The 72089-nt window shown below is 38.9% G+C and overlaps 1 protein-coding gene across 2 annotated transcripts; it reads right to left on the bottom strand.

Annotated features, from left to right (window-relative positions):
• Nucleotides 1–20681: 20681 nt before the first annotated feature.
• LOC145995122 (dual oxidase maturation factor 1-like) lies at nt 20682–65529 on the bottom strand. Of its 2 annotated transcripts, none has more exons than XM_083131659.1 (4): nt 65489–65529; nt 52566–52766; nt 42429–43150; nt 20682–20966 (listed from the first exon to the last, which is right to left on the bottom strand). In XM_083131659.1, exons 2-4 carry the CDS (start codon nt 52755–52757, stop codon nt 20924–20926), a joined length of 957 nt encoding a protein of 318 aa, XP_082987785.1. In that variant the 5' UTR covers nt 52758–52766; nt 65489–65529; the 3' UTR covers nt 20682–20923. The 2 variants fall into 2 exon arrangements, with proteins under 2 accessions (XP_082987785.1, XP_082987784.1); XM_083131658.1 differs by lacking the exon at nt 65489–65529 and adding an exon at nt 65383–65482.
• Between the last annotated feature and the right edge of the window lie 6560 nt (nt 65530–72089).

The following is a 72089-nucleotide window of genomic DNA, read 5'->3' as shown; positions in this document are numbered from 1 at the left end:
TTTCTTGGCCCAACATATTTAGAATTCCCTTAAGGAACTACAGGGCATTCGAAAATGTGGAAACGGCTTTAAACTTACAACACAAACAATGGTGGAAGAAATACTGAAATCAACGCTGAAATTATAAGGCTGTGTTTTGAGTTATCCGCCTTCAACCCTTTTATTTGTAGTTTCTATCTTTATTTTATTTTCTCTCATTCTCTCTATCTCTCTCTCTCTCTCTCTCTCTCTCTATCTAAACATTTTCATTTGACGATGACTCGTAAACATTTCATGACATCACACGGTTTTCAATGTGCGTGAGGGGCTTCCCGATAGCGTACTGGTAACGTTGTCGCCTTGTAATCAAAGTGTTCCGTGTTTGATACCCGGTGGAGGCACTTAGTGGTTTGCAACACACTTTTAACTGTAGGCTCAGTCACAATTAGCCATACTGTGCATAAAGTGGACTTAATTACAAAATCAAAAAGCTCAATATGTTTGTGTTTTGTCACATCAAGACGTAACTTTTGAACAGCTTAGAAGTTGTTGGTTCCTTTTCTGGTGAATTGTTACATTTAGTTTTAATTTCAAGTTTGAGTGTTTGTTTTAAGTTCATATAATCACATACAGGTTAATCGGGACTGAGCCTACAGTAAGGTGAGATCCGCCTGTGCCGGGTATCGAACCCAGGACAATTTGATTAGAAGGTGATGACGTTACTACTACGCCACCGGAGCCCCCCCCCCCCTTTTAGATATTAGTACAAATTCGAAGCTCTCAGTCATTATCCAACTGAGGTTACGCGAAGCTGAAATTATCTAGGATTTTCAACAGATATGTTAATATAGCAGACTAAATACGAGTGTATGCTTGATTCAATGAAACTTGTAAACTTTAACGTTTCGTAGTATGCAAGCAGTAACAGCCCTGTTTAAGGCTTCACGAGGTTAGCAAGCGACAGCCCTACTTGTGGCAGCAAGAAATGAAGAGCGCAAAGCTGTCTCGTACGCTATTATAACTTCTCGACTTTACGAGAGAAAGCCCTGGCCTTACTATGCAAGCAGAGGATCTTATTGAATCCTTAAATCGTTCTCCTAGCGCGGAGGTGAGATACGCGGGACAGGGTGATTCATACAGAACCTTTTCGAGCGGAGAGATTAGTTTGAAGGCTTTGGTTTCTGGCGGATATCGGGGTTCTGAGGTAATGAAAGGGGCGGGGGAGGGGGAAGGATCCCCCGATGGAAGCGCAGAAGCAGGGATTGTTGTTGGTCAATTTCTCGGCTACGTGACATCCTAACGATCTTCAAACTTCTTGCCTCATATTTGGGACCAACTCAAGACGGAGTGATTTTCGGATGTTGTAGACCAAATAGTTGCTCTACTGTATCGGCTCGCTGGCCAAGAAGCCGACTTCCATCATATAGTGATTATTCACAGCGTGATACTTGCCGGGCTCCAATCCCGGGTAACTCATGGATGTTTGTGTCCTGTTCAAAATTTAAGAGTGAAAATGAATGTAACTTTCCCGATGGTGTTGTTGTAACGTCGTGGCCTTGTAATAAAGAAGTCCCTGGTTCGATACCCGGTGGAGGCACATTGCACAGTGGTTATATCTATGCAGTTTGACAAGAAGTCAAATTCAGGAGTGAAAATGATTAATAAAAAGCACAAGAAATTAAAATAGCGTATGAAAAGGGTTTTAATGCATTTATAGTGTTATCTTCTATACTAAATATAATAATCTATACTTTTCACTAAATATAATTGTAAAGTTTTAAAACATCTTTAAAAGAGAGTGAAGTAGTAAACTTTAGATCGCCCTACCAAAGTTTTAAACCCGGCTTGGGCAGCGATGTTCTTTGTGATCTTCATCAATCTCATCGCATCATCACAATTAGCCAAAAGTGGCAGAAAGCGACAGTGAATACGAAAACTGCATTTATTTCGATATACACAACTACGAAATTCTTTCCAAAGTTTGTAACGAACCACACACATGAATTACGTTAGATAAACAATAATACTTTAGATTGGCGTTTTAAGTCCACCTTATGCACATTAAGGCTAATTGGGACTGGAACTAGTAGTGGTATTTGTGATATAACCAGGACCACTTACAAGTGTAGAAAGGAAGAGCCTCTCTCATGCAGATTTGCTACACTTAAAACTTGCTCAACATGCCCATACGAGTTTTTTGCTCTAGTGTGGTACCCCGTCTAATCCAAGATTTTTGTAAAAATGCTCTTCAGAAAGGAAGAGCCTCCCTCAGAAAGGAAGAGCTCCCCTGCACTGGTAGTGCAGGCCACACTTAAAACTAGGCCACCTACACCTATACACACCCACACCCACCCACACCCACCCACACATATTTACTTCCGGTCCACTTCCGGTCCACTTCCGGTCCACTTCCGGTTTACTTGTGGCCAAGTTGTGGCCTATTTCTGCTATTTTTATCCAGCATAGAATTTTGAATTGAATCCCAAGAAATTGTATATAAATACCAAAGAAAAAAATTTTAAGTGTATACACACATACACACATACACACATACACACATACACACATACACACATACACATACACACACACACACACACACATACACATACACACATATACACACATACACAGTACAGTGTTGAACCCAACTGCTATTTTTATCCAGCATAGAATTTTGAATTGAATCCCAAGAAATTGTATATAAATACCAAAGCCAAAAATATTAAGTGTATACACACATACACACATACTGACACACACAAAGCACAGTGTTGAACCCAACTGCTATTTTTATCCAGCATAGAATTTTGAATTGAATCCCAAGAAATTGTATATAAATACCAAAGCCAAAAATATTAAGTGTATACACACATACACACATACTGACACACACAAAGCACAGTGTTGAACCCAACTGCTATTTTTATCCAGCATAGAATTTTGAATTGAATCCCAAGAAATTGTATATAAATACCAAAGCCAAAAATATTAAGTGTATACACACATACACACATACTGACACACACAAAGCACAGTGTTGAACCCAACTGCTATTTTTATCCAGCATAGAATTTTGAATTGAATCCCAAGAAATTGTATATAATAAACAACAACAAAAATGCCGAATCAAAAATATTGTAATCAATGCAATAAAAATATATTTAGCTCTAATTGGGCCAGACACCAAAAGATTTGTAACCCGGACAAATACAGAACTCCCACAATAATTTGCCCCAAATGCCATAAAAAATATAACATGCAATACTTTACATATATACATAAAGATACTTGCTCTGGACAGTCATCAACACAACCATCAACATCTGCTCTGAAAAGAAAGCACGAAGCACCTCTTAATACCAGAGCAGCAAAGCAGCCACGCCATGCACCCATCCGTAGCAGTTTTAATACCCAACTTAGGGATTACCAGTTTGTATCAGAGCCAAGATGTGACATTAAGAATTTTTTGAACAGTATAAATTCTGATCTGCAGGCAATTCTTAATGCACAAAATGGATCTTATAAACTGTCCCTTAAATTGTTTGCACAATATAAGAAACCAAATGGCACAAAATTTACACAGCCCCACATAACAGAAACTGTACCGGTATATTCAAATGCAAATTCAGACACAATAATAAGCAGCTTGATAAATCAACTGAATATTAAACACTCTGAATTTGCGGCAAAAGAGTCAGGATGGAGCCTATGCGGTTCTCCACACAAGTTATATGTTAATATTTCTGAATTCAACCCATTACAAGGTTCTACATATCTGCCATTACCTGCCAATATTAAAAACAAACAAGCCGTGGTTAATATAAAAAATACCGACCAGAAATGCTTTTTGTGGTGTATTTTAGCTGCTTTGTATCCAGTTTCAAGGCATCCTGAGAGAATAAATTATTACAAACAACACGAGCACGATTTTGACGATGCAATGGAGGGTTTGGAATATCCAATGTCTGTTCAGAATATTGATAAATTTGAAAAAAGGGCCAAGCATATCAATGGCAAACAATTATCTATTAATGTATTTACTTGTTCCACTGGCAATTGCTTGATAGATCCTCTCAGAATCAGTACACTTGATGATGAATCTGCAATTCCGATTGATCTGCTATTAATTGAAAAGGATGGTACATATCATTACACTTTGATACATAATCTTGAAGCTATAGTCAGAACACAACTAGACAAATCTAATAGAATATTTAAGTTGTGCAGAAGATGTTTAACTGTATTTGATGGCAGGAAAATGGTAAATGGTGTTCCTGAATGTAACACAGAAATTGCTAAAAACAAGTTAATTGAGCATCTGAAATACTGTGGGAATCATAAACCTGTTCATATGGTGATGCCTAATCCAAGTGAAAATTGCAAATTCAAAAAGTTTGAAGCCTTGTTGGAACACCCAGCATATATTGTCTATGATTTTGAATCGAACCTCAAATCTCTTGCATTCTGTAGCCCAGATCCAGAAGAATCTTCAAGTACACCGTACCAGCTACATGAACCTTCCAGTTTTTGTTATGTAGTTGTACGGGATGGTGTAGCTAGTGAGCCATACTTATACATGGGACCAAATGCCATCAAAGAATTTGCACATAGAATGGAAAATGAGTGTCGTGACATAGCATCTAACATCTTATTAAAATCAAAGCCTATGTTGCCTTTAACAGAGGAACAGATTGAAGATTTCAACAATGCAGAAAAATGCCCGGTATGTGATTGTGAATTTTCAGATACAAATATCAAGGTGAAACACCATTCTCATACAGATGGTCGATATAAACAGGCCCTGTGTAATAGCTGTAATATTAAGATCAAGAGACCAAGATTTGTCCCCATATTTTGCCATGGAGCATCCAATTATGATTTCCATCATCTGATCAGATACGAGGGGTTTGACAAGCAGAATTTAAATATTTTAGCTGAAAATGATGAGAAATATATATCTATTAGCAAGATAATTAAAGTTGATGGTGTTCCTATTCACATAAGATTTCTTGATTCTTACAGATTTTTATCTGCTAGCATGGCCACACTGGCCTCTCAATTATCTGATGATGACTTGAAAATCACACGTGCATTGTTTCCAAATCAGGACCTGAAATTAATTAGGCGGAAGGGTGTATATCCATACGACTATGTTACAGGTTTTTCTAAATTTGATGAGTGTTCCCTGCCACCACAAGAAGCATTTTACAGCAAAATCAGAGGATCTGGAATCAGTGATGAAGATTATCACCATGCCAAATTGATGTGGAAGAGTTTTAAATGCAAGACATTTGGTGATTATCACATGGCTTATTTGAAACTTGATGTCACTCTCTCAACTGATATAATACAGACATTCAGAAAATCTTCTATGCAAAATTATGGACTGGACCCAGTGTATTTTTACAGTGCCCCGGGCCTAGCATGGGCCGCAACGTTTTTCAACACCAAAAAGCAATTGGATCTGATCCACGATCAAGATATGTATCTGTTTATGGAGAAATGTATAAGAGGAGGGATGGTGCAATGTTCCCAGAGATATGCCAGAGCAAATAACAAGTATATGCCTGATTATGATCCAGCACGGCCATCAAATTATATACTGTATGTAGATGCAAACAACCTCTATGGTCACGCCATGATGCAAAAACTGCCATATGCAGAGCTTGAGTGGGTTGAAAATTTCAATATTGAAGATCTTCAGGATTTTGATGACAGTGAACATGGCCTCTTCTTAGAGCTTCTTGATCTGACAATTCCAGATCATTTGCACAATAAATTTTCTGATCTGCCCCCAATTCCCGAGGTTCAGTGTTCACCTGGTTCTAAACAGAAGAAGCTCATGATGACTCTGGAGCCGAAACAGGGATATGTCATATATTACAAAAACCTCCAGTTCCTGATGAAGCATGGTGTTCAAGTGACCAAAGTTGGCAAAGTCTTGAGGTTCAGGCACTCAGAATGGTTGAAACCTTATATTGATACAAACACAGAGCTTCGAACATCTGCAAAGAGCCAATTTGATAAGAGCTTGTTTAAATTGATGGTGAATTCAGTGTATGGCAAAACAATTGAAAATGTCAGGAAACATACCGATGTTAAAATAATTACTGACCCCAGCCGGAGCAAAAAATTGGTTGCAAAGCCCAACTTCAATTACAGAAGAATTTATGATGAGCACATGGCACTCTTCAACATGATGAAAACAAAGATCAAGTTTGATAAACCTATTTATGTAGGGGCTGTGATATTGGAATTGTCCAAATTACATATGCTAACATTGTATTATGATGTGCTGAAACCTTTTTATGGTGATCGTGTAAAATTATTGTACATGGACACGGATAGTTTTATTCTTGAAATTCAAACAGAAGATGTTTATCAAGATATGTCACAGCCTGAATTGTTTCAATACTTTGATACCAGTGAACATACAAGAATTCAACCCCACAACAAAAAGGTGCCTGGCAAGTTAAAAGATGAGACACTTGGTGATGTTATTGTGGAATTTGCTGGGTTAAGTGCCAAGATGTACAGTTTTAAAACATGTAGTGCGGTTGTCAAAAAAGCCAAGGGAATTGGCAGAGTAACTGTTGAAAAAGAGCTTGTATTTGAAGATTATAAAAATTGCATCAAATCCCAGAATTCAATCAGAACATCAGAAAATAGAATTCAGAGTGAGAATCACTTGCTGACTAGCAATATTGTAAGAAAAGTGGCCCTGGACCCACATGATGACAAGAGATGCATTTTATCATGTGGCACACATACTCTACCTTGGGGGCATTGTGATTTGAAAAGTGGCAAACAATGCCCAATTACAGAGCATGATTTGAAATAAATAAACATGCCTATGAACTTATTTGGGTTCAAAAAACAGGCTATTATGGACCTGCCGACACCACAAGCCTCTCCTGATTTACAATCTGTAATATCTAAACTGAGTGGCTTGTTAATTATTCATCTGAACAGCATACTTACAGATAATGATGAAGAAACAGGCAAAACATTGTACATATTTAACAATAATTTAAATCATTACCAATTACCTGTAGGTGGGCAATTGCAATTTATTACAACCCCTGAGGGTGATGTCAAGATTTCAGTAGGGAGAAATATTTACAGAATTAAGCACTCAAACATGATTTCTGGCACTGTATATACTGTTTCTGCTGGTGACTGCTTATATATTGAGGTCCCTGGATCTTATGACAAGCTTATACCCTTTTTTATAGAATTAAGAATCAGATATTCAATAATAAATAACCATTAAAACAAAATGCCTAACGATATATTTGGCCATACAAGGCATGAAGATCACAGTGACGAGATTCTGATGCTTGATGTCAGAGTCAAGAAATTAAGAAGTGATTTACAAGCTTTACAAACCACACTCAATGCCAGTCTTCAATTAGAAATTACAAATTTACAATCACAATGCATGGACCCTCTTCTTAAAATTGACTCAGAACTCAAATTATTGCTTCAGAAATATACTGATCTGGCAACATTAGATAATTTTCAAAGTTTGGAAGAAGCTGTAGCAGCTCTTCAAGCCAAATTTAAGACCCAGGCTAACAACTCTGAGCAATTGAAACAGCAACTGGAAGAGCAGATAAATAATGTCCAGACACAGCTCCAAACAATTGTCAAAAGCATAAAATCACAAGAAGATTTTGATCTAGTGATTTCCACTCTAAAGGAACAGATTCAGTCACTCCAGATACCTAATCTGGACCCTCTGAACAATGCCATAGACGAGGTTAAAGAAAAAATTGAGACACTTGAAAATTTTATGAACAACTTGCCATCTTCTGATGCTTTGAATGCAATAACTCGTAGTGTTGCCAATATTAAGCTGCAACTTGAGACATATGAAGATTTTGGAAAAATTCAAAGTACCATAACCCATCTTGAAGGTACCATAGCAGCAGTGCAAAGTGATTTGGCAAATGTACAAGAAACTCGCCTGCCCGGTATTGTAGACACACTTGTCAGTGTCCAGCAACAGATCACAAAGCTTGAAAACCTCAACACTGAATCTGAGCTATCTCATTTTCATCACTTGATAGATGATATTCAAACAAAACTTGAAATTTTACAACAATCCACACCCACTCAGGCAGATATAGCCCTGCTCCAAAATGCTATGCAAAATGTGGCTGATGCTTCTGAATTAAACAATGTAAAATTGGCACTTGAATCTTTGCAAAATACAGTATCAAATCTCCCCACATCACAGGAACTTAAAAATATTAAGAGGGCAGTGAATAGGATATTGAAATCAGAAGATATCAAGAATATCCAGACAGAGATCAAACATCTCACTCAGACAGTGGCCACTCTTCCAACCAATCAACATATTAATGAACTGCATGCCCTGTTTGAGGATATCAGAAGACAGGTCCATGATCTTACTGCTCAAAATTCAAAATTGGCAGTTGTTGAAAATTTGCAACAAATTGTAGCTAATATCAAGCAACAGCTAGGGACCATGGAATCCAATCAAGCAAATGCTCTGTCTGTTTTTGCCACCCAGCTACAAGAGATTGTGCAACAATACAAGAAACTTGTTGTGGACGTAAAGATCAAGCCAGGCCATGATGATGTTGTTAGGACCATCAATGAGCATCTTGAATCTGTAACAAGCAGATTGCTTACAGCAGAAAAAGAAATAACGGGCATAATCGAGAATCCAAAACATACAGTAATTCTTGAATTGTACAGTATCCCCAACAAAGAATATGATTCACCATTTACACCAGGCGGCAAAATATATATGCTGTCCCCTGCACAATTTTATTACCAATTTTTTGTTGGGGGCACATTGAGACCAATCAAGATCAAATATTGGCATCAGCCACAGGCACACCACTACCCCACCTTATCAATAACAAATGCTGAGAACAAAGTGAAAATCACCAGTGTAGAGTTAGAGGATTTTACAGATCCCAATACATTAGAAACAGCCTATGTTGAAGATGATGGATCTCTGGAATTTAAAATACAAATAGGAGACAAACTGTATTTAGAAAATCCTGCAGTATCAGCTGCTGAACACCCCATAGTTGCAATATTCTTGTTTACATATTATGTCTAGACAAATTATTGTCGATGAATTACACAGACAAGCCCGACATAATTATAAGAGACTCCCAGTAGTCACAAAGGGCATAGATGATTTATGGCAGAGCGACTTGATTGAAATGGCAACTGGACAGTTGAAAAACTTAGACAAAATCAACAAGGGCTACAAGTATCTACTCACTGTGATAGACACATTTTCAAAATTTGCCTGGGCTCTGCCACTCAAATCCAAGACTGGAAAATGTGTTACAGAAGCCTTCAGAACAATCATCAATCATTCAGGAAGATCACCGCGCTATTTGCAAACAGATAATGGCAAAGAATTTTATAATTCTGTGTTCCAACAATTTATTAAAAGCCAGGCAATAAAACATTACTCGAGTTACAGTGATCTCAAAGCCTCAATTGTAGAGAGATTCAACAGAACCTTAAAAAATCTTATGTATAAACAATTTACACTTCAAGGTAATTATAAATGGCTTACAATACTACCAGAACTTCTACATAAATATAACAACTCGGTCCATTCCACAATCAACATGAAACCCTCTGAAGTAACTTCATCTGATGAGCAAAAATTGATCAGGACTGTTTATTATCCTAGATACCAGCCAACAACAAGAAAGGCCAAATACAGGGTGGGTGATCAAGTAAGAATCAGCAAATATAAGCACTTATTCAAAAGAGGCTTTACAAGAAACTGGAGTACTGAATTATTTACAGTGGTTCAAGTTAAACCTGGGACCCTTAACACATATATAATAAAAGATCACCGAGGAGAAATTCTCAAAGGCAGGTTCTATGAACAAGAGCTCAGCAAAACTAAACAGCCTGACACATATCTCATAGAAAAAATCATCCGCAGAAAAGGCAACAAGTTATTTGTCAAATGGCTGGGTCATCCGGAAAACAGCTGGATCGATGCAGACAAAATAATAATATGAGCACCTGGGATGTTATAAAAAGGCTGCCAGAACCTGAACAACAGAATAAGATAAATGGAGTGCTGCTGCCTGATAATATTAGGTGTCTTATTGTCGGGCCATCTGCTTGTGGTAAAACAACACTAATGGTTGATAATTTTTTATTGGCACCCAACTGGTTAGACTGGAAAAACAGGCACTTGTATGTCTTCTCTAAGAGCTTGGAACAATTAAAATATCAGCAGCTGATGAAGCTATATGATGGATTGGATATAGCCACTTTTGTACCAGATGTTAAGCCACTTCACGACTGTCTCGATAATTCTGTTGTTGTGTTTGATGACATTATACTGGATAATCAAAACAAGGTTAGAAATTTCTTTACACAGGGGCGGCACAAAAACATTGATTGCTTCTACCTGGCACAGACTTTTTCTAAAATTCCGAAGCAACTGATCCGAGACAACAGCAATTTTATATGTGTGTTTCATCAAGATCATACCAACCTCAAACACATACATGATGAATATGTAGGAGGGGACTTGAGCTACAATGATTTTTCTAAATTTTGCAGCAGGTGCTGGAACCAGGACAGTTATGGCTTTGTCACAATTGATATGACAAGAACACCTAATACTGGAAAATACAGAAATAAAATCAACGATTTTCTAGACGTTGAAACATATATAAATAACCATGAAACGACCAGTCATTGATGATCTTAAGTTAAGAGATTATCTTGTAAAAAGATTTAAGGGATGGAAATCAGAGAACCGGGGAATTTATGAAAAACACAAACAAACAGAACAGCCTGTAATTGATGCTATTAATAATTTAGGTAAGAATATCAAAACTGTTACAGAGCAGAATCAAGATTTGATCACAGAGCTTGTACCTGTAGCTGCAAGGAACATATTAGATTATCCATTCACCCCACTTTCCAGTATTCATACACCTAGTCCTGTTGCTCCTAGAAGAATTGAGGCTACTCAGGATCCTATTGAATTGGGTCTTCTTGCTCAAAAATATTTGACCACACCTAAAGACAACAAAGATGAGGTCTTTGGCTTATATGCCGACACAGAGCTTGATGGCAGCATCATACATAGAATTGGCAATTTCAGAGTAACATTTATGGGGGATGATATAATTGTATATTCAGAATCTCGTCTCGGAGAAAAAGGTGGTTTTGTTAAGTACACCGGCACACCTGGATTGTGGGAACTGATCACTAGGAAAAGGCCTGGCAGCTATACAGATCAAGATTATGAGGATTACAAGGAAATATTAATAAAATCAGATGCTCTATACCAGAACAATGATCCCACACAAAAAAGAGTCAAGTCTAGCAGTGGAGCAAAATACAACAATTTAATCAAGCCCATATGGTCACAGATCAAGACAGGGAGTGGAATCAAACAATACAACACCCTGCCCAAAGAATTTGTCTGGGTTGATGATGTCAGGAAACTTGTAGATAGGTTGCTGGTGATAGCTGGGGAGGAAAATGCTGGCAACCACAATTTTTACAATGAAAAGGTTGGAATTATGGACATGATAAGCACCAAATTATCTAATTTTATAGTGAATGACCCTAAGGGGATTGGATATCTCATAAAAATTATTAATACTCTACCACCTAAATTTTGGAATGTTTCTGAGGGTCGGGGGCTTGTTAATGACATTATAAACAAGTTGCCATTTGAACTACACATTCCAGGCTATCAGTATTGTGGTCCAGGCACAAAATTGGATCATAGATTAAACAGAGGTGATCCTGGTGTAAATCCCCTAGATGCTGCTTGCAGAGACCATGACATAGCATACAATACACATACCGACCTTGACAAGAGACATGTTGCAGACAAGAAATTAGAAGAGGCTGCATTTGGTAGATTTGTAAGCAAAGATGCTTCTTTGAGTGAAAAAATAGCAGCATTAGGAACCACCATAGCTATGAGCACCAAACAAAAACTGGGGTGGGGGTTGTGAACATGTATATAATAAACCTACAATGAAGGCCAAGGGTGTTATGTATCAAATACCTTATGCAGGTCTCAAATCTCTTAAAACTATTGACAGTCTTTTGACCAAAAAGCAGCGCAAGAAAAAAAATTCTTGTATTGCAAAAGGGCATGGTATGAAATTGTTGCTTAGTACCCCCCAATTAAAAAAATTACAGCAATCAAGAAAAAAATTGCATACAGGGGGATTCATATTTACCATCCCTGCCATCTTAGCTGCTCTCGGGGCTGTTGGGAGCTTGGCCGGGGGATCAGCTGCCATAGCAAAAACAGTAATAGATGCCAAGAAGAATAGGGCAGAATTAGATGAGCAGAAGCGCCATAACCTGGCCATGGAGAAAAAAGGCAAAGGTGTTAAGAGAGCCATGAATAAGTTTAAAAAAAACAAGAGCCGCTTACAAACCAAGATATTGAAGCTTTAATCAAGCCACTGGGCATCAAACATTTTAGGGGTGTGTACATGTCTGATTCTTTGCCAGAGCAACCACTCAACAAAGAGTGTGGCATTGTTAATTTGGATGAGTACAAAAATCAGGGCACTCACTGGATTTGCTATCTTAAATATTTAAAAAATGAGGCATTTGTGTTTGATTCATTTGGAGGTGTTCCACCTGAAAATTTAGTAAAATATCTAAAATCAGCTAATCTTTATTACAATAATGCCCGTGTTCAAAATTTCAAAGATGTTAATTGCGGACATTTGTGTTTATCCGTTCTCAGATATATGTCTCAAATAAATAAACCATCAATTGAAGATTTTCAAAAGGCCTTGTGGTATCTGAAACATCATGGGGGTATTCCATCTCACCAGCCAAAATTCAATATTGAAACTCAAATTGCATGATGACATAGTGTATCCCAAAACAATAGCTCTCAGAGCATTTTACGGCATGTACCTGATCCCTAATATTACACACCACAACAACACAATTGCGGTAGGGGATCAAAAAATTGTCATCACTCCAGGGCAATATAATCTGTCCACTCTAAATGCTCAATTACCCAGAGGTATAGTGTTAAGTCAAAATTCTGTCACTCACAGAGTAGAGATTGTATCTGCTACAGAAACAGTGCATCTGGGTACTATAGGAGAACTGTTAGGCTTTGAGAACAACACAAAACTTGAACCAGCCATCAAACACACTGCTATTAATATACCCAAATTCTTAGCCATAGAGACTCTGAATATTCACTGTAATGTGGCTGAGGGTATGATCACCAAATCAAATGGCATAGGCACTCACAAACAAACTGGCATCATTGCAACATTCAAACCTAATTCCGAATTCATGGAGCCAATCATCTACAATCCATCCCCAACATTATATTTTCCTGTGTGCCATAATAGAATAGATTACATTGAATTGATGGTCACTAATGAAAAAGAAGAATTAGTTGATTTTGCTGGAGCCACAACAACTGCTATCATAGAGATTAACATTTAAATAAAAATACATACAATGGAAAATATTGAGAGTTATGAGCTACAATCATTCCCCCCAAACAGGAGGACATTTGCAAATTTAAATCAACCCAATACAGAAATAGAGGTTGATCTTGATGTAGGGGATGGCTTTATACACCCCCACAGAGCAGATCTATACATCAAATTTGATGTTGTAAAGCTCGATGGAACAGATTATCCGGCAAATTCGAATATAAGATTGGTAGATAATTTTGTGCCGCATCTGTTCTCTGAAATTGAGATCAGAAAGCATGGTGTTGTTATAAACAGAGTGGATTATCCCGGCATTACCTCCACAGCTTTGGCCACTCTAAAATTATCCAAAACCGAGGCTTCATACTACCAAATAGGTGGATTTGAGGCTGGTGATAAAATATTATCTAAAAATCACACAGTGCTGTTCCCCATGCGCCTGTTGCCAGGATTCTTCTCAGATTACAAAGACATTATGTGGAAGGGCGGGTTAAGAATTACATTTAGAAGAGCTGCAAATGATAACAATGCTCTGATGAGGTACAGTACATTAAACCCTACAGGAGAAGCTCTGCCTAATACCCTACCTGATGAGGGCAAGTGCATTATTCAGACTATGGAGCTAAGAATCCCAGTTGTTGAATATGAGGCCAGTTACGCTCTTAAATACAAAGCTGATATAATAAAAAATCCACAGATTCCTCTGCAATTTTACACATATCAATGCGTACAGAAGCCTGCATCTGGTACTTATTATGAATTTGATGCTACAAATTCATTCTCCAGTATTCAATATGACATGCCTGATTTTGTGGTGGTATTGTTTCAGACTGGGAGACACAATAATCAGGAAAAAAATTCAAGTAGATTTGATAGCTGCAACATCAAGAACATATATCTTAAAAATGGCAGAAATGAGGTATTTCCTAGAGAAAATTACAATTTAGACATGTCCAAGGATGATTTCCTCAAATTATATGAGGCATTTTCAGCATTTAAAAGAGTCACTACTGGCAATACTGACATGTATTACACACCAGATGAATTCAAAGCACGGAGACCCATGTTTGTCATCAATACTTCAAAAAGGAAACAAGTTGTGGTGAATGACAGGACAAACATTAAAATTATCTGTGAATTCCATGAGGCTTTACCTGAAGACACCATTTGTAGTGTTATTCTCATAGGAGAAAAATCATATGTTTATGATGTAAGAAATGAGAGAGTCACGGAGCAGTTCTAGAAGAATTACATTATTTTAATATTAAATATACAAGTTGAGCCTGGTGCCCAATTGAACTTATACCGGAAGTGGACCGGAAGTGGACCGGAAGTGGACCGGAAGTGGACCGGAAGTGGACCGGAAGTGGACCGGAAGTGGACCGGAAGTGGACCGGAAGTAGACCGGAAGTGGACCGGAAGTAAATATGTGTGGGTGGGTGTGGGTGGGTGTGGGTGTGTATAGGTGTAGGTGGCCTAGTTTTAAGTGTGGCCTGCACTACCAGTGCAGGGGAGCTCTTCCTTTCTGAGGGAGGCTCTTCCTTTCTGAAGAGCATTTTTACAAAAATCTTGGATTAGACGGGGTACCACACTAGAGCAAAAAACTCGTATGGGCATGTTGAGCAAGTTTTAAGTGTAGCAAATCTGCATGAGAGAGGCTCTTCCTTTCTACACTTGTAAGTGGTCCTGGTTATATCACAAATACCACTACTGGAACTACAGTTTAAAGTTGGATCCGAAACACTATATGCCTCCACAGGGTATCGAACCCGGGACCTCTTGATTACAAGGTGACGACGCTACCACTGCGCCATCGGGGAGGCCCTAATAATAATTCTTTAGAATGTTATTGTGTAACAATGTCAGCCATTAACATAGTTTTTCATAATAAGCCAATCAATGTAGTTTCGTTGGTTCGGAAGCTACCTGTACTAGCGTCGTGAAAAGAACATTTTTGTAATTTAGATGAAAAATGATCAATCCCAATATGAAATGTGATATCACGTTTGTTTCCTTAGTTACTGTAAACCCTGTAGTGTGTGATTTAACCGTGTACATAAGAAGTAAAGTGAATGAATAGAAAAAGTTATTTGTAGTCGCTGTCTATTTTGCTAAGTGTGAGAAGACGCAGTGGTCGAATCGGGTCATAAGCCGGTATGGCATATCGGTAGTATATTTAGAAGCCGAAAATCATACCTGTAGTAAATTTTTAAAAATTGGCACTTATAGGAGCTGATCACACAATTGGTTACATATATGGCCAACAGTGTACTCGCTCATTTCTTTCTCTCTCTCTTTCTTGCACGTATGAGTTGTATGTATCGTACAGCACTCTGCACTCTTCCTCCATCACTCCGTCCACGGCTGAGCGCTCCTTGTCGATCATACGTCATGAGAAACGCACTTAGCACTGAGAATGTGCGAGAAAGTTCTAAATTGAACCAAATAGAGAAATCGCTTAACATGTACTCAATCAAAAAAGACATACAATCAACCAGCAACGTGTTTAGAATTGAATATATAATATTGGAAAGAAAGGACGACCTTTTACAGATTTATTATATTACATAACTTGCAATAAATGAAACAATGTATGCATGTTAATATTGTTGCTGATTTTTGTGGTATTAGGAGCTTCTGTGTTAGCGAGTGGTTTAATTATAATACGTAACTAATTATTACAATTCATGCGTGACTCAGATAAAAAAGGAGCGTAATTTTTGGGGATAATATAATAGAGAGAGAATCAGATTTGATGTATTATTTAAGAAATCTTACAAAATGGATTCTATCAAAAGACAGGTAGGTCTGTGCATACGAGCATACCGGCAGAAATGTATTTCCAATTCGGCTGCTGCTCATGGGTAAGTCAAATTAAAAAATAATATCGTCACACTTGTTACTGCACTCACATTTAAAAGGTCCTGGGTTCGAATCCCGGCCTGGGTATGGATGTTTGTGAGTGTCCATTCATCAATTTCATAATATCATCACTCATCCCCATCTTCGCAAATTAGCTAAAAGTGGCACAAGAAGCGAAGTAAAATAAAGGAAATCAATCAATCAAATATAAAGGCAGCCACTTGTTCGCAAATCGCCCACCGTCATATTCAGGCGCTATAGGGCGCAATACGATTAGCGTCGGAAAGAATCTGTCAGCATAACATGCGATACTCTAACAAACCAGAATGCAAAAAAATGAATGTAAATAGTGGACAACTTTGGTTCATATATATCTTTAACCTGACTGTACCGTTTGAGCTTTGACATCGAAGCGGAAACTAAGATGGAGGATAAAATAAATATAAGCGTCAGGGGTCCTGGGCTCGAATCCCGACCATGGATGTCCTTTGCGAGTGTCGCTTCATCAATTTAATCACATCATCACTCATCTTCATAGTAGTCATTATCCAAAAGTTGCAGAAAAACGAAGTAAAATAAACCAAATGAGTCACTCAAAGCAAAAGGACAAAAAATGCCAATGTATTGAAACAAGGAACCTTCTGCTTACTCCGTAGCTGAAACAACTAGACAGACAGGAAACAAATTGCCCAGTCTCTTGGTATGGAGAGGGTCAGTATGCGATTGTGCGCGTCTGCATTCCGAATCTTTCTCTGCTCGTGGGTTATCCGCAATTCCATTCGTGTTTTCGCGGCTTAAGCCGAATGCACGCTGCAGAATGGTGAAGTGTGCGCTCCTCGTGCCGGGAATGCACAAACTGACAACTCCCCCTGGCAGGCACTTTAGCGATTGTCAAGAGGAAAAGCTCCATTTGTTTGCCTCAACAATGATCCACTTCAGAGTTAAAATAGTGGACGTTTATGCACCTCCAGCGTTGTCTTTGCTCTCTCTCTCTGTGTCTAACTGTCTTTGAAGTTTTCTCGTACTCTTGGAACAGTACAGGTAACACTCTATAGTTACACACTGTCTCAGTTATCTCTGGAGCAGGCGAATGAAAACAAGTCTCTGCGCAAGTAGTGACGCGAGACGACTCCACCAATGAACACGAGGGGGAACTGGATTACGTATATGTGCGGGGGTGGGAGGAAGAGCGACTGCAGTTACAAACCAGCCTTCGAAACAGCGTGTCCTGCTTCGCTATGATCACTCGATTTTTCCCCTTCTCTGACGCTATGCGCGGCTTTTCTCCCGAGAAAACCGAGACAGGGTATAAGTGACTTAATTCATTTGAATTTAAAACGTTGGTTGCGTCAACACTGACTATTTTGCAACAGTCACATTATACGGGGTCCAGCCCCTTGCCATAACTAAAATAGCAGAATTTCAGTGTCATGTTACTAAAATATTAAGAGATTCTGACATTCGTTAAAAGCTGAGGCTGTAAAGGGTCACTCCGCACACAGGACAAAAAAGAAGACAACACACACACAAAATTATACTGGCCATAGTGACAGTACCCGGAGCCTAGTTCGTCTGCAAAATGCAGTCTAGGGTGTACTACGTGGCAGTGAGGCTGACTTTTGTGTGTCTACGTGGACGTTAACCCCTTACACACCAGGGTATTAGTGACAGCTTATTTGCAAATTTGTGAATTTCAGAAATGTTGCTTTACTTCTTTCAGCAAGTCAAGACTAGGATGGACTTTTGGCCGATGTCATTGCAGTTATATTCAATTTTTTCTCATCTTTCGAAAAACAAGTAATAATATTAAAAAATCTTAAGAATTACATCTGCTTAGAATTACTTCTAGAGCATTAACATGAATCTTGGCATGGTTTGATTTCACTGTTGCCTAGATATTATCAATTGTTTAATACACTTACGTCGGGGCCTCCCCGATGGCGCAGTGGTAGCGTCGTCGCCATATAATCAAGGGGTCCCGGGTTCGATACCCGGTGGTGGTTCGGATCCAATTTTAAACTGTAGGTCCAGTCCCGATTAGCCTTACTGTGCATAAAGTGGACTTAAAACACCAAATCAATCAATACACTTACGTAGTCACAAAAGTCTTGATAATATCTAGACAACAATTCCAAGATTCATTTGAATGCTCTAGAAGTAATTCTAAGCAGATGTAATTTTTTTTCAGATTTTGGAATATTGTTACTTATTTTTCGAATTAGGAAAATTTGAATATAGCTGCCCTGACTTCGGCCAAATGTCCAGCCTAGCTTTAAGATCCCTTTTACGTCGGCGATTTTGCGGTCGACGGCAAGACGGCAAAAGTGGACACTATTTGCAGTTTCATTTTCTGAAAGCAGAATTTGCCGTTGGTAGGAAAACAATGGTAGTGGGGGTTAGTCAACGGCAACAATGCTGCCATCCAATCTCTATTCGCATGGGGTGGAAGATGAATCCATAAGTGATTTATCTATATATCGGAGAGTTGCAGGAATTTGTATATAGGACATTTCGTAACCTGTATGGAAAGTTAATTGCGAAACATGGTAATCGGGGGTCTTTTAGAAGTGGGTTTTGATTTATAACTTTGGTTTCCTGAGTTATTTATTATTTCATTTCAAAAGAAATGAATTTCTCAAACTTTCAAAGAGGCTGTAGTTCGTCAGGCCCCCCTCCCCCTTGCGTAAGTTAGTGATTACAGGTGACTGTACCTACTGAAAACTCAAAATATGTAAAACGCAGTTACAACGTTATTCTTTGGAGACATTGTATAAATAGCCTAAATCAGTACTTAAGTGAAAAATGTTACCTGGTATTGGTCGAGCCTAACTTGTGGATGTTCCTATGGTTTAAAATCGTGACATTGAGACAGCTGGGCGGATGCTTTGCAAAATGTTTGATAACTGGGGTGATATCATCCCCCCGCACTTTCAGCACTAGCCTACTTTCAGTTTGCAATAGAATACGATTTTGGTCCAATTAAAATTCATGGCTAGGCCAAATAAGACAAATAATTTAAATAATGGCAAACAATAACAGCATTACATTCCTTGCTCATCCGTAAAAGGCCATATCGGAACCTAACATCTACCTATTGTAAATGAAGAGTGTTTCCACACAGCAGTACACAAATTGACAGTAAACAACCTATTACTGGTTAACATATGGACAAATTATAACGTTTAAGTCTTAGATGTAGTCAACACTATAATTTCTAATATTCTTGTGTCTTGTTTATGGCATGTGGTAAAGCATAATTCATCTCTTACTTCATACCGATTACCTCGATCATTTCATGTTTAAGAAATTTACGTCTTGTCTGTGCTGCCAGAAAAGAAACTGTAGGAGTGAGCATATGGCTGTTTTATATGCTCTATGAACAACACGTGAGCATTGGAGATTGAATATAATATGTGATTTGTAACTCTTTTCCTCAATGTAAACGTTTTCATCGGCAAATTATCTTTTTGGATAACAATTTTGACCTTTCTGAGCATGTTTCAACCCTTGTCTCTACATGGATTCAGGCAAAGTCTTGGGATTATAAGTTTCACTACACATTCATCTTTATATCACTGTGTTATCATTATTGTCTCTAGCTTCAAAGAACTGTCCGGAACCAAATAAAAAGTTGACTTATCTCCTATTAAGTAATTAATTTCGTGTAACTTACAATTCCTTATTAGTATTTAGGGTTGAGCCGATACCGTGCAGTGTGTGTCAGTAATGAAACAATTAACTAAAGAGCAAGTTTTCGGAAATAAAATATTAAATACACCACTGTCTGAATTCATAGGTGTGGAGTTTTTACAATTCTTGAAACATTTGGTGTGTGTGGTGTTTTGAAATGTTAACATTGAGTACACCATAACTTGAGATGTAACATGCCACAAATTTATTGCTTCACAGCCCAAACAGTAACTTAGTAGGTAGGTATACAGTCTTATAATCGAAGAGATCCGATTTCTGTAATTCGTAAGCACATATTTTGAAGAGTCCCAAAATATCTTGTGATTTAAGTATTTTAAAACTAACCTGGCTTAACTTATTTTTCTGTTATCATCATGCAACATGACTCTCGTTAAGCATTTTTGCAGGTCAACATTGCATACAATGTTGTGTAATATGCCTTCAAACACCAATTAATTATTTGTGTGATTTTTAATTTCTACTCATCCTGCAACAATAAATATATGTAGATTACTTGCATCATGTTGCATCTGATCATATAGACTGCCTCAAAAAGCATTAAGTTTCCAGTATTGACGACAGTAAATTTACTATTCCATTTGGATTTCTGTAAGAGTTTCTTATCGGCTCCGTGTACTTGAGGGCAATCTGGTATTAAATGCATAATAGATGTGCATGAACTATATAACTCGCCTTTATTTTCATAAAATTGTACAAACACATGAATATAAAAGTAGTAGCACTGGGTATTTTTGCAACTATGAATAGTATAGAAAGTTTTCATCTAGACTAATATAACGTTCCAGTTTGAAGTGATATTTTCACGAGGCGTTGAATAGCCAGCGATTAACATTTACACACGATACTTTTGTGAATTTTGCTACGCTAGAAATGTAATTTGCAAAATCCTAGTCTTCTTATATTGTACCAGATTCCATGTTAATATCAGCATAATGTGTCCTGCAAAAATAAAAAATGGAAATTTGAGTGTGTGATAAGATGCAATTCAAATTTCAAATCAGGTCATTTTGTATATGGGAAACGTTAACAAATTACAATTTAAAATAGGTTCGGCATACAAAAAACCTTGCGGCACAGAAGCAATAAAATTAAGAACTCCTTGATTATAATGCATCCTTATCTACTACGTATATGGTCAGACATATTTACAATTAAACAGACCATGATATATTTACATATGTGTGTGTGTTTCAGCAACCCTTCCCCGATATCTTAAAACAATTCAATTTATCTCTGTACGAAACAAAGTAGAGCACCCACAATTTAGAAAATCATTTCTATTTGAAATACGCACAGAAATGTGTCTTAGTCTTACACAAACCTCCCAAAAATTGCACCATAGGTAAGTGCCACCTTATACTTCAATTGATCAGGTTATTTTAGCAACTCAAATATTAGGAACCTAATTTTGATGTTTGTGCATATGTATAATTGCTTTTGTTAAATTGCAACAAACGATTATAATTTTCCACTTCATGAACCAATGAAACTTCAACCCTGATGAGGCTTGGTGAGAAATTTGATAATCATTTTGATTTTTTCTCTGAACATTAGAGCCCAAAACGTAAGTCTTGCCCCATATGTGTTTTCTAATCTCATTTTTCTCGCTGCAGACTAATTAAAGGATTGAGGTGCATGTTATATATTAACGTCTCTATCGAGGAACGTCCGATACATTTTGTGTCATGTGACTATATGGATAGGCCTTTCAAAAAAAGTTTGCCGGTAAATTTTGCCACACAGATGCAACTTTCTATTTCCGCTTGATGCTCATGACATTGGTGTCGCGCCCGCGATATATATATATATATATATATATATATATACCGGGTGTTTCTAAAGGTCGTTTACAACGCTTGGGAGGTGATTCCCCTCAAGAAAACAAGCGAAAAGTGAGAGTTCCATTTTTACGACTGAGGCTTCGTTTCCGAGATAGGAGCCTCGCAAAAGGTGACAAAGTGAACGTCACACCTAACTGGGACGAATACTATCACAGATAGAGAGGCGGTTCAAAGGGAATCATAAAGGAATCGTATGTGCTCAGTCCGGAAGTCACTATGAAAAGTTCACTGCACGCATGCGCAATGGAGTCCTCAAAGGAATTGGGGATTTCCAGCAACAACAACAATGCATGGAAAGGGTATGTAACGCAGCAAGAGGGACCGTGACAATGAGAAATGCGTTAAAGACAACACATCCCGACCTCAAACATCAAAACATGGCACGGAACAAAAAATCCGAAAAGTTGAGCACGGTTGTATACCCCAGTTACACGCGAGGAATAAACGGATCATATCATGTGGCATACGAGACACACATTACTCCATCAGGAGGAGGGTAAGAAAAACACATTATCAGATGATTGCGACAACGTGTATTTTTACACGCAACAACTACGTAATATCCCCCCCCACACACACACACAACAAACAAATGCTACAATGTCTTACGCACAGACAGTGCGTGTCACTGTACACCAACTGAAGATGTCACTTTCACCACACAAAGGGGGTGGGGAGCAATACCAAGAGTGTTCTCACTGGGATTTGCCGAGGGCGATAATCACAGACGGTTTTCAAAATGTCTGCCGTTTACTTCTACGCAGAGATGACAGCGACGAATCAAAGATTGTCGAGGACGAGCAAACAAGCCAGGTGTATCTGCTACCGTCGCGGCGGCGACGTTGATGCGAGCAACGAGGTCCTCAGCTGATGTGACAGGTGCGTCGTATACGAGGGTTTTCATTTCTCCCCAGAAGAAAAAAATGAGATAGTTGAGATCTGGCGACCTCGGTGGCCAAGGCACTGGCTCATCCCTACCAATGAACCTATTATGATACACGTCATGCAGGAAATTTCGTACATTACGATCGAAATGAGCTGGTGCCCCATCGTGTTGGTACCACATTTCTCCAACAGTTCAAGCAGAACCTCACTAAGAAATGCATAATACGTGCGACCATTCAGGCGAACAGGGAGAATGTATGGTGCAATTAAATGATCATGTACTATCCCGCACCACACATTCACTGAAAACCTGTGCTGGTGATGGGCCACAAAAAGTTCATGTGGGCTTCATCTGTCCACAATACCTTTGCCCCGAAGTGGGGGTTTGTGTCCGGCTGATGCAACAACCATTGGCAAATCTCCATACCAGGGCGAAAGTCACGAGGTAAGAGTTCTTGTACTTTCTGCAGTTTAAAAGGGTGCATTCCTTCCTCTGAAAACACTCGCCAAACATTCACATGAGACGTGTTTCGTGCCCGAGCGAGCACGGGCGTAATGGTGCCAGGATGTTCTGCGACCGCTGTTAACACATCTTCTGCAAACTGATGTGTGCGTACACTTCGGGGTCTTCCAACTTCTTGCCGCGGTGGTAACACTGACGCTGTTTCACGCAGTCGACTGTCCATTAACTGAAAGAAGGCGTGAGACGGCAAACGTCTATGTGGAAAGCGTTCTCCATACAGACGCCTTGCCTCACGGCTTACATGAAATGCATGTCTGCTATCTGCTGGGTCTTATACGCAGCCATCTGTGTAATAGGGAGCTGAAACTGCAAAGTATCGTTTTTGCTTAACACTGACACACTGCACAAATTGGCCGTATTACCGTACGAACATCACAGACCAATTGTTGCGATACTTGACTTGCCCACTCCACCACGTCAACTTCTTTCAATACAACATATTAGCACTCTTCAATGCGTATGACAACCTAGAGCGAACTGCTGATCATATCCCAGCACCTGCAACACGACTGCGACGACTGCCGGAGAGAACCAACCCTTCGAGCTCCTCTCGCGGGTACACCAGTCATGAAGGTCAAACGTAGACTACGAGAGCCAGACTTACCTGCGCAGTGCTTCCAAAACTGGTCTCTTTTACGTCACAGTGATCGCATGCGAACACTCTTTGTATTGCTCCCCACCCCTTTGTGTGGTGAAAGTGACATCTTCAGTTGGTGTACAGTGACATGCACTGTCTGTGCGTAAGACATTGTAGCATTTGTTGTTTGTTGTGTGTGGGGGGGAGGGGATATTACGTAGTTGTCGCGTGTAAAAATACACGTTGTCAGTAGTGGGGTTGACTGTACTATAAACCCACGAAAGTATGAACCCCCCCTCAAGCAGATTTGCTATACTTAAAACTAGCTCAACATGCCCAAATGAGCTTTTTGCTCAAGTGTGGAACCCTCCTCTAATCCCAGATTTTTGTAAAAATGCCCTCGGGAATTTTTCAGAAAGTATGAAGCCCCTCAGATTGATTTGTCTATACTTACAAAAGGCACTTCTGAGAGATTGTTGTCCATAAATTTGTTAAAAATATGCCCCTCTTGTGGCCACACTTAAAACTAAGCCACACACACATACACACACATACATATTTACTTCTGGTTTAAGTTCAATTGGGCACCAGCTTCAATTTGTTTATCTAATATTAAAACAATGTAATTCTTCTAGAATTGCTCCGTGACTCTCTCATTTCTTACATCATAAACATATGATTTTTCACCTATGAGAATAACACTACAAATGGTGTCTTCAGGTAAAGCCTCATGGAATTCACAGATAATTTTAATGTTTGTCCTGTCATTAACTACAACTTGTTTCCTTTTTGAAGTGTTGATTACAAACATGGGTCTCCGTGCTTTGAATTCATCTGGTGAGTAATACATATCAGTACTGCCAGTAGTGACACGTTTGAAAGCCGAAAATGCCTCATATAATTTAAGAAAATCATCCTTGGACATGTCTAAATTGTAATTTTCTCTAGGAAATACCTCATTTCTGCCATTTTTAAGATATATGTTCTTGATGTTGCAGCTATCAAATTTACTTGAATTTTTTTCCTGATTGTTGTGTCTCCCAGTCTGAAACAGTACCACCACAAAATCAGGCATGTCGTATTGTATGCTGGAGAATGAATTTGTGGCATCAAACTCATAATATGTACCAGATGCGGGCTTCTGTACGCATTGATATGTGTAAAATTGCAGAGGAATCTGTGGATTTTTTAGGATATCAGCTTTGTATTTAAGAGCATAACTGGCCTCATATTCAACAACCGGGATTCTTAGCTCCATAGTCTGAATAATGCATTTGCCTTCATCAGGTAAGGTATTAGGCAGAGCTTCTCCTGTAGGGTTTAATGTGCTGTACCTCATCAAAGCATTGTTATCATTTGCAGCTCTTCTAAATGTGATTCTTAAACCACCCTTCCACATAATATCTTTGTAATCCGAGAAGAATCCTGGCAACAGGCGCATGGGGAACAGCACTGTGTGGTTCTTAGATAATATTTTTTCACCAGCCTCAAATCCACCTATTTTGTAGTAAGAAGCCTCGGTTTTGGATAATTTTAATGTGGCCAAAGCTGTGGAGGTAATGCCGGGATAATCCACTCTGTTTATAACAACACCATGCTTTCTGATCTCAATTTCAGAGAACAGATGCGGCACAAAATTGTCTACCAATCTTATATTTGAATTTGCCGGATAATCTGTTCCATCGAGCTTTACAACATCAAATTTGATGTATAGATCTGCTCTGTGGGGGTGTATAAATCCATCCCCTACATCAAGATCAACCTCAATCTCTGTGTTGGGTTGATTTAAATTTGCAAATGTCCTCCTGTTTGGGGGGAATGATTGTAGCTCATAACTCTCAATATTTTCCATTGTATGTATTTTTATTTAAATGTTAATCTCTATGATAGCAGTTGTTGTGGCTCCAGCAAAATCAACTAATTCTTCTTTTTCATTAGTGACCATCAATTCAATGTAATCTATTCTATTATGACACACAGGAAAATATAATGTTGGGGATGGATTGTAGATGATGGGCTCCATGAATTCGGAATTAGGTTTGAATGTTGCAATGATCCCAGTTTGTTTGTGAGTGCCTATGCCATTTGATTTGGTGATCATACCCTCAGCCACATTACAGTGAATATTCAGAGTCTCTATGGCTAAGAATTTGGGTATATTCATAGCAGTGTGTTTGATGGCTGGTTCAAGTTTTGTGTTGTTCTCAAAGCCTAACAGCTCTCCTATAGTACCCAGATGCACTGTATCCGTAGCAGATACAATCTCTACTCTGTGAGTGACAGAATTTTGAGTTAACACTACACCTCTGGGTAATTGAGCATTTAGAGTGGATAGATTATACTGCCCTGGAGTGATGACAATTTTTTGATCTCCTACTGCAATTGTGTTGTTGTGGTGCGTAATATTAGGTATCAAGTACATGCCGTAAAATGCTCTGAGAGCTATTGTTTTGGGATACACTATGTCATCATGTAATTTGAGTTTCAATATTGAATTTTGGCTGGTGAGATGGAATACCCCCATGATGTTTTAAATACCACAAGGCTTTTTGAAAATTTTCAATTGATGGTTTATTTATTTGAGACATGTATCTGAGAACAGATAAACACAAATGTCCACAATTAACATCTTTGAAGTTTTGAACACGGGCATTATTGTAATAAAGATTAGCTGAATTTAGATATTTTACTAAATTTTCAGGTGGAACACCTCCAAATGAATCAAACACAAATGCCTCATCGTTTAAATCTTTAAGATAACAGATCCAGTGAGTGCCCTGATTTTTGTACTCATCCAAATTAACAATGCCACACTCTTTGTTGAGTGGTTGTTCCGGTAAAGAATCAGACATGTACACACCTCTAAAATGTTTGATGCCCAGTGGCTTGATTAAAGCTTCAATATCTTGGTTTGTAAGAGGCTCTTGTTTTTTTTAAACTTATTCATGGCTCTCTTAACACCTTTGCCTTTTTTCTCCATGGCCAGGTTATGGCGCCTCTGCTCATCTAATTCTGCCCTATTCTTTTTGGCATCTATTACTGTTTTTGCTATGGCAGCTGATCCCCCAGCCAAGCTCCCCACAGCCCCGAGAGCAGCTAAGATGGCAGGGATGGTAAATATGAAACCCCCTACATGTGATTTTTTTCTTGATTGCTGTAATTTTTTTAATTGGGGGGTACTAAGCAACAATTTCATACCATGTCCCTTTGCAAGACAAGAGCTTTTTTTCTTGCGCTGCTTTTTGGTCAAGAGACTGTCAATAGTTTTAAGAGATTTGAGACCTGCATAAGGTATTTGATACATAACACCCTTGGCCTTCATTGTAGGTTTATTATATACATATTCACAACCCCCACCCCAGTTTTTGTTTGGTGCTCATAGCTATGGTGGTTCCCAATGCTGCTATTTTTTCACTCAAAGAAGCATCTTTGCTTACAAATCTACCAAATGCAGCCTCTTCTAATTTCTTGTCTGCAACATGTCTCTTGTCAAGATCAGAATGTGTGTTGTATGCTATGTCATGGTCTCTACAAGCAGCATCTAGGGGATTAACACCAGGGTCCCCTCTGTTTAATCTATGATCCAATTTTGTGCCTGGACCACAATACTGATAGCCTGGAATATGTAGTTCAAATGGCAGCTTGTTTATAATGTCATTAACAAGCCCCCGACCCTCAGAGACATTCCAAAATTTGGGTGGTAGAGTATTAATAATTTTTATAAGATATCCAATCCCCTTAGGGTCATTCACTATAAAATTAGACAATTTGGTGCTTATCATGTCCATAATTCCAACCTTTTCATTGTAAAAATTGTGGTTGCCAGCATTTTCCTCCCCAGCTATCACCAATAACCTATCCACAAGTTTCCTGACATCATCAACCCACACAAATTCTTTAGGCAGGGTGTTGTATTGTTTGATTCCACTGCCAGTCTTAATTTGTGACCATATGGGCTTGATTAAATTATTGTATTTTGCCCCACTGCTAGACTTGACTCTTTTTTGTGTGGGATCATTGTTCTGGTATAGAGCATCTGATTTTATTAATATTTCTTTGTAATCCTCATAATCTTGATCTGTATAGCTGCCAGGCCTTTTCCTAGTCATCAGTTCCCACAACCCAGGTGTGCCGGTGTACTTAACAAAAGCACCTTTTTCTCCGAGACGAGATTCTGAATAAACAATTATATCATCTCCCATAAATGTTACTCTGAAATTGCCAATTCTATGAATGATGCTGCCATCAAGCTCTGTGTCAGCATATAAGCCAAACACCTCATCTTTATTGTCTTTAGGTGTGGTTAAATATTTTTGAGCAAGAAGACCCAATTCAATAGGATCCTGAGTAGCTTCAATTCTTCTAGGAGCAATAGGACTAGGTGTATGAATACTGGAAAGTGGGGTGAATGGATAGTCTAATATGTTCCTAGCAGCTACAGGTACAAGCTCTGTGATCAAATTTTGATTCTGCTCTGTAACAGTTTTGATATTCTTACCTAAATTATTAATAGCATCAATGACAGGCTGTTCTGTTTGTTTGTGTTTTTCATAAATTCCACGGTTCTCTGATTTCCATCCCTTAAATCTTTTTACAAGATAATCTCTTAACTTAAGATCATCAATGATTGGCCTTTTCATGGTTATTTATATATGTCTCAACGTCTAGAAAATCGTTGATTTTATTTCTGTATTTGCCACTATTGGGTGTTCTTGTCATATCAATTGTGACAAACCCATAACTGTCCTGGTTCCAGCACTTGCTGCAAAACTTGGAAAAATCATTGTAGCTCAAGTCCCCACCTACATATTCATCATGTATGTGTTTGAGGTTGGTATGATCTTGATGAAACACACATATAAAATTGCTGTTGTCTCGGATCAGCTGCTTCGGTATTTTAGAAAAAGTCTGTGCCAGGTAGAAGCAATCAATGTTTTTGTGTCGGCCCTGTGTAAAGAAATTTCTAACCTTGTTTTGATTATCCAGTATAATGTCATCAAACACAACAACAGAATTATCGAGACATTCATGAAGTGGCTTAACATCTGGTTCAAAAGTGGCTATATCCAGTCCATCATATAGCTTCACCAGCTGCTGATATTTTAATTGTTCCAAGCTCTTAGAGAAGACATACAAGTGCCTGTTTTTCCAGTCTAACCAGTTGGGTGCCAATAAAAAATTATCAACCATTAGTGTAGTTTTACCACAAGCAGATGGCCCAACAATGAGACACCTAATATTATCAGGCAGCAAGTTGCCATTTCTCTTATTCTGCTGTTCAGGTTCTGGCAGCCTTTTTATAACATCCCAGGTGCTCATATTATCACTTTGTCTGCATCGATCCAGCTGTTTTCCGGATGACCTAGCCATTTGACAAGTAACTTGTTGCCTTTTCTGCGGATGATTTTTTCTATGAGATATGTGTCAGGCTGTTTAGTTTTGCTGAGCTCTTGTTCATAGAACCTGCCTTTGAGAATTTCTCCTCGGTGATCTTTTATTATATATGTGTTAAGGGTCCCAGGTTTAACTTGAACCACTGTAAATAATTCGGTGCTCCAGTTTCTAGTAAAGCCTCTTTTGAATAAGTGCTTATATTTGCTGATTCTTACTTGATCACCCACCCTGTATTTGGCCCTTCTTGTTGTTGGCTGGTATCTAGGATAATAAACAGTCCTGATCAATTTTTGCTCATCAGATGAAGTTACTTCAGAGGGCTTCATGTTGATTGTGGAATGGACCGAGTTGTTATATTTATGTAGAAGTTCTGGAAGAATATTAAGCCATTTATAATTACCTTGAAGGGTAAATTGTTTATACATAAGATTTTTTAAGGTTCTGTTGAATCTCTCTACAATTGAGGCTTTGAGATCACTGTAACTCGAGTAATGTTTTATTGCCTGGCTTTTAATAAATTGTTGGAACACTGAATTATAAAATTATTTGCCATTACCTGTTTGCAAATAGCGCGGGGATCTTCCTGAATAATTGATGATTGTTCTGATGGCTTCTGTAACACATTTTCCAGTCTTGGATTTGAGTGGCACAGCCCAGGCAAATTTTGAAAATGTGTCTATCACAGTGAGTAGATACTTGTAGCCCTTGTTGATTTTGTCTAAGTTTTTCAACTGCCCACTTGCCATCTCAATCAAGTCGCTCTGCCATAAATCATCTATGCCTTTTGTCACTACTGGCAGTCTCTTAAAATTATGTCTGGCCTGTCTGTGTAATTCATCAACAATAATTTGTCTAGACATAATATGTAAACAAGAATATTGCAACTATGGGGTGTTCAGCAGCTGAAACTGCAGGATTTTCTAAATATAATTTGTCCCCTATTTGTATTTTAAATTCCAAAGTGCCATCATCTTCAGTATAGGCTGTTTCTAATGTATTGGGATCTGTAAAATCCTCTAACTCTACACTGGTGATTTTCGGTTTGTTGTCAGCATTTGTTATTGATAAGGTGGGGTAGTGGTGTGCCTGTGGTTGATGCCAATATTTGATCTTGATTGGTCTCAATGTGCCCCCAAAAAAATACTGGTAATAAAATTGTGCAGGGGACAGCATATATATTTTGCCGCCTGGTGTAAATGGTGAATCATATTCTTTGTTGGGGATGCTGTACAATTCAAGAATTACTGTATGTTTAGGATTCTCGATTATGCCTGTTATTTCTTTTTCTGCTGTAAGCAATCTGCTTGTTACAGATTCAAGGTGCTCATTGATAGTCCTAACAACATCATCATGACCTGGCTTGATTTTTATGTCCACAATAAGTTTCTTGTATTGTTGCACAATTTCTTGTAGCTGGGTGGCAAAAACAGACAGTGCATTTGCTTGATTGGATTCCATGGTTCCTAGCTGTTGATTGATATTAGCTACAATTTGTTGCAAATTTTCAACAACTGCCAATTTTGAATTTTGGGCTGTAAGATCATGGACCTGTCTTCTGATATCCTCAAACAGGGCATGCAGTTCATTAATATGTTGATTGGTTGGTAGAGTGGCCACTGTCTGAGTGAGTTGTTTGATCTCTGCTTGGATATTCTTGATATCTTCTGATTTCAATATCCTATTCACTGCCCTCTTAATATTTTTAAGTTCCTGTGATGTGGGAAGATTTGATACTGTATTTTGCAAAGATTCAAGTGCCAATTTCACATTGTTTAATTCAGAAGCATCAGCCACATTTTGCATAGCATTTTGGAGCAGGGCTATATCTGCCTGAGTGGGTGTGGATTGTTGTAAAATTTCAAGTTTTGTTTGAATATCATCGATCAAGTGATGAAAATGAGATAGCTCAGATTCAGTGTTGAGGTTTTCAAGCTTTGTGATTTGTTGCTGGACACTGACAAGTGTGTCTACAATACCGGGCAATCTGGATTCTAGTACATTTGCCAAATCATTTTGCACTGCTGCTATTGTACCCTCAAGATGGGTTATGGAACTTTGAATTTTTCCAAAATCTTCATATGTTTCAAGTTGCAGCTTAATATTTGCTACACTCCGAGTTATTGCATTCAAAGCATCAGAAGATGGCAAATTGTTCATAAACTTTTCAAGTGTCTCAATGTTTTCTTTAACCTCGGCTATGGCATTGTTCAGAGGGTCCAGATTAGGTATCTGGAGTGACTGAATCTGTTCTTTTAGAGTGGAAATCACTAGATCAAAATCTTCTTGTGATTTTATGCTTTTGACAATTGTTTGGAGCTGTGTCTGGACATTATTTATCTGCTCTTCCAATTGCTGTTTCAATTGCTCGGAGTTGGTGGCCTGGCTCTTAAATTTGGCTTGAAGAGCTGCAACAGCTTCTTCCAAACTTTGAAAATTATCCAATGTTGCAAGGTCAGTATATTTCTGAAGCAGCAATTTGAGTTCAGAATCAATTTTAAGAAGAGGGTCCATGCATTGTGATTGCAAATTTGTAATTTCTAATTGAAGACTGGCATTGAGTGTGGTTTGTAAAGCTTGTAAATCACTTCTTAATTTCTTGACTCTGACATCAAGCATCAGAATCTCATCACTGTGATCTTCATGTCTTGTATGGCCAAATATATCATTAGGCATTTTTGTTTTAGTGGTTATTTATTATAGAGTATCTGATTCTTAATTCTATAAAAAAGGGTATAAGCTTGTCATAAGATCCAGGGACCTCAATATATAAGCAGTCACCAGCAGAAACAGTATAAACAGTGCCAGAAATCATGTTTGAGTGCTTAATTCTATAAATATTTCTCCCTACTGAAATCTTGACATCACCCTCAGGGGTTGTAATAAATTGCAATTGACCACCTACAGGTAATTGGTAATGATTTAAATTATTGTTAAATATGTACAATGTTTTGCCCGTTTCATCATCAATATCTGTAAGTATGCTGTTCAGATGAATAATTAACAAGCCACTCAGTTTAGACAGCATATCAGAAGAAGGTTGTGGTGTTGGCAGGTCCATAATAGCCTGTTTTTTGAACCCAAATAAGTTCATAGGCATGTTTATTTATTTCAAATCATGCTCTGTAATTGGGCATTGTTTGCCATTTTTCAAATCACAATGCCCCCATGGTAGAGTATGCATGCCGCATGACAAGATGCATCTCTTATCATCATTTGGGTCCAGGGCCACTTTTCTTACAATATTTGAAGTCAGCAAGTGATCCTCACTCTGAATTCTATTTTCTGATGTTCTGATTGAACTCTGGGATTTGAGGCAATTTTCATAATCTTCAAATTCAAGATCTTTTTCAACAGCTACTTTGCCAATGCCCTTAGCCTTTTTGGCAACAGCGCCACTACATGTTTCAAAACTATACATCTTGGCACTTAACCCAGCAAATTTCACAATAACATCACCACATGTCTCATCTTTTAACTTGCCAGGCACCTTTTTGTTGTGGGGTTGAATTCTTGTATGTTCACTGGTATCAAAGTATTGAAACAATTCAGGCTGTGACATATCTTGATAAACATCTTCTGTTTGAATATCAAGAATAAAACTATCCGTGTCCATGTACAATAATTTTACACGATCACCATAAAAAGGTTTCAGTACATCATAATACAATATTAACATATGTAATTTGGACAATTCCAATATCACAGCCCCTACATAAATAGGTTTATCAAATTTGATCTTTGTTTTCATCATGTTGAAAAGTGCCATGTGCTCATCATAAATTCTTCTGTAATTGAAGTTGGGCTTTGCAACCAATTTTTTGCTCAGGCTGGGGTCAGTAATTATTTTAACATCGGTATGTTTTCTGACATTTTCAATTGTTTTGCCATACACTGAATTCACCATCAATTTAAACAAGGCCTTATCAAATTGGCTCTTTGCAGATGTTCGAAGCTCCGTGTTTGTATCAATGTATGGTTTCAACCATTCTGAGTGCCTGAACCTTAAGACTTTTCCAATTTTGGTCACTTGAACACCATGTTTCATCAGGAACTGGAGGTTTTTGTAATATATGACATAGCCTTGTTTCGGCTCCAGAGTCATCATGAGCTTCTTCTGTTTAGAGCCAGGTGAGCACTGAACCTTGGGAATTGGGGGCAGATCAGAAAATTTATTGTGCAAATCATCTGGAATTGTCAGATCAACCTCTAAGAAGAGGCCATAGTCACTGTCATCAAAATCCTTAAGATCTTCAATATTGAAATCTTCAACCCACTCAAGCCCTGCATATGGCAATTTATCCATCATAGCATGACCATAGAGGCTGTTTGCATCTACATACAGTATATAATTTGATGGCCGTGCTGGATCATAATCAGGCAGCATAATATGCTTGTTATTTGCTCTGGCATATCTCTGGGAACATTGCACCATCCCTCCTCTTATACATTTCTCCATAAACAGATACATATCTTGATCGTGGATCAGATCCAATTGCATTTTAGTATTCAAAAACATTGCGGCCCATGCTAGGCCCGGGGCACTGTAAAAATACACTGGGTCCAGTTTATAATTTTGCATGGAAGATTTTCTGAATGCCTGCAATATATCAGCTAAGAGGGTGACATCAAGTTTCAAATATGCCATGTGATAATCACCAAATGTCTTGCATTTTAAATTGTTCCACATCAACTGAGCATGGTGATAATCTTCATCACTGATTCCAGATCCTCTGATTCTGCTGTAAAACTCTTCTTGTGGTGGCAGGGAACACTCATCAAATTTAGAAAAATCTGTAACATAGTCATATGGATATACACCCTTCCGCCTAATTAATTTCAGGTCCTGATTTGGAAACAATGCACGTGTGATTTTGAATTGATCATCAGATAATTGAGTGGCCAGTGTATCCAGGCTAGCAGATAAAAATCTGTAAGAATCAAGAAATCTTATGTGAATAGGAACACCATCAACTTTAATTATCTTGCTAATAGATATATATTTCTCATCATTTTCAGCTAAAATATTTAAATTCTGCTTGTCAAACCCCTCGTATCTGATCAGATGATGGAAATCATAATTGGATGCTCCATGGCAAAATATGGGGATGAATCTTGGTCTCTTGATCTTAATATTGCAGCTATTACACAGGGCCTGTTTATATCGACCATCTGTATGAGAATGGTGATGTACCTTGATATTTGTATCTGAAAATTCAGAATCACATACCGGGCATTTTTCTGCATTGTTGAAATCTTCAATCTGTTTCTCTGTTAAAGGCAACATGGGTTTTGATTTTAATAAGATGTTAGATGCTATGTCACGGCACTCATTTTCTATTCTATGTGCAAATATTTTGATGGCATTTGGTCCCTTGTATGAATATTCTTTAATAACAACACCATCCCGTATAACCATAAAACAAAAGCTGGAAGGTTCATGTAGCTGGTATGGTGTAGTTGAAGATTCCTCGGGATCTGGATTGCAGAATGCAACAGGTTTGAGATTTGATTCAGAATCCCAGACAATATATACTGGGTGTTCCAACAAGGCTTCATACTTTTTGAATTTGCAATTTTCACTTGGATTGGGCATCACCATATGAACAGGTTTATGGTTGCCACAGTATTTCAGATGCTCAATTAACTTGTTTTTAGCAATTTCTGCATTCTCTTCCCGAACCCCTTTTATCATTTTTTGACCATAAAATACAGTTAAACATCTTCTGCACAACTTGAATATTGTATGAGTTTTGTCTAGTTGTTTTCTGACTAAAGCTTCAAGACTGTGTATCAGAGTGTAATGATATGTACCATCCTTTTCAATTAAGAGCAGATCAATCGGAATTGCAGATTCATCATCAAGTGTACTGATTCTGAGAGGTGCTATCAAGCAATTGCCAGTGGAACAAGTAAATACATTAATAGATAATTGTTTGCCATTGATGTGCCTGGCCTTTTTTTCAAATTTATCAATATTCTGAACTGACATTGGATATTCCAAACCCTCCATTGCATCGTCAAAAATATGTTCATGCTGTTTGTAATAACTTATTCTCTCAGGATGCCTTGAAACTAGAAACAAAGCAGCTAATATACACCACAGAAAACATTTCTGGTCGGTATTTTCTATATTAACCACGGCTCTTCTGTTTTTAATATTATCAGGTAATGGCAAATATGTAGATCCTTGTAATGGGCTGAATTCAGAAATATTAACATATAACTTGTGCGGGGATCCGCATAGGCTCCATCCAGACTCTTTTGATGCAAATTCAGAGTGTTTAGTGTTCAGTTGATCTATCAACCTGCCTATTATTGTGTCTGAATTTGCATTTGAATATACAGGTACAGTTTCTGTTATGTGGGGATGTGTAAATTTTGTGCCATTTGGCTTCTTATATTGTACAAACAATTTGAGGGACAGCTTATAAGAGCCATTTTGTGCATTAAGAATTGCCTGCAGATTAGAATTTATACTATTCAAGAAATTCTCAATGCCACATCTTGGCTCTGATACAAACCGGTGATCCCTTAATTGGCCGTTAAAACTGCTACGGATGGGTTCATGGCGTGGCTGCTTTGCTGCTCTGGCATTAAGAGGTGCATCGTGCCTTCTTTTCAGACCAGATGTAGATGGTTGTGAGGGCAATGCAGAGCAAATATCTTTATGTGTATATGTGAAGTATTGCATGCTGTATTTTCTATGGCATTTGGGGCAAATTATTGTGGGAGTTCTGTATTTGCCCGGGTTACAAATCTTTTGATGCTTGGCCCAATTGGGGCTGGATATATTCTTATTGCATTGATTACAATGTTTTTGATTCGGCATTTTTGTTGTTGTTTATTATATACAATTTCCTGGGTTTCAATTCAAAACTTTATACTGAATAAAAAATATCAGTTGGGTTCAATACTGTACTTTGTATGTGTGTGTGTGTGTATGTGTATATACACTTAATATTTTTGGCTTTGGTATTTATATACAATTTCTTGGGGTTCAAATCAAAGCTCTATGCTGGATCAATTGGGGTTCAGCACTGTACTTTGTGTGTGTGTATATGTGTGTATGTGTATTAATATTTTTGGCTTTGGTATTTATATACAATTTCTTGGGGTTCAAATCAAAGCTCTATGCTGGATCAGTTGGGGTTCAGCACTGTACTTTGTATGTGTATGTATATATGACCTTACTTGGGTTATTCCGCCAATCCAGCAATGGTGAAGAATCTGCACTGTGCCCTGGCTTTTATAGTTTTACAGAGCCAATAGAAACACTGTGGGGGTGCATTCAGAAACATGAGCTATTCTCTAACATTTTTGCCGAAGTACTTTCTTCTGAATGCACATCCCGTTTTTCTGCTGAGCGTACATGCAATCCAGACCGCAGCGCCTCCCCAGCGAGGCGAGCGGAATTGTCTGGAACTAATCAATTTTGTAAAGGATCGCTGCTCCAAATATTGATCGACACGCCGGTGCTGGGCTCGAAATGAACTGCTCGCAGTGCTGTTGCTTCAAGTGCCGCTCCGCGGGAATCTGAGAAACTCCCCCGAATATTGATCCGTGTAGAGGAGCTGCGCCATGGCCAATTCCTCTACACGGAAAATGTAAAATATCCCAGTTTCAATTCAATCCATTTATCTGAATCGAAGAAACCAACAATTCACATATCCCCATACCGCTGTATCTTGCCCTATTGGTACCTCTTTTGCTGGTGTGCAATTTTCTTGAAGAGGCAATTTTATTGAACAAACCTAATAGAACAAGATACGGCGGTATGAGAAATATGTGAATTAAAGATATTTTAGTAATATACGACGTCTAAGAAAGGCATATTCGGCTCCAAAGTACTTTGTTTATTGCTTATTACCATTCCCTATTACTGGCAAAAAGAGTTAAAAATATTGACATAATGAAAAAAAATGGACTTGTTCCCAAGTGTTCACCAAGTTCAGGCATTTGCACATAGATGGCTCTGTTGTTGTTGCTTATCAAATCTCTAAAACAGGCAAATTTTGTTTACTGTTTTCTTAAACCAGAAATAAATATGTGTGTGTGTGTATATGTGTATATGTGTATGTGTGTGTGTATATGTGTGTATGTGTGTGTGTGTATGTGTGTGTGGCTTAGTTTTAAGTGTGGCCACAAGAGGGGCATATTTTTAACAAATTTATGGACAACAATCTCTCAGAAGTGCCTTTTGTAAGTATAGACAAATCAATCTGAGGGGCTTCATACTTTCTGAAAAATTCCCGAGGGCATTTTTACAAAAATCTGGGATTAGAGGAGGGTTCCACACTTGAGCAAAAAGCTCATTTGGGCATGTTGAGCTAGTTTTAAGTATAGCAAATCTGCTTGAGGGGGGGTTCATACTTTCGTGGGTTTATAGTACAGTCAACCCCACTACTGTTGTCGCAATCATTTGATAATGTGTTTTTCTTACCCTCCTCCTGGTGGAGTAATGTGTGTCTCGTATGCCACATGACATGATCCGTTTATTCCTCGCGTGTAACTGGGGTATACAACCGTGCTCAACTTTTCGGATTTTGTGTTCCGTGCTCATGTTTTGATGTTTGAGGTCGGGATGTGTTGTCTTTAACGCATTTCTCATTGTCACGGTCCCTCTTGCTGCGTTACATACCCTTTCCATGCATTGTTGTTGTTGCTGGAAATCCCCAATTCCTTTGAGGACTCCATTGCGCATGCGTGCAGTGAACTTTTCATAGTGACTTCCGGACTGAGCACATACGATTCCTTTATGATTCCCTTTGAACCGCCTCTCTATCTGTGATAGTATTCGTCCCAGTTAGGTGTGACGTTCACTTTGTCACCTTTTGCGAGGCTCCTATCTCGGAAACGAAGCCTCAGTCGTAAAAATGGAACTCACACTTTTCGCTTGTTTTCGTGAGAGGAATCACCTCCCAAGTGTTGTAAACGACCTTTAGAAACACCCTGTATATGTATATATATATATATATATATATATATATATATATATATATATATATATTGAGTGAGAGAGAGAGAGAGTGTGTGAGAGAGAGAGAGAGAGAGTGTGTGTGAGAGAGAGAGAGAGTGTGAGAGAGAGTGAGAGTGTGCGAGAGAGAGAGAGTGTGTGCGAGAGAAAGAGAGAGTGAGAGAGTGTGCGAGAGAAAGAGAGAGTGAGAGAGTGTGCGAGAGAAAGAGTGTGAGAGGGTGCGAGAGAAAGAGTGTGAGAGGGTGCGAGAGAAAGAGTGAGAGAGGGTGCGAGAGAGAGAGAGTGAGAGAGGGTGCGAGAGAGAGAGAGTGAGAGAGGGTGCGAGAGAGAGAGAGTGAGAGAGAGCGAGAGAGTGAGAGAGAGCGAGAGAGAGAGAGAGAGCGAGAGAGAGAGAGAGAGAGAGAGAGAGAGAGAGAGTGCGAGAGAGAGAGAGCGAGAGAGAGAGCGAGTGAGTGAGTGTGCTTCTGTTCTTTGTGGCTTAGCAAATCAAACTCACACTTGCTTTATTCGAACATCACACACATACATACTTTTTTTTTTTGTTTGACATTTCCTCATCTGCCAACATTATAAATGTTTGAAGGATATTGCACTGGTATGACAGTCAATAGAATAAAACCAGATTTGATAAAACATATTTTCCTACACAAACAAATTGCAGTTGTGAGCTGTATCGGTATTTGTGCCTTTTTACCCAGCTGAAACTGAGTGCCAAACCTACTGGCAAACGTTTGCATACTGGTGTCGATTCTCTTCTGTTGACCGGCAATTTCTGCCAATATGTTCAGCAGCCATGAGAAAGTAGATTACGAAATGGCCAATCAGCAAGAGGAAATTCAATTCCTTCAAGCTAATAGGCGGATTGAACCAAAAATTTCAAATTGGTGTGAATAACATGTAATGTTTTACTGACCGAACTACAATTAGTGAAACAGCCTTTTGACTAAAATGTCTTCCATAAGTAAACAAATTAGTATCACTAGTTACAATTAAACACCTTTTATCAGTATACGAGTAGCAATTGAATACGAAACACGACGTCATATGAATCGAATCCGGGAATGATTTGCTAGACAGCTATTGGTCAAGTTTGATAAACAATGGTGGTTACAAAATATATCGATGCATTTACCACCGGAGACACTTCGATTTTTTTCCAATGTCAGGATCACTTAAATAAAAGGGTTAACGAGAAATTCCTGCAAAATATTTTAGTTGAGAGTTGGTGTTTTAAGTCCATTTTATGAACAGTAAGGCTAATTGGGATTGGACCAGCGGTTTAAAGTGGGATCACAACCACTGTACCATGTGCCTCCACCGGGTATCGAACCGGGATCCCTTGATTACGACGCTACCACTGCGCCATCGGGGCTGCAATATTTTGGTTGTGCGAACTTTCATTAGGTATGTTTTGACCATAACTTAAAGTTGTTTTACATTCTTCTCATTGTGATATCAACAACAAAATAATTAGCTGATACCATCCAGAAAGTCTTAGGGCTTGCTTGCTTTTGAATAGCCACAATGTTATCAGAAAGAGAATGTAGGGTAACATAATGGAATTATGCAACAAGTCACCTTCGGTAACGTTTTGGATGACAACATGTTCCATAAACTGAGAGAGAAACTGGATTGAGCAGAAAATGTCAAAGCCATGTCATGTCGACTATACTGTAAAATAGATAAAATTGTTATGTCATGATAAAAATAAATTACAAAATAACATGATTAAGAGTAATATTGAAGTAGCGATTTACTACTTGCATTTGTATTACTTTGCATCTATATTATGCTACTTTTGGACAATCGTGGCAATGAGTATGAATGATAAATCGATGAAGGGATACGCGAAAAGGAAATACCCATGCAGTAAGATAAGACTGAATCCGAAACCTTCAAGGGCGGACCGGAAATATACGTATCATTTAATGTGCTCGGCCCCTGGTTGGTAAATTATTCACGACATGAATCATACATAAACCATTATTTAGTACCTGCTGTATAGTTATATTTTAAATAAACAAACTGACAATGAATATATTTTCTTAAGAATGTTTTAAAAGTACTTTACTGTTTCATAAGTACTTCATTGTCTAATATATTAGCACATGAAAATCCGTTAGCTAATAATATTGGGTTGGTGCGAATGAAATGTCCGGCCCAGGTGCGTCATTGCCAAAGGCCAAAAAAATCAAAACTGCAATACCTGGTTAATTAAAATAGTCGCCGTCTGCAGCCACACACTTTTGTCATCGCTCAGCCAACAATTGGATTCCATGGCGAAAGAAGTCTGGAGTCTGCGACGCAAAGATCTCCTCAACGGCATGTTGCACCACCCGATCATCAGCGAAGGTCTTCCCTGTCAGGAAGTGATCGAGATGCCGGAAGTGATGGTAGTCAATGGAAGAGAGGTCGGGAGAATATGTTGGATGAGGAAGGGTTTCATATTGCAACTCATTGAGAGCCTGCACCGTCCTTTGCGCGACATGTGGGCGAGCATTGTCGTGCAACACGAGGACACTATGTCTGTGGACCATTGCTGGATGCTTGTGGAGAAGTTTGTGGTGCATTTCATGGAGTTCAGCACTGTAACAATTTGCATTGATGGTTTCACCTCGCCTGAGAAAGACATGGTGGATCACACCCACCATAGACCACCATACCAGCAACAACACCTTCCGTGGGTGGAGAGGTGGTTTCGGAAACCGCCCTGGACGTTGATCACGATCCAACCATTGTCCTGATCGTTTATGATTGTCATAACAGATCCATTTTTCATCTGAAGTGACAATCGGATGCAGGAAACCATCCAGGTTATTCCTTACACTCAGAGAACTGCACACCTCCAGACGGAGTGTCTTGTTGACCGGTGTCAAATCATGTGGTACCCATGAGTCCAACTTTTTCACTTTACTGATCGCAGGGAGCCGCCAAACGACAGTGGTATGGTGTATGCCTAACTCGTCTGCAATGGCACGAACACTTTTCCGAGGGCCCGCTTCCACGGGGTTCCTGAGCAGCTCATCCGAACATGATGTTGGTCGATGGCCACTGGGTTCATTTTGCAATGCTGTGTCACCGGAACGAAATTTGACAAACCGGCGGCGAATGGTGCGTTCATTTACCATTCCTGGCCCAAATGCACTGTTAGTGTCTTTGGTGGCTTGCTGAGCAGAATGTCCAAGTTTGAATTCGTAAAAACAAATCACTCGCAATTGTGTGTTCTCCATGGTGCACTTTCAGATGACCCTGTTCAGCAACACACTGCCTCCTGACTGTCTGGGTGCTCCAGCCTGTTTGCTGGACGTATACAGAGTTTATGACGTTAGACCTGTGACCTCAGTCAATCCCTGTGTTGTGTGGTTGAGCTGAGTTTCCGACCAGACGTCAAAGCGGACATTCCATTCGCACCAACCCAATAAAAGAAAATAATAAAACATACATTTGCTGAAAGAGCGAGCGTCTACCTGTCCCAAGATCGCTCTTACAACAACGTCTCAAAGTAGATAATAAACATTTCAATTGATGGGTTGATTGGTAGGTTCATTTGGCATGTTTCCGTCGATTTTATTCCACTTTTGGCTAATCGCTACGGCTAGGATGAATGGTGATGAGTGGAGGAAACATTACAAACAGACATGGACAGGACACAACGAGAGCCAGACATACGCCAGAGCCTCGTCAGTCTGCAAAATGCAGTCCATGGTGTACTACGTGGATGAGTTGTTGACATTTGGGTGTCTTCAGCGAAGGTCGCATCTTAGACCTTTCATATTTCAATTGATATTCTTTGTTATTCTCCCTATAAATCACTGTTACGAAATAAATATATGGTGTGGATATTTTATTCCACTCTTATTGTCACAGTTATAAAATAATTTTCATATAGTGTTATTATTTTGTGCACAGGAATCACGAAACTAATTGTCCGACGAATGTTCATTTGTGTTTATTTGAGATTAAGACGTATATTTTCGGTGTACACATTAATATCATGCTTAATTTGAATGTGTTGAGGCGCTACAATTTTTAACTTCGTATTATTACCTCGATGAAAATAAAGCCCTTTCATAAAATGTCTGATTTACCACAGCAACTTTGATATGGACATGTAGATATATTTCGTTAAGCTTCCAAACCAAAGAGAGAATGAAATGTAATTCTGGCTACATAAATATGAATAAATATATAATTGAAAAGTACTTACAGCTTCGCAGTTTCTTTCCCCTCCGCCTTCCGCCTGTCTCCGTAGTCCAGGTCGAAAACCGTGAAAATACGGTTGGGCTTCGTCACGTGCAACACCGACAAAGAAAGTCCCGTAATACTGTTCCACAACGCGATGGTCATGCATGTCCAAAAACAAGAACCGTACTCCAAATCCATGCGTTTGCCGTGAACGTAAATATCAACGAACCCTGGATCGAGAGTCCAGTAGATGAGGTTCGTCACGTAGAAGAGGCAACCCATCCCTGCAAAAACGTAGGCTCCGTAGCGAGGAACCAATATGTAGATGAAATTGGCAAAGCACCACGTGACGAAGAGTCCATACAGGGTGCAGCTGGCATAGTACCCCGATCTCCTGACGTGATAAGCCCATACGAAGTCGTTGTTGCCGCTGGCCAGGTATCCTAACACCGAAAGGACCGGGATCGGAGAGCCTCGAACCAGAGCGTCCAGGTACTGGTCTTCCATTTCATCCAGAGTGAAGAAGTCCATGTAGGTGTCGTAGTAGATGTTCGGCTCCTTCCTACTGATCATTGTGATGTTGGCACCGGTTAGTCCTATCTGCAGACCTACTTCCACCGTGTAGGTTTCGTTGGACGACCAGTAACTTAGTGGGCAGTTCTTCACGGTGACGTAACCGATCTGCCATTCTGGGATCATCAGGCAGTATAGGATGATGGCACCGGTGGCTATACTGGTTATGCCCTGCAGAAGAAAATGAATTTCAAAACTTGACTTGATACAAACATTACATAGTGATCACACGTAGAGTAATGGTAACACTATTAAGCCTTGTTTCCATGTTTAATAAAACACTTGAAATGCTGAATAAGGCAGAATTTCCTGTCAAATAAACAGACTATTTACCTTTCAACTTTGTAGCAAGGTCTTCCTCAGAATCTCAACGAAATTAAAATAAAAATCTTATTTTTTTTAAGGATTTTCATTCAAGATTCAAGATTTTCATTCAAGATTCCAGATTTTCATTTTAATTTGATTCAGACCCCGAGTGTTTTACTTAAACTTTAAAAGTACATTCGATATATTGTAGTTCATTGTTATTACTACCGTATTAAAGTACGAAAACTTAGTACATAAATGACATAAAATGTCAACGTACAGTCACGGGTGTAAGTGGCCATGTAACCAGCGGGTTCCCAAACTTTACACCCTTAGTGTTTCAAGATCAGAATGTAGGCCTACGTCAGAATGTAGGCCTATCTAACACTTGCAATGCTCAGTTAGTGTGGTTAAGGAGCTTTCCTTAAGTTAAAAGAAAATATACATATATTCCAAATTCAGAAACATTTTATGTGTAAGGAGGACTAAATGAGCACGATCACATTCATATTGAAAACAATCAATCACTGTCATTTCAGTGAAAATATGGGAATATTTCGCGGCGCACACTTTGGGAACCACTCTTGTAACCTGTCACTGGGAATAAACTTACTTCACTCTCGTATTTTGAACTAAGCTCATAAGTTTATTTATTTATTTATCACCCCAACAGAGAGAAGTCTCCAATAACAAAATTTACCATGATCATATTTGCATTTACAACCTGTACACACACTTAACAAACACTTTCCTATTCTCTCTCTCTCTCTCTCTCTCTCTCTCTCTCTCTCTCTCTCTCACACACACACACACCTTGCTGTACAGAACAAGCCTGCTACACAATTGCAACACACATATTTCTCCGCTCGTTGCCCTAATACTTAATATACTACTAATCATATTTTACATTTGGAGCATTCCCATTCTCACGCATGGGACGTTCAGACTACATATTTGACATTAAAGTTAACTACTCTGCTGATAGTTAAGCAAAATTTTTCTTTGAGTTTCTAAGCAATGAATTTTGAAACTTAACACTATTGATCAAACATAACTATCTATCTTTAGAAAAGTTTCACAGATTTATAGCTGTAAGTGAACAATTTTGTGTCACGGGTGAGGGAGAAAACACTGCCTCTGTATTTAATAACAAATTTATTTTAATTTATGAGAAATTTCAAATTAGGAAATATAAATTATTTAAGACAAAATTGACCATTGAATATTCTAGAGGAGTTGGAAAAGGAATGTAACAGTTAGAAGATAAATTAATTGTTGTTTTGTTTTCACGGGCTGGACATAATACAAAAGAAGTGTAAATCAAAAAGTTAAAATACACGAAAAATATGTAAAATACCGTCAACCTTCTAACTTAATTATGTATAATAATTGAATTTTATCCAAATGACAATTTTAAATTATTCACTCACAAGATATAATAAAGTTAAAGCATTTCATTTAATTTTAAACAATTAGATTCAGGTCACTGACATTGAATGACCCATTTGCATCTCATTTTTCCATTTGGCTGTAAAATCACATATCGTTACAATAAGTTCGCACTAAGTGGAATATTGAAATTAAAATTAGAAGTATTTTCCACATTCTGAAATATATAAACAAGTAGGCTACAAATAATAACAAAATTACAGTTTAAAATCTAAACGGTCCTTATAAATTCAACGACATTTGATTTATTTTAAAAGTTTAACTCCACTTCATGCACAAATAGGTAAATTGAACTGTACCTACAGTTTAAAGTGTGTTACATAAATTCAATGATTGAATGTAGGGTTGTATATTTCACAACTCTGAACGTTCATACTTATTGCATATGTTATTTGCAAAAGTAATTTAATTGTATTCATTTAAATATCCATGGTTGTAATTTGGATGTGTGTAGGGAAGGAATTAACTAAAATGTTTTTCCTTTACTAGGCCCATATATTCCTTGCACAAAGTATATTTTCATCCCTACTCAGAATGCTTCCATCGCTCCCCCTCTCCCATTCCATCTAATGTAGAACTAACATTATTTAGCAAGAGTCGACTAGGTTAAGTGGTCGACTTTCAACAAAATTTCCGGGTTAGAGTCCTGGCCAGGGCGTGAGTGTTCTTTGCGAGTGTTTCATTAATAATTTCATATCATCACTAATACTCAAAAATATCAGAAAAGCGACGCTAAATAATAAAAAATGCAATATGTAGCAAAATCATTATGAAGGAGTGCTATTGAAGCTAATAAATTACTAAGTAATATATTTATTAAAGCATGATCATATGACGACTCATTGTCATCGTCGGGAATTGTCAAAAGTGACAATGACCGACGAAAGAAAAAACAAAAAGAAACTCTTTCCCGGGAATCTCTGGAGCGAACAAATGAAAGCAAGTCTCTGCCCAAGTAGTGACTAGGGAGGGCTTAACCAGTGAACGCGTGCGAGGGAACGGGACTGCGTAGAGGGGGGAAAGTGACTGCAACTACCAGTTTGGAGGAGCATGTACTGCTTCACCCTGTCCACTCACTTGTCTTCTCTACATTTATCCGCAGCCTTGCTCCATAAATTCCCGAGATATAGTATGCAAAATACAGATCAAATTCTTTGAGAATTTAAAATATAATCATGGTTCCTCAACAACAGACCCTTTTCAGAAATTACATCGGCTTTTTAATCGATATTGTAAATATACAAGCTTCAGGAACCCGTTTGTGAAGGTGAGCGAGCTCTCCGTGCAGTGCGAACATCCCACCTGGACACTGCACCGCAAGGTCAGTAAGCAGTGGGGTAGCCGCTTGCATTGAGAGGTACAAGATACTGCAGGGAAAGGCACCCCTCTTTTCACGGAACCATCTTATTGTTACTTCTGCCATGATCAGGGGCGCCGACTTGTCAAAATTATTGGGGAGGGGGGGCTCTGATCACTGAAATAAATTAATGAATGACTCTCTCCCTTTCATAAAAATGAAAATTACGTCTTCCTATAGAAGTTATTAAGCAGCTATTATATTACTCATGCAAATGAAATGCAACATGAAAAACGTTTAGAAAATGTTTCAAAGGCTCTTTATGTCTTGTGTCTGTTCATTTGTTTTTAGATAACAATTAACATTTTTATTGAAAAGTATGTATTTACATTAAGAGACCAACCTAACAGTTTTAGCCGGCCTCGGTAGGTGAGCGTGTTGGGTGGTCGACTCAACTCGTTTTGATCCAGAGGTTTCGGGTTCGAGTCCCGGAGAGGGCATGGGTGTGTTTTAATGTCCGCAACAGACATGTAATGGGTTGCAAATAACCTTAGTGTTGACGTACCCATAAAATAACGAATATTTACAATATTTAACAGTTTTATTTAATTATTTACATAAATGCTAACTCAAATCGCAGGAAAATAGTTGTACTTTTTTGTTCTTGCTACAATATTTAACTTTATAAATTTAATTTTGCAATAATAAAAAAATAGCATGTACACTAAGATATAAAGTGACATGCACAACAAAAACATATGAACATGATTTAAAAATAATGCAAAAGTTTCTCTACTCAGTGGGTTATTTTTTTATGAACTCATTATCGAGCGGTCTCAGGTCCAAATTATCAAGCACAGTTTGATGTATTGGAGTACCGCTAAGCTTCTTAGTCTCTTCTGCCTCATTGTAGATCTCAAATATGTCTTTAGTCGGCGAATAGCACTGAATGACTTTCGGCTGTGGCTGTCCTCACTATCGTGAGGACCATTATGAATTTCGCAACTTCAACAGAAGCTCCTGGAGGGTGCTGTCTTCCAAAAGAAACTTCGTTATGTCACGCATGGTAGTTAGAACCACTTTCTTCTGTTTGGCGATATCACCAAGAGTGGACATGTGTAAGGAGAGCATATCGGCATCCAAATCTTGGCGAAAGGATTCTTGTGTTTGCTGAAAGTTTGTTGTACAACTGTTCACAGCTGAGATGCATTCTTTCTCTACGGCTGTTATTTTTTGTAGTCCTGTAGATTCATGTCCTTTTTTAACGCATGATTTTGTTTTGTCACACGCGACAGTGTAGATTGATTTATAATACTATTTTGGAGTATATAACTTGTGATGTTTGGCAGCATCAGGATTTTTAAGTCTCTTAGGGACGTGACGTTGCCGGGGCAATCCTGGCTCATCAACTAGGCTCGGTTTGCCCTCTGTGCATTTCAGCCAGAACTGCTCAAAACACATTCGCTTTTCTTGAAAGATGTCAATCAAGTATTTTAGTTTTGATTCCACTTCTGTAGCACCAATGCGTGGAGACTGAATCTTACAGTTTACCTCTTCTATTGGACCCATCACATGGCAGTAGAGGGAGAGTAAGAACAATGTCTTGAAGTGAAGCATTGTCTTCAGGTATCCAGCACATGTTAATGCTGCGTCAGTAGAATCTTCTTCAGAAAATTTCTCAAGAAAATTGAGGAGGTTTTCATAGTTCATTAAGATCTGTTACACACTGCAGGCTCTCAACGTCCACCGACGAGGGCAAAGTGGTCGCAGTCCAGTACGGCCAGCCTTCTCATTCACATCAATAATATTCCTAAATATTTGCATTCTTTTAGGGGATTCCCAAATAGTCTTTAACAAGTCCTTGGCTAAATTCATTATGTCTCTGATTAATATATGTATAATAGTAAATACTAATTATATACTTAGTATATAGTAATAAGTCATGTGTTTTGCTGTCTTCGGTCATAGCCTCCCCTCCCCAAAGTTGATGGTTTAGCAGTCTCAGCCCCCCACCCCTTAAAGTTAATGGTCTAGAACATTTCAAATGTGTATTTAAAGTTAAGTTCATGTGGCACAATTCAGAGAACTTTACAAAAGAAAAATAATACATTATATCCTATTAAGCAAAATTATTTGGGGAGCTCTGCCCCCACATCATTAACATTGGGGGGCTCGAGCCCCCCTAAGCCCCATGGAGTCGGCGCCTATGGCCATGATTAGTGTGCTACGAGGGTCACTATTTATATTTTGAGCCTAACATTGAAAAAACAGGAATTTGGCATTGAAAACTGCTTTATTGTTTTTCGAAGTATTCTCCTTTATGGTCAATACACTTTTGCATTCGTTCGAACCATTTGTCAAAGCAGTTTTTCCAATCTTCTTGAGACACCTCCATAATATGGTTTTTGAACGCATCAACGGCGTCTTCCGCCGACGAAAATCGTTGTCCACGCAATTTATTCTTGACATTCGGGAACAAGAAGTCATTGGGTGCCAAATCAGGACTGTATAGCAGATGACCCATCAATTCGATTTTTTGACTGTTCATAAAGTCGGTTGTTAGACGAGATGTGTGACAGCTGGCATTGTCTTGATGAAGAATGATCCGACGGCGTTTGTTTGTTTTCCGTATTTGACCGAAGACCTCTGGCAAACAAATTGTTGTGTACCATTCAGAGTTGACCGTTCTAAGTTCCTCTAAAGGCACAGTTGCCACATGACCAGTTTTCCCGAAAAAACAGGCGACCATTTGTTTCGATGTGCTTCGAGCGCGAACAACTTTTGTTGGATTGAGTTCATCTTGAAACACCCATACAGTCGACTGCTGTTTACGTTCCGGCTCATATGCATATATCCATGATTCGTCACCTGTTACAATCTTATATACGTCTCTTGAAGCACCACGATTGTATTTATTGAGCATTTGTTTGCACCAATTGAAGCGAGCGTCTTTTTGAGTTTTTGTCAAATTGTGTGGGATCCAACGAGAACATACCTTTCTCACAGCTAAATGATCATGTAATATTTTATATATGTTGGTGTAACTAATGCCTATGGTTGCCTCAATCTCACAGTATGTCACATGACGATCTTGCAGTATTAGGTTTTGCACAGCATCAATGTTTTCTTGAACAACAACTGATTTTGGACGACCTTCGCGAATCTCGTCGGTGAGCGAATGGCGGCCACGATTAAATTCGTTATACCAGCCAAATGTGGAAGTAAGTTGATCGATGCACTCTTGTCTTGATAATCCACGTCGAAAATCGTAAAAATTCATCGCACGAAAATGTTCACGAGTTAATTCCATTTTATTGTTGTCGCGCAATCTCCAAGGCAACATAAACAACACAAATGAAGCTATTGACAAAACATTTGAAGTACGTTATGGTCAATAATGCCAGACGATTCCGTGCAAACGTCAAATCGCGCCTAACTTCAATCAGTGTTGCCAAGGCTCAAAATATATATAGTGACCCTCGTACACTAGACTGTTACTTTATTGATTTTAAAATTTTGGGTGCGTCAGCACTAAGGCTATTTTGCACCCGTCACACTATACGGGGTTCAGCCTCTTACCGTTTCACATAACAACTCGAACGTTGCTTAATTAAAATCGTAAAATATTAAAATGTTCTGACTTTCGTTAATAGCCGAGGCTGCAAAGAACACTCGGCACAAATAAGGACAAAACACAGGACATCACAAACAAAATTATACTGGCCATGGGGCCAGTCGCCAGAGCCTCGTTAGTCTTCAGTCCAGGGTGTACTAACGTGGAAGTGAGGTTGACATTTGGGTGTACTACGTGGAAGGTCACCCCTTACACCCCACTAGACTGTTACTCATGAAGCAGATGACAAGACTTTGCCACTGTACGAATGCGACCGATGAAGCCTACTTTTTTGCTCATTCCCATCCTTCTGCCCTCTTACAACGCTATAGTACCGCTGCTCGCATATTTATTGATTTTTTTTTTTTTTTTATATGAGTTCACATTGCTGAGAACAACATTCAGAGCCTTATTACAGCAGTTCTTCACAAAGGACAACACATAATTACAAGTTGTCAAATGCATAAAACTGATATAAACATTTATTTACATATAATTAAAGCATAGAGGGGTGGTTATGAACCTTCGGTAGCCCGCGGCCCGGTAAATTTGTTTTCAAAAGTCGATGCCCCGATTCCAACAATTTTACTTGTGAATAACTTTCTAATTTTTTAAAACTTTATACATTAATTAAGTACCCTTGTAATTTAGTATTAGTAAATAAATTATGGCATTATCAAAGACAGTATTAGTTCGTTTATGTCTAGGTGTGTTGACAAATATAAAATTTGGTTAAATTTGTTAACATCTGGATGTAATAGAATATTTTAGTTCTCTCTGGCAAATATCATTAAATTAATTTGGTAAGTGCTCATATTCATGCGCAGGTTCCATTTCGGACACCGAAAACATCGAATTACTGTAGAACAATTTCGACTCCCAATAGATTTGATAATAGTAGTTTGGAAAACTAAATTGACCCTGGTGCCCATCCGTCAACATTCAAATTTGGAAGCGGGAAGCGAAACGCCTCCCCCCCCCCTTATATCAGATCTCTTAATCGCTCACCGCCACTTCCATGAAAGCATTTCCTCTTATCGCTGGTGAACCGCGAACATGAAGCCTTCTTTCCAGGTGGTTGCCAGCTCGGGCTGCAAGTCGCTTCACCCCTTCCGGCCTAAGTCGAGAAGGTCCCCATTGTTATAATTCAAATTTGGATCACAGTGAGGTCACGGTGTGTCGGATTTCTCACCAACAATGGCGAGAAAGAATTTTCTCTTATCGCTGGTGAACCCCGAACGAGAGGCTCTGTTTGTAGGTGATTGCCAGCTAGGGCTGCATGTAGCAAATTTCAATTGTCGCCTGGACCTGGTGCCGGGCAACTACCCCACGTTTGAGAAATACTGGCATCAGCGGTGGCGATTGTGTTCCAAAACTGGGGGAGGGCAATGTGCCGAAACTGCGGGGAGGACAGTTTACTTTCCCTTGCTATATAAAGTTTAGCGTAGTGCGGGGCAAGAGTGACAAGAAGTGAGAGGACAACTGCCCCCACGCCCTCCCCCTAATCGCCACCACTGACTGGCATAAATAATGAAACTTACACTACCATAAAATAATAAAATACCAAGAAAAATAGACAATGAATACTATTAAAACAGATATAAAACCAATAGAATTACTTAGAATACAGAAATTTGAATTTTAAATTTTGGGTGCGTCAGCACTTAAGAGGCTATTTTACACCCGTCACATTATATGGAGTCCAGCCCCTTACCATAACAAAAATAACATACTTGCAATGTCGTGTTACTAAAATATTAAAACATTCAGACTTCGGTTAAAAGCTGAGGCTTTAAAGGGGCACTCAGCACACGCAGGAACAAAACACAGGCCAACGCACAGAATTATGCTCGCCATAAGGCCAGACGCCAGAGCCACGACAGTCTGCAAAATGCAGTCCAAGGACTACGTGGAAGTGAGGTTGACAATTGGGTTTACTACGTGGAAGGTCACCCCTTGGAATACAATAGCGGAAAATGTCTAAATATTAGCGAAGGTCTAAATATGGGTTTTGTAGTTATCAGCGCTCCTGGGTGCTGCAGCCTGGCAGAGGCTAGAGGATATGGGAACTGGTTATCTGTCAAGGACAAAGGTTGCGGCGCCAATTCACAAGAGAAAGTCAGAAAGTGGTGGTTACTTTCGGCCTTGGACGCTGTTATAGAATTGCGACCTCCGAAAACATTTTGCAGGTATGTTTTAACTCAGCGTTTTTTGAATTCTCATCTGCTTTTTATAGGTTATGATATTAGCGGTATATAAAACAAATGTGGGCTTTTATAATGCCATGATTTGTTTGTAAAATATGTACCACAGAGAGCGAAAATAAATTGAAGAAAAATAGCGTGATGGTCTAAATATGGTTGTGACATGTCGTCTAATGTTGAGATCACATTTTTAACAAATATTTGGATGTTTTTCTTAATTTCAATTTATCCCATTCCGCGTGATTTTCAAAACAACAGATTATTCATAAATATGAATTTTATAATGTTTTAGCGATAAATGACTGTTTTTTAAAATTTTAATTTTTTTTGTGATATTGCCATTAGTAGCCCACATTTAGACCACAATTTTCAAATACATCATTTTACCACTTTTTGGAAATTGCTTTCTTTAAAAAAAAAGGAGACCTTCTATACTTTAGCATGCTATTTCATTTAAGTATATATTTCATAGATATGCATTTTAAAAGCAGGTGCTTGATATATTAATTTTTTTCCTCCGAAAATGACAACATAAAAAGGGGGCCCATATTTAGACCTTCTCCTCTAATATTGCGTTTGGATCATATAGTTGTACTTGAATAATAAGAAATGATAACATTTTCTGAATATTTAGCCTTGCTAGAAAATAATTGTTAATCTTAGTAACAAGTTTAGCGCTCTTTCACAAAGTGACCAGAGCTACTATGAACTACCTACCAGAAGAAGAGAGGCGCATTTTCTTCTGATCCCAGGAAGCAAGACGAGGAGAATGCAGGCAGTGCCACAGGCGATGATCAGCATGCAAAGGAAGTTGAAGTCCACGTAATACAAGGCGGGGATTCTGTTTGGGTCCCCGTAGTACGTGATTCCTCCATTCAACTTCACCATATGAAACAGGTGGTTCAACATCTTGGTTTCCTGTCAAGACATAAGTAGTATTAGTATTCGGACATGCGGGCAATTATGACAAACAAGCATAATAAAAGATAAATGTTTTTGTATCATTACTACTCATATTCGATTATAAGTCATACAAGTTTTCTTCTAACCTCTTCAAACATAAGAACATAATAGTAATAATTATTATTTTACTCGTAGTTGTGAAATTATATTTTACAAGTAGTTTTGAACATGATGGAAGGATAAATAATGGCCAAAAAATTAGTTAATTTTGATTGGTGGATATGATATCCATAATTTTTGCACGAGGGCATGAGGTCACGATCTTGATCATTTCTGGAGGTGATGTGATCACCACCACAATCCGGTCGCCTTTACTCACTAGAACCCATTTATTAGTTTGGTTTAACTTGAGAAAAAGTCTACGCAGAGGAAAAGGTTCAAAAAATTCCGATCCTAGATCACCCACACAGAGAATCGAACCCGGGTCTCCCATGTGACAGATATATTGGACTTGTCAATTATAGCTAACAGGGCTTTATCTTCGCAGATTCATAGTTCAGGAGGACAAATTTTGAGGGCAGCAACTATTTCTATTATCCGGAGTTTCTAGCCCTTTCAGCACTGGCGTTGATTGTGAGCAATGTCATGTTTATTATTTTTTTCAGTAAATTAGATTTATATTGGCATCTCTTGTGAGAAAAGTAGCCTTTGTCTTGATTCTGTCGACAAAATATACAGTCATGGACATAAGAATTCATACAAAGACATTGTCTGAATGAAACATGTTATTATACAAAGAAGACCGTAAAGGCAAGTCAAGTCTGTAGCACATATGCTCCATTGGAATGGCAAGAATAGAAACGCAAAGCAATTGTGTGCATACAATTGAAACTGTCGTGAGAAATGTGGGTAATCCTTAGATAAACTGCTTTCTGGATGGTCATAAGTATTCATACGCCAGGTTATAAACCCCCAAAAAAGTTCGTGAAACAACCGTTTCCATCAGTCAGTACCAGATATGTGTTTACTGCACTTGCACCTGTGTAAGGAAGTGGTTGGTTTGGTGTTGGCGTGCTGCAGGAAGTCAAATGGGCCGCAAAGGGAAGGAAACCACGATCGAAGAGAGGAGAATTATGATATCATTATACCACAATAAGAAATCATATTCTGAAATCGCAGACATAGTTGGGAGAAGTCGTGCGACTGTGAAAAGTGTCATCAAAGATATAAAGACACAAAAGTGCTGGTAAATAGGGAAAGGGTTGGGCGTCCTCAGAAACTTACTTCGAGAGAGAAACAGGGACTGTTGAGAATGATCAAGAAAAACCCAAAATTAACATCGTCAGCAGTGTCGGCACATGTTCACGAACACTTGGGAAAACAAGTGTCCTCAAGAAGTATTAGAAGGCTTTTCAACCGAGCAGGGTACAGAGTTAGGGTACCTAGAAGGAAGCCATACATCAGCAAGAAGAACAAGAAAGCCAGATTAACATTTGCAAAGGAGTATGTGAGTAAGTTTGGACTTCTGGGATAAAGTGTTGTTTACGGACGAGAGTATATTTAATATTATCCATAGTTAAGGTAGAATTTTGGTGTGGAGAAAGCCCAATACTGAGCTTGAGCCTCGAAATCTCTTGGCCACAGTTAAACATGGAGGTGGTGGCGTTATAATCTGGGGCTGTATGTCAGCCTCAGGTGTTGGAGAACTCGTCTTTATTGAGGGAACTATGGATAGATTTGTCTATTTGGATATCCTGAAGAACAATTTGCAGCAGAGTATCGATCATTTGGGTCTTAGGAATGATTTTTACTTCCAGCAGGACAACGACCCTAAACATACAGGTGAGATTGTCCGCCTTTGGTTGTTATATAATACTTCCCACACACTCAAAACTCTACCCGAGTCCCCCGACCTTAATCCCATTGAACATCTTTGGAGCCATTTGGAAACCAGACTCCGAAAACATGACATAGCAAGCAAGAATATACTGAAAGAGGTCATTTTGCATGAGTAGCACAATATTACATCTGAAATTACCACGCCTCTTGTTCATTATATGCAAAAGAGACTTGACAGCTATTCTCCTTAACAGAGGAATGCATACTAAATTATGACGACATGGTATTTGTTTCTTTTCTTCAAAGTGAACTTTTATGTTGGTGTATGAATACTTTTGTCCAGCCAAAGAAGCGGGTATTGAGAATGTTTTGTATTATATTTTTCTACAAGCAGCATCTGTTATTTATTTTTGTTGTCAATATATCGTTTGGTGCATACATGGTAAAGCATTAACAGTTTTGACTTCCTTATTGTATATTCCTAGCTGCTGCAATTCGTCCTTTCTTCCTTTCAGTTCCACTGTATGATTACTTTTGTCCATCACTGTAGATATTTGCTTCTGATTGTGTCCATTGTTAGCCAGTGTTTTGTGGCATTGTTCGACTTGCTTTGAGTTGTGTATTATGAAAGGAGATATTCTTTTTTGATTGATTGATTTGTCCACTTTATGGACAGTAAAGCTAATCGGGACTGGACCTAGAGTTTAAAGTGGGATCCGAACCTCTTGTGCCTCCACCCGGTATCGAACCCTGGACCCCTTGATTACAAGGCGACGACGCAACCACTGCTCCATCGGGGAGGCCCTTGGATATAGTTATGAAACAATGAATTGCTGGACTGTTTTATTATAAAACTTTTTTTATTTATGGTTCTTCTTCTCCTGACCGTACATGTACGGACATTTCATGGCATGTCCGGACGTACACTCCAGACATAGTCCGTACGGCTTGTCAAAATTTAAATTTTCTGTTCTATCCCTAAGAAATTCTAAAACCAAGGGAACGGACCTGGAGACAAAAATACGGTCCGTTTGCAATGTGCGTTCAAAAGTTTGCAACGCTGACAGAGTGAATCAGGGAAAGCAGATAACTCCAGTAGTCCATTACGCAATCCCGTTTCTCTCGCTGTTCATTGGTGGAGCAGTCTCACGTCACTAGTTGCGCAGAGATTTGTTCTCGTTCGCCTGGTCTACAGTTAGCTGGTACGGGTTATACCAACTTCAGTATCCGTTGTGAGACATGATATAACATTGTTCATTGGCCAGAATATGAGGTAAAACATGGAACATGCAATTTCTGCTCAAATGGCTATGCTTACATAATTTTCGAAAATGTGGAGTGATATTGTTGTGTGTCAGTACTTTTATGTTGTGGCTAACAATGGGAACAGTAGAACGAATAATCACTTCCATCTTTCGTCTTCAAGCAGTGTCAGTTATTGGAGCAATATCAATACTCTTTATTCCTTTTATTATAAAATGAAATGCAAAATAATGTGTTTTGAAACTACACTGCTAAATGCTACATTTATATCCGTGTGAAGTGTTGAAATAAATATTGATGTGATACAAGACGAGCAGAGGTCTGGACGTCCGAAAACAGCATCAACTGATGCTAACATTGACCGTGTTGAACATTTTATCATGGAAGATAGGCGTGTCACCATGCAGGAGATTTGTGATACCTTGTTCAGGTTGCATCAAATGACAAAGTGCTATACGCAATCTTCTGGGATTCCCAGGGAGTGATATTGTCTCATCCAGTTCCCAAAGGTCATACAATTACGGGCGAGTATTTTCGTAAACTTTTGGCTACAGAATTTTTGCCGAAATTGACTATGAAACGACCACAAATGGCTAATGGCAATTTCATTCTCCACATGGACAATGCACCGCCACATCGTGCTAATGTCCTCATTCTTGGCTGACCACGGTATTGAACTTCTGACACATACACCATACTCACCAGATTTAGCCCCGAGTGTCTTCTGGTTGTTCCCAAACCTCAAGAATTCTCTTCGTGGACGCCATTTTGCCAACAGATCATCCCTGGAAGTGCTGTTTTCCAGTATCTAAAACATACCTCCAAATATGACTATGCCACATGCTACACAAAATGGACTGAGCGATGGCAACTATGTATCAATAAAGAGGGAGAGTTTGTTCAAAAATAAAAACAGGTTATTCCATTGTATTTCATTTTTCTTGAAAATTAGAACGAAACGGCACGTACTTTTGGTGTACACCTCGTATACCTTAAGAACAAACGTTTTTCAAAAACAACATTACGTCACAACTCCACCTTAAGATATAATTTTAAAAATCATATTTTGCAATGAGGGAACAAAAAATTTACTGAAAATTCACAAGAGAATTTTTTTCACAAATGCAATTATGATGTAGTACTGAAAGAGTTGGTACGCGCACTAAATTCTCAAATACAAAAAATCTTATTTTAGAGAAACTAATTCAATTGAGAATATAAAGTGGATAAAATATACTGTTTACTCCACACGTGGCAAGCTAACAAAACCGGAAAAAATCTAAAATAAAGGGATGTAGAAAAACTTGAGGTTCGAAAGTCGATATTTGAGAGCATTATTTGTAATAATTGCTGCTTCATGTGTATTGGCACAATGTAAAGGAGTACTAGAACTGAATTTAAATTAAACTTGGTGCGCGCAACCCAAATTTTGAAAATTTATATCATGAAATCCGTAAGAGATATTTCCATTGGGTTTGCTGCATTATAAAGCCTCATCCAATATATATAAAGCCCCAATCCCACCACTCACTCACTCACTCACTGACATAAATGTTCTCCATGAAGGAAGCCCCGGAGGCGAAAAATGCCCGATTACGACCCCCCATGAAATCGTCCCGAAAGGCCGAGAAAATTAAGAAATCGCTCACTTTGCCTTTCCTTAAGGGTGAAAATGCCCTTTTTTCACGTCCTTAGCAACCGTTGCCACGGGCATTTCTTTCGCACACATTGTTTCCTTCAATTCTTAATGTCGAGATACATTATATTTCTCACAGATCAATAGCACACAGATGAATCAACTCCTGGCTTTGAAAAGGTGCCAGAAACAAGGGTGACATCTACATAAGGAGTTTCAGCCCAGAATCAATTACTTACGTATATATTGGTAAACTCAATGCGAAAAATGTTATCTACATCGTGGTTCTTTTAACTAAATGTTTAGAGATATAATAACAAACAATTATTTAGAGTTTTTGCCGTGCTTGTTGTTCTCCATGGAAACGGACGTTGCTAGGGAACTTAAAGAAAGTATATTTTCACCCCGAGAACTACTGTAAGGGAATTATGCTAGACTTTACGAATTTCAAAATACGAGCGTCAGAATTTATTACGGAGGCAAGGTAGGAATTTGAGGAGAATGCCGGAAAACAATTATTATCCAATTATGTTTAAAAATGTGAAAATGACAAAAGACGTAAATATTGCATTTCCAATTTAGTGTCGCTATTGAATTCGTTTATTCAAAAACATCCAACTAATTATCTTGAAACGGTTATTACTTACTCAGTTTATTATTAAGAAATTAGACAATACTCTTTTGAATATTTGTACCTTATTAGAGCTCATACAAACAAAGTAACTTTCGAAACTTTTCAAATTAGCGAACTTGTACACTTGTTCCCCTTCATCCAATACAACATGCAGACATTTTACCCCATCCATAATATGATTACGCCCACAACGTGGCCGAAGGTCACGCATGCGAGCGTACAAGACGTGGCCAATGGCCACGTCGAAAGTACGCGAGTCCTTTAATATATTTTTCAATGCTTAATATTATCAATTTATTCGATACAGAAAATTAAATTAATAACTGGCGGAAGGCAGCGTTAAAATTTTTCCAGAAATTCACTTTTGAGAGAGAAAACTATATAATAAATTATCGGAGAGTCACAGAGGACTGAACCCATGCCAACATGTCATTTGCGACTAACAATGATCATGTGCAGCATTTGATTGATTTATGACTGGCGAATTTATGGGTTGAGTGAAAAGGTGCCATTTTTTGAACATATCTCCGTAGCTGGCAACACAAGAAGGTCGAAATTTTGTCACCAGACGCACGCAATATGTGCTAAGTATTGTCCATACATTTACGTGAAAAATCATAAATCGTGATTTTGTAGCGAAATTTAACTCTTGAGAGAATCCTAGGCTGCCCCTGGCTACCCTGAATTTCCTTCGCTCACGCTTTTCCACTACAGTGCCTGGTTGATTCAGCAGATAAATACCCTGCTTCTGCTGTACCTCACAAAGCAACTGTTTTACGACCAGTGTGTCGATTTCGAGAAACCGGAAGTGTATGGAACAAAACAAGAAATGGTCGCCATCGTTTTTAACCAATGTGCGTACACATCTGGATCAATCTCCAACCAAAAGCCTGAGGAAACTTGCGTCTTAATCGGACTTGTCACTTTTCAGTGCTCATAGGGCTGTGAAGAAAGCTACCCTAAAACCATATCGCGTTCGCGTTGTTCAAGCTTGTACTACTGCAGGTTGTTTCGATATCTCATCGAAGAAAATGGCATCATTAATTAATTCCTTGTTTTTCACTGTTGAAACTTGGTTCCATTTGAATGGTTATGTCAACAGCCAAAACAGCAGAAAATCCTTATGCGTTCAACGAGGTACCACTCCATCCACAAAAACTTGGAGAATGATGTGCCGTATCCCGACGAAGTATTGTGAGTCCCATTTGATTTGAGTGAACAGTGGATGGTTTTGTGTACCGAGATATCACCACTCAGTTTATTTCCCTGCTTCAAGAGGATGAACGCGATTGCTGGTTTCAGCAAGATGGCGCTACTTGCCATACCTCCAACGAAACTATGGCATTTTTGCGCGAGTTTTTTCATGAAGGGATTATTTCCAAAAATTTGTGGCCCCCAGATCACCAGATGTATCCACTCTAGATTTCTATCTTTGAGGTTACCTCAAAGGAGTAGTTTACAGGACGCATCCAACCACCCTGCAATAATTAAAGACCATCATTGAAACTGCAATTTTGAACATTAAGGAGGAAACACTTCACTGAGTTTCAACCAACATGCTTAGAAGAGAGTGAGCTCAGAAGGGATCCCGCTTTGAGCATCTCCTGTAAAAGTGACACGTTTGCTATTGTTGTCAGACTGTTTATCTTTTCCGACTTGACAGCAATCAACAATATCAAACACCAACAAATGATCCCACAAATTGTTAAGAGTTTGTCTTTACAGTTGAAGATCAATTCCGGGATGTTTTCAGCAAATTAACAATTTTCAGAAAATATTGTAATTGTTTGTGTTTGGATAAATGATAAATTTATTGACCCAGTGATAGCCTACATGATTAGTTTAGTGATTTAATCGGAACACAATGTCCAAATCGTAAAAATAAGAATAATAAAAAAGTAGACAAACACAAAAAAGGCTCCACGAAATCCGGACGTTTAGTAGCCGCATTTATGACTCGCCCTTACCATTTCGTAACAAGTTCTCGTCAGCTGTGTTACAATGGCAGGCTTGCCAGGTACGTAGAAATTTACACTTAAAAGTCAAATTTCGGTGCAAAATTATGATTTTGATTTTTCATGCAAATTGTAGGGCCAATATTTAAGCACATATTGCGTGCGTCTGTTGACAAATTTTCGACCTGCTAGTGTTACCAGCTACGGAGATGTGTCCCAAATATGGCACTTTTTCACTCAACCCATAAATTCGCCAGTTGCTACAGATGATCATTATTGGTCGCAAATGTCAGATTGACATGGCGTCAGTCATCAGACGTCTAATTGTGACTCTCCGATAATTTCTTATATAGTTTTCTCACTCAAGAGTGCATTTCTGGAAAAATTTTAACGCTGCCTTCCGTCAGTTATTAATTAATTTATTTAATTTTCTCAACAGAATAAATTGATAATGTTAAGCATTGAAAAATATCTCAAGAGATGAGGCTTTATAATGCATCAAACCCGATGTGAATCTCTTACGGTTTTCGTGATATAAATTTTCAAATTTGGGTTGCGCGATTTTTGAAACACTGTATAATAGCGACTTGTCTTTTCATTTGGTCTGTCTATCTCAATACGATGATCATGGATTGAACTCAAACCGTCAAGGAAAAAAAAACATCTGATTCGCAACGATATAATCAGATTACTTACAACAATGTTCAATAAAAAAAATGCAATCTACAATTTGCCTACTAATAGCTGTTCCTTGTACAATCTGCAACAATGTTCTTATTCTACATTTCTATTTTGTTTGAAATAGTGAGATTATGTTGATACTGAAGTAGATGTTCACTGCACAGTTATCTATCTCTGCATTCATTTGGCTTATAAACAAGTTTTAGAAACAAGTGGAAACCTCCGCACAGGATAATGAACTCTGAAGCCCTTCATTACAAAGCAACAGTGTTCACCAATTTTTATCTAAGGTGGTCCGTGGTCACATTGCAGAGACCAATGAATAGGTTTCATTTTGTCCAGGGAAAAGCCACGCGATACAAACAGTAATTAGTCACCAATTAAGTAAACAACTAATAAAAACAGGGGAGGACGCTCTGAGCAAATTACGAACGTTTCTGCCGTAGGGGAAAAAAACACAGTCGGAACCAAAATGTTCCGGAGCTGTTGACAGAAATGTTCGCGCAGAGCAAAAGCCAAACATCTACCGTAATTGTGGCCGTGCGAAAAATAACATCCCACTGATGGAAGAGATGACAAACACTTTAAAAAACAAGCTACGAAATTGGAGGATGGAAAAAAATAGCGGAAAGGGGTTCGGTTGATCGATGTTTAGCAACCGCGAACGTCAATAGTCACAATTGAAGCAAATTGATTTCCGGTCGTGGGTTTAGCAGCACACGTTATTGCAGACGTGATTGTGGTGGGGAAACGTGACTCGAAAGAAGTAGCTTTCGTTAAATTAAAAAAAAAACTTGAAAAGTTAAGAGAACAACGGATACAAAATTCAATATCAGCTGCACGGTGTTCCCAACAGAGTTTCATGGCTAGGTAATACATAGCGTTGTGAACTACAAATATAAAATCCTGATGCAGCATATTTTTCTTGTTTCGGAAGTCAATCATACAATTCCAAGTTATTGCTTCGCAGAAACATACAACCGAGACACAACACGCCCAAATGCGGGAGGGATGGGGGTGAAAGAAGAGGAGTAAGTTTATAAAATAGAAGAAAAGAAATGATGGAAATAAATTGGTTAGAAAGGAAAGCAGAGATAGAAAATTGGAAGAAAACCTAAAGAGATAAGGGTACAGAAGGAAGGTGTGTGTATGTTTAGACCCAAAAAAGATACCTACAGAAGAAAATATGGGAAGGATGAATGATAGAGAGAGAAGGAGAAGAGAGAGAAAGAGAGAAGAGTGAAAGATCGAGCGATGAAAAATAAAGGAATGAGAGGAAAGGTAGTAAAGGAGAGATGTTAGAGAGAGGGAGAGAGAGAGAGAGAGAAGGAAATAGAGACTGAGAATTTAAATTTAAAATTTTGGGTGCGTCAGCACTAAGGCTATTTTGCACCCGTCATATTATACGGGGTCCAGCCCCTGATCGTTACACATAACAACTCTTAACGTTGCATAACTAAAATCATAAAATATTAAAATCTTCTGACTTTCGTTAAAAGCTGTAAAGGAGCACTCAGCACAAATAAGGACAAAACACAGGACAACACAAACAAAATTATACTGGCCATGGGGTCAGTCGCCAGAGCCTCGTTAGTCTGCAGTCCAGGGTGTACTGCGTGGAAGTGAGTTTGACTATTGAGTGCACTACGTGGAAGGAGCGGAGCACCCCTTACACCCCAGAGACAGTGACAAGGAAACAGAGAGAGAAGGAAACAGAAAAAGGAAGCGGAGAGAATGAGAGAGAAGGAAACACACAGATAAAGGAAGCACAGAGAGAGAAAGGAGAGAGATAGGAAGGAAGCAGGGAGAGAAAGAAAAAGGCACCAGAGCGAGAGAGAGAAGGGAGGCAGAGAGAGAGAGAGAGAGAGAGAGAGAGAGACAAAGAAGAAAAATAGAGAGAAAAGATAAAGAAAGACAAGAAAAAAATTGAGAAACAGAGTTAATTATATTTCTGAATATCCCTGATTCCGTGAGTTTCGTACGTGACGTATTGTGTTTGCTTTCACCGATGTGAAACGACATTTGTATCATGAAGAAGTTTATATTTATTAGTCTAATGCAAATATTGTGTTGTAGCATTAAACACGTTTATTACATTGATGTGGTAGTGAAATTATCCTTAGCAAATATGGAATTTACCTTCTACTTTAATCTTAAAATTGAAAGTAATGATGAATTACATTATACTGTACTTGTCACAGATGGTATTTGTACGGTTGCAGTACCACAAAGATTATTTAGGTTTGACCTGGATTTGAACTTTGATCTCTAGTATGTTATGTAATTTATTTTCCAATAACTAGATAATACTGGCTTTTCCAACTTAACGCCGTCAGTTAATAAAAGACAGCAGGTAAGAGTTGCTGTATAACTGGATGGGATAAAATTCACACAGGTAAAATAACCCAAACGAAAAGTCAGGCAAAGTCAGGGTTGTCTAGCAGCTGAACTGATAGCCAACCTCAATGGCAGAGGTTATTGTAGCGCTACCACGCTAAGGTCACTGATTTAGATCCTGCATAAGCAAAAATATTACTTGATTTAATTTTTAGGTAAGATTTTACAATACCGGACGCTTCCGTAATTTCTATCCTACTTTTTATAGTCACGAAATACGTAGTCCCGATGAAGTATCTGAGATTAACAAGGAGAGGTGACGTGTAGAAATTGTTAATTGACGTGTATAAGTTGTAAAATAAGCTTTTCAATTACCGCGATCATTCTCCGTATTCACGCATGGAAACCACTACAACGCCAGGGGTTCCGGGTTTGAATCCTGGCCTGGGCATAGATGTTTGTGAGTGTCTATTCATCGATTTCATCACTCATCCCCATCTTCGCAAATTAGCCAAAAGTGGCACAAAAAGCGAAGAAAAATAAACCAAATCAAACCAAAAAACAAGAATTGAAACCATGTTTCATTATATGAACACGTGACGTTCCCGTAAGTTACGAAAATGGTGTCGTCCGTGAGGAAAAATTGTTTGCCGTTATATTGCTACAAAACTAAGATTTCGTTAATGTATGTGCTCACACTTGGCCATCAAACAATTCCCTGATATCCCCACGAACCATTCCAGGCAAGGTTAGGTTAGATTAGGTTAGGCACGCAAAGTTAAAATTCTGTTCGTAAAACATTTTACATGTATTTCGCAAAAATACATTCTTTCCGCTTATTTCCCATTTTCAAAACGCCACCCCCACATTTTAACTTCAGATTCGTGATTACGAGGCCTCAATTAATGATTTTGCCAAATATGAAAGAAATCTAATAGGCGTCGAGTATTGTAAAATCGCTCCAATTTTTATTTGGCATAGTTGCTCTTCCACTTTTGGGCAATCGCGACGATAAGGATGAGTGATGTGAGGAATTTGATGGACACTCGCACGCCCAGGGCGACTTTCGAATCCGGGACCCCTGATGTCGTAGCACCCTGTGCTAAACACTCCGCCTCGGAGATTGGCAAGCAGTAAATCGGTGAAACTGAATATGAAGCTAATTTGCGAGAAATCCAAATACATTTTTAAGTAGAACAGCAATGCCAGTGTATAACAATATCTCAATTGAAGTCGGCCCGTTTCCATTTTCAGTAATTTTTAACCGAACGAAATTTCTAACAGAAAAGAGAACAACCACATCTAAACGCAAATGGTTGTCTAGGTTTCAACTTGGGAGTCCCAGACTTCACAGCACGTGAAAACCATTGCGACTGGCTAGTACTATCGGCAAATAATGAACGCTAAATATGAAATGTTTATTGAATGATAACACCCAAATCTTTGAACACATACACATCTCATTTAACTTACAATGCCAAAAAATCCCTCTGCGACTTCAAAATACCGTTTTGTGAACACACACATATATACGCCCTCCCCCCTTCGAAACATATCAAGTGCTTCTCCATGAAAACTTCCCCATTTCTACGAAACTTTCCTTCTGGGAAGATCCCCCTGAACGAATTCTATTTCAGGATGAGGTTAAACACTGTCAGTCATGTCTGCGCCAAACTACAATAAAGAAGCGTGACAATTCGTTCTGAAAGGCACCATCAGCAGCTAGACTAAAAACCCTTCAGGTAGTTCTTTTGGAACAGATAAAGTGTAATCCCCAGTTAATATTGCATATTCCGCGCAGTTTTTCGCGTTAAAGTGAAAATGTCGGAGTTTTCCTGAAAAATTGGATAATTTGTGTTATTTTGCGATTTCGAAACACCGAACACTTGCGCCTCTACCTACGCAAATACATTTTAAACACTTTATTTTGCTCTTTCAACTTTTCGGTGTTATCGTTAAAACTAAAACTTCACGTCCCTACGTATGAGTAATGGGAAATGTCCAATTAACTTTGCATTCTGCTCTATCTACGCATAATGTGAAATTGAAACGAACTTAGCAATATTCCCTTGGATACCTCGAATAGTTTTTGACTGTGCAATCACGATCCGCCCAACTAATCCACATGTAATCCGATTTAACAGGGAGCAAAGTAAAGAATCTAATTATGAATAGTTCATGCAATTCTTATCACTTCAGAGGTAAACTATTGTTACTCACAGTTTCAAACTATAAAGATTATGGACGCAGAAACAGCTCAAAAAATAAAACCACCATTAAACTCACCTTCTCTGCTCGATACAACGTTCTTCGAACAATGCACTGACCAACTGAAATTCAAATACCACCTGTGGATCACATGACCTTGACTCGAAAATGCGCTACTACTTACGGATAGGGGGCGTCTTTATTGGAGTAGCAAGCTTGTTCCTGGTGTGTCAGTGGAAGGGGTAGTTCCTTCTTCTGCTCAGGAAGAAAACCTGATTCTCACGACGTCCCGCTGTCGGGGGAAAGGTGATTGTTTCAAGGTTTACGCGGTTATATGGAAAGCATTTTTTGGCTGTATTTCTAAGTTTGATTGATTTGTTTAATTTTACTTCGTACTTCTGCCACTTGGTTAGACGCAACGATAAGGAGGAATGGTGATAATGAAAGATGGATGAAACGACAATTTCAAGCACATATGGTCGATAAAAAACATGTTCCTGGCTCCGAGTTTACACCCAACAGCGTCGTTTATTTTTAGTTTTAGTTTTAATTGATTTATTTTGTTTATTTGACTATTTTTCTGCAACTTGTGGCTGATCGCGAATATGATGATGAGTGATGATATGATGAAATTGATGAAGGAACATTCACAGACCACCCATACCCAGATCGGGATTCGAGCCCGGAGTTTCGTTTGAGGTTCATTTTACACACACACATAGGGTAGTCCGGACTGGACTTATACAGTAGTTTAAAATTGGATAAGAACCACTGTGACTACACACAATTACGAACCGTTGATAACAAGCCACCAATGTTATCACTACGGTATCGGAGTGGCACTGAAAATATGTGTAAAGCATTTAGTTTTGAATTTACATTATTGCTATAAAGCGCCGCTCTTCTGCCACTGTTGGCTAATAGCAACGATGAGAACAATTCATTATGGGACACTCAAAAAAGAAGAACAATGCAGCCCCCCCCAATTTTACATCGTTCTTCTCTCACTTTTGGATAATCGCGACTATGAGTAAAAGTGATTATAGTCCCTTTTATGGTCGAACCGTCCGTGGAGCAGCGGGAAGTGGGATCGTGTCTGCCGGAATTTACACCCACAGCTGTACGCTGAGCTTGGCAATGTATGCGTCAGTGCTTCAGTATTCAGAAAGGTGGTGCTCAGCTTGCACGTGTTCGTGAAGTGTTAAGGTGTTAACAAGTTTTTTAGATTGTTTTGTTTTAGTTTACTTATTACTGGTACTTTTCTGCTGTCTAATAATGCCACGCTATCCGTACAATTTGAAAGAAAGCATTTTTATGTACGACTGTTACGTCATTTTGAATATTCTTGTAAGGAAATTAGAATGCGTTTTGCAGCAGAATTCCCAACATGTTCCTGTTTCACGCAGATACAGTGTTCGGATACTTGTGAAGAAATTGATTGATTTGCTTTATGTTACTTCGCATTTTGTGCCACTTTTGGTGGCTAATTTGCGAAGATGGGGATGAGTGATGATATGATGAAATTAATGAATGGACCCTCACAAACATCCATGCCCAGGCCGGGATTGGAACCCGGGACTCCTGAGGTCGTAGCGCGATGTGCTAACCTCTACGCCACGGGGCCGGCGAACACATTTTGGTAATCAGGGTCTGTTCTTGATAAGAAGCGAATGGTAAAACTATGTGAGGAGAAACTAGACGATAAAAAATCCCTCCGGCGGCTTGCACAAGAGACAGACATTTCCATGACGTCTGTGTGGCGAGCTACCAAGCTTTTAAACCTGAAGCCATACATTAGAACAACTGAAAGAAAATAACAGGATAGAGATTGAAGCAATTTCGGAAGAGGGACTGATACGTGTTAGTGAAATATGCCGTAAATGTGTGAATGCAGGAGGACATCATATCCAACACCTCTTGAAACAAGGTATGGGCTCATTTTAATTGTAACTCTCAATTCTAATGGGCACCCCCGGCGTCATAGCGCGCTACGCTAATCACTTCGGCATAGAGGTCGGCACTTCGGTGACTAGATCGAAAGTCGACCAATTACCCAGCAGCATATAGTTTTAGATAATCTTAGAAGCTTTGAGAGAGTTACACAGCAAACGCAATTCTAACTCGTTTTTTTAAAAAAAAAATGTTTTTCTTTTAACATCTCCCAGCTGGCGAAGTGACAACGACGTCGTCTTTTAATCAAGATGTCTTGGATTTCAATTCGATCCTATCCGTCGCTGTTCTGTCGCTTTTTGGCAGCTTTCACACCAAAGCGACAAACGTCGCCCAGTCTATATTAAACATTTTCTGCGTAAGTGCGACCAACAGACCGAGGAGACAAGCTGCACCATACTGAAAGAACTTGCAGGAGATTATAAGCCGAGCAATGAACGCGCTCGGTCACTGAGTAGCAAGAATTTTTTTAAAGTTTTTCACTACACCATCTTGTTATTTTCCTATAATGTAAAGCCATCATTGATGGTGTCGCGGCCTTGTTGTAACCAAGAAGTCCCGCGTACAATTTCCGGCTGAGTGCATTGAGTTCATGATCTCGACCCCCATGGACCCAAGTTAGAGCTTTGGTGTTGGCATGGAAGTTTTAAGTTCAATTGCCTCATCCGTAGCAGAGTGGTTAGCACAACGCGCTACGACACGAGGGATTCGGGTATGAAATCCTGACCTGGGCATTTGTGATCCTTGTGAGTGTCTTTTCATCGATTTCATCATATCATCACGCGCCTTCATCTTCTGGATTAGCCAGAAGTGGCAGAAAAGCGAAGCAAAATAAAACAAATCAATCAATAAATCAAATCGAGACTTATTCTGCAGTTAAAGTGGTACCTGAATTACTATGTGACTCCACAGGGTATCGAACTCGGACTCCTTAATTACAAGGCGACGGCGCTACCACTGCGCTATCGGGGAGGTCCTGGTGTTTTTCTGAAGTCCCATCAGCTACACCATCGCGGGTGTGTGTTATTGTTAAGTCCACCTTATGCATTAGGCTAATTGGAACTGGACCTACAGTTTAAAGTGGGATCCGAACCACTATTACCTCCACCGGGAATCGAAACTGGGACTCCTAGATTACAAGACGACGACGTTACCATTACGTCATCGGGGAGGTCCAGCACACCATTTTGGTTATAGTTGGCAGAAAAGCTACTCAAAATAATAATTATACATACATGTCTACAGGGCCCGTCGCTAATGACTGAATTCAACATACAATGGCCTTGAACCAAGTTTTCGAACATAATTTGCCTGTATGACGTAAGAAGTCAGCGGATACCACTTCATTTACATGACTGACTTAATCAGCAATTTAATTAGTAATTGTCATTCCTTTCCCGTACACTCTAATTAGGAAATAGTCCTCATAGTCAAGTCGCGGGGGCGGCTGGTAATTAGAGGGAAAATGCACGTAACGGCCTCTTGCATTGAACTCTTTCTCCTAATAGAATTTTCCATCACAACAGTTCCTAGCGACGATCAGAAACTGCCGGGGAAAAAAGGAAACTGTGAGAAAGAAGCGATTTCGCAAGCTGTGCTTTCGAGCCTACATGCATAATGGAAATCTTCGATGTAATCACATGCAGCTTTGATGAGCCAAACAGAGATTCGTACTAAATATTTGATTCGAGGCCCCTGTAACGCGAAAACTGGATATTTGTTCCCATAGGAAAGCTGACACCGAAAGTTCGCTTCACTTGTTATCCTGTATCGATGACTCGAAAGGACTATAACTTTTAACCAGGAGAATTAGGATAAAACGCCGGTTGTTCAGTGCCTCGACTATTGTCTGTGAATGAAATTTGATCCAGTTGATGCGGAGAGACCAGGTAGTTCGAACCTAACACCTTAACTACTGCTCAGGTATTGGAGGATACTACACCAATATAGTCAATATTTTGGACGTCTAATAAAGGTCTATCCAGAAATTCTCCTTGGGGCACTGTAAAGTTGTATTTTTTTAGAAGAGTGTAAAGGTAAATAAAATACCCAAATCAGTTCTTAAAGTGGAAAATATCTAGGGGATGTTTGTTCAAGCCTTGAAGATAACTGGGGGGGAGGGGGATGATCCTATCATTGAACATGGAGACAATGAGACAACTGGGGGAATGCTTTGCATAAATTTTGCTAGCTGGGGGAATACCATCCCCCACACGCCCCCATCAGTTCGAGCACTGGCCCAAATGATACAAAGAGAGCCATTGTAAAGAATTTTAGGGATGCTCTTTCATGATGTGTTATACAGCTTCGAAACAGAGAAAGATGTTGATTGAAGACGTTTGATGACCACCATGTTTTCTGAATTATGTATACTCTATCTGGCCCCATCAATTGTGTCTGTTGAGAATACAATCTGGTTGGTTATCACTCTCATCTTTGGTGAGAGTGGTACCAAGTTCAATCCCTGCGAGAGGTCCATAATATCGGTGTTGACCCAGCATCGTGGGGATAATTGTGGACCTACATGAAAGCAATAGTAGCCAGAAAACTTGAAAAACAGCGGCGATGGGACTCAGTAACCTGACAAAGGGTCCCCCTAATGTCCCTTGGCACACATTGGCCCTCAAAGAGCTGTCGCGACACGGAGTTTCAGTAAATCTATCATAATCTCATAACTTCAGCCTCCCTTCTTTGTGTTCAGAAAGCCTATTGATACCCGGAACCTCACCGAGACTGGAACGGTGGTTATTTTACGTCTCGAATCAAAGTGTTCCCATCTCTGGATTTCTCCGTCATCCCTCATAGACAGACATCAACGAACAAAACATAACTGCGAAGCCCATAACTAAGCTGTTTATCAATTACTATAGATAAACTATGTCGCATGGTGACGATCTAGTACAGCATTAGTAATCCAAGTGTCCTGTGTTTAAAATCACACAGTGGGACATTTTTGCATTTTAAAATTTACCCACATTATACATTGCCAATTTGGTAGAATCATTACTTTCTACTTTGTTTTGTTATTGTATCAACGACTGTAACGACGATGTTATGATGTTAGTTTCACTAACATTTTAGTATCAATCTCCTCCCTCAAGGTAACAAGATACATTTTACAACATTTGTATATAATAAATTATTCGTTACCACTATGCCATCGAGGGGGAGGGGCTTCTTAGTTATGGTAAAAATGCTGTGAAATTAATTGACGGATAACCGCCAGTAGATCTTACCTTGTCATGTTAGTAAATTTTTAAGATGATTTTTTTTTTTTAAATTCTAAACGGTGAAAAATCTTTAATTGACTTTTACATCAGAACCACAAAACACTGACATGGTAACTCCTTATGGGGCATTCCATTCTCAAGGGTGGGACGCACAGGCTATATTTTTTGCCTTTGCCCCTCCCGACGGCCCTGACTGAAAGCATCACCGAGAAGTGAAGCATTCTACCGTTACACGCTTCTCAACGCAGCAGCTTCCGCACGCACTCCTCTACGCACTATGCGAACACACCGACCTCTCCGTATCTCTTTAAGACGCACGTCAGACAGCTTAAGACCACAAGGTTTATTGGCATCCTTATTTCACTAATCCACCCTTAATGGTGCCATTTTGGCCATTAAGCTGCATTATTCTGTGCAATTAGTTCCCAGCGTAAGTCCTCTCGAGAGACTGTGCATTCAGACGGTGACGCAGTGCCGATAATAACACCGACGGCTTCCTTCACAAGCTCAGAGTATTAAAATTGACGAATTATCCACGTTTTGATGGTTCGGAAATTGCACACGGACTGGAACTCCCCGTCCGTGCTTTCTTTGGCCGGGAACAAGACGTCGAGGAAATGAGGATGGAATTAAGTTCTTCGAAGGAACCAAAAGCTTAATCCAGTAACCTTACATGAGACCTTTTCTCGCACAGACAGGCTCCAGTAATTGATTTCTCAGATGCTACTCCTTGTAATTCCCAATCCCCATTGACCGTATCTGTCTCTGCAATTCTGTGCCAGAAATCTGTGGGACGTCTTCCGTTTTCTTCCAGCCACAATGACGTAATCCTATTTTAATGTCCCTTCAGTTTCGTCTGGGTACAGCTGGTAGTCTATTAAGCTACTTTGTTCATTCCCAATAAAGACCCTACAAGTAGAAATTTGGCTGCAATCCACTCCTCCCAGATAGAGTTAATACTCGCAATTGTTATATATAGAAACAATGGTAATCGGTGATTGTAAAACACCATACATCATATTCGTATTTGGAAAATTAAAGGAAAATATCAAACTTTCCAATATTGAAAATTTTTCTCCAGAAAAGGGGAAAATTATTGTCACTATCCAAAATTGATTTTATAAACTTTTGTTTGGTTGCTTTTTAAATTTTACATGGACAAAGACTGCGTATATTGAAGCAGAACCATAATACCCTCAGCCAAATGGACTGGATCAGTGACCTTGAAACACGACTCAGTCTAGAGTGATTGCATGTGCCAAAAACCTATACTCGGTTGAACAGCGGGTTGAACTGATCGTGAATATTGGCGAATGACATTGTTTTGTAACATACAAGATAAATGCATGTGAATGTCATAGGGGACCAGACAAAAACGAATGTTATCGAATATTTTGGTCTCATGGTGACTTAATCGCCTTGTATATTGCGTTTAAAATGTAATATATAATAGTTGTAATGAACAAACATAATATTTATATCATTGCAATAATTGTAAGACTTATGTCGAAGCAACCATTCTTACCACAGTTCATATGATTCTTTCCCAACAAGCAAATGTTCAGTTTTCCAGAACCGCCATAATTGCCAAACTGTAACCAAGGC

Source organism: Lepisma saccharinum, chromosome 11 (assembly GCF_977018435.1).
Source record: "Lepisma saccharinum chromosome 11, izLepSacc3.1, whole genome shotgun sequence".
NCBI classification, from domain to species: domain Eukaryota; kingdom Metazoa; phylum Arthropoda; class Insecta; order Zygentoma; family Lepismatidae; genus Lepisma; species Lepisma saccharinum.
The sequence above is the reverse complement of the archived record's forward strand: the minus strand, read 5'-3'. Positions and strand labels throughout refer to the sequence as shown.

What these genes read in the sequence shown, in the direction of transcription:
- LOC145995122 (XM_083131659.1), bottom strand. Translation starts at nt 52,757, where the DNA reads ATGTTGAACCACCTGTTTCATATGGTGAAGTTGAATGGAGGAATCACG. An exon ending in AATGCGCCTCTCTTCTTCTG is followed by an intron (nt 43,151 to 52,565) that starts GTAGGTAGTTCA and finishes TTTCTTCTGCAG; the next exon opens with GGCATAACCAGTATAGCCAC. An exon ending in GGGAAAGAAACTGCGAAGCT is followed by an intron (nt 20,967 to 42,428) that starts GTAAGTACTTTT and finishes TTATTTTTGCAG; the next exon opens with GACACATTATGCTGATATTA.